A 61,833-nucleotide genomic window follows, 5' to 3' on the forward strand; every position below is an offset into this window, starting at 1 on the left:
CGCCTCCATGGCGTGGTCCTTATTACCCTCTCGAGCAGCCGGTACCACACCTAAGTCAGACTTTTCACCAGGCCGATACAATATGGGGATCTGCAGAGGAAGAAGCTTTGGCTGGACTGAGAAACTTGTTCCTGGAAGACGAGTATATGGATTGCAATGCGATAGTTCAGGAGGAGGAGGAAGAAGGCCTCACCATTAAGACTGTGGAGAAGGGAGCTATTCTCAGGAATTGGACTGCCACACCATCCCGAGCCCGCCGAGTCCCTGGGTAGCTTGGCAATTAGCCTGATTTATTTTTATAGTCATACTAGGCACTTAGGATATTTTCAGTAATTTTGTTTTAAAGACGCATTTTTGTTTTGAAATAATTGCTCGAGCGATCGAGCCGTACCTGTTTTGGATATTTTCAAATTTAAATCAATGCATTGCCATTTAGTATTCATTATTATCTTTCATATTTTTTCTTCTATAGCGTTATTATTACGTTTCCTGATGAACCGATGACTGTGACATGTAATGAGACAACGCAATATAAGGATAGTGACTCAGAAGAAGAAGATGAAATACCTGAGGAATTGTAAGGGAGGTTGAGGATTTCGAGAACAAACCTAAGTCCAACATGGATGAAACCGAAGCAATCAACTTGGGAGACGCCGAGACCGTCAAGGAGACTCGCATAAGCATTCACTTATCACCCTCTGAGAAGGAAGAGTACATTCATTTCCTGAAGGAATATGAGGATATCTTTACATGGTCATATGATGACATGACTGGTCTGAGCACATCCATAGTGGCTCATAAGCTGCCTACCAATCCAATGTGTCCGCCGGTGAAGCAAAAACTCAGGAAGTTCAAACCAGACATGAGTCTGAAAATCAAGGAGGAGGTCACTAAGCAAATCAAAGCCAAAGTTCTCGGGTTAGTTGAGTACCCAACCTGGCTAGCCAATATTGTACCAGTTCTGAAGAAAGATGGGAAAGTCAGGGTGTGTGTTGATTATCGGGATTTAAACAGAGCAAGTCCCAAGGACAATTTCCCACTGCCAAATATACACATCCTGGTCGATAATTGCGCCAAGCATGAACACCAATCCTTTGTAGATTGCTTCGCGGGTTATCACTAGATCTGGATGGATGAGGAAAACGCAGAGAAAACAGCTTTCATTACACCGTGGGGAGTGTATTGCTAGAAGATGATGTCATTCGGTCTAAAGAATGCTGGGGCTACCTACATGAGAGCCATGATGACCATCTTCCATGATATGATACACAAGGAAACAGAGGTGTATGTTGACTACGTCATCATCAAATCCAAGAGGGCCGCAGATCTCATAGCAGACTTAAGAAAGTTTTTTGACAGGCCAAGGAGGTACAATCTAAAACTAAACCCCGCAAAGTGTGCATTCGGGGTTCCCGCAGGAAAGCTATTGGGATTCTCATCAGCCGCCGAGGAATCGAGTTGGACCCGTCCAAAGTTAAGGCTATCCAAGAGTTACCACCACCAAAAAGCAAGAAGGACGTGATGAGCTTCCTAGGACGCCTCAACTACATCAGCCGCTTCATAGCACAATCCACGGTAATATGTGAACCCATCTTCAAAATGTTGAGAAAAGATGCCGAAACCAGTTGGATCGAGGATTGTCAGAAGGCTTTCGACAAAATCAAGGAATACTTATCTACACCGCCAGTCCTAGTCCCGCCAGAACCTGGGAGACCATTGTTGCTCTATTTGTCTGTATTAGACGGAGCTTTCGGATGTGTTTTGGGACAACATGATGAGACAGGAAGAAAGGAGCAAGCCATATACTACCTGAGTAAGAAGTTTACACCTTATGAAGCACGATACTCTCTACTAGAACGCACTTGCTGTGCCTTGACATGGACAGCTTAGAAATTGAGGCATTACTTCTGTGCCTATACCACATACCTCATATCCAGGATGGACCCTTTGAAGTACATCTTTCAGAAGCCCATGCCAACCGGGAAGTTACCAGTGGCAGATATTGTTAAGTGAGTTCAATATTGTCTATATAACTCAAAAGGCAGTCAAAGGACAAGCATTGGAAGACGATCTTGCCCAAAATCCTGTGGGAGGAGAATACGAACCACTAAAAATGTATTTTCCTGACGAAGAAGTGTCATTCGTAAGAGAGGACATCGCTGAAGCGTACGACGGTTGGAGAATGTTCTTCGATGGGGCTGCAAACTTCAAAGGAGTGGGCATTGGAGCAGTGTTGGTATCAGAAATAGGTCAACGTTACCCGGTATTTGCAAAGCTTAGGTTTCCATGCACCAATAATATGGCAGAATACGACGCTTGCATTATGGGGCTCAATTTGGCCATTGATATGAATATACAAGAGTTGCTGGTAATTGGCGATTCGGATCTTCTGGTACATCAAGCTCAAGGAGAATGGGCTACGAAGAACACCAAGATACTACCATACTTTTATCGTGTGCAGGAATTGATGAAGAGAATCACAAATATAGAATTCAAACATGTCCCCAGAATTCAAAATGAGTTCCGAGACACACTGGCCACCTTGTCATCAATGATACAACATCCAGATAAGAATTCATCGATCCCATCCCGGTGAGGATCCATAATCAACCGGCTTACTGTGCTCATGTTGAGGAAGAAATGGATGGAAAACCTTGGTTCCACGATATCAAAGAATATTTGGCGAAAGGAGAATATCCGGAACAGGCAAACCATACTCAGAAACGCACACTGCAGAGGTTGTCCAATCACTTCTTCCAAAGCGGAGGAACCCTGTATAGAAGAACTCCAGATTTGGGGTTGTTAAGGTGTGTTGACGCAAAGGAGGCTTCCAGATTGCTTGAGGAGATACATGCCGGAACTTGCAGCCCACATATGAATGGTTTTGTTCTAGCCAAGAAGATACTCAGAGCTGGATATTTTTGGATGACCATGGAAACAGATTGCATCTGGTACGTACAGAAATGCCACCAATGCCAGGTACATGTAGATATGATAAGGGTACCACCTAATGAGCTCAACGCAACCAGTGCACCTTGGCCTTTTGCTTCCTGGGGAATGGACGTCATTGGTCCAATTGAGCCCACCGCCTCTAACGGGCACCGGTTCATTTTGGTGGCCATCGATTACTTCACAAAATGGGTAGAGGCTGCATCCCACAAAGTTGTAACCAAGAAAGTCGTCGCATATTTTGTCAATGATCGTATTGCTTGCCGATTCGGGGTTCCCGAGTCCATTGTCACGGATAATGCTGCCAATCTCAACAGTGATTTGATGAAAGCCATATGTGAAACCTTCAAAATCAAACACAAAAACTCTACAGCATACAGGCCTCAAATAAATGGAGCTGTGGAAGCTACCAACAAGAACATCAAGAAGATACTAAGAAAGATGGTAGAAAATCACAAACAATGGAACGAGAAGATACCCTTTGCCCTATTGGGGTACCGTACCACAGTCCGCACATCAACAGGGGCAACTCCCTATTTGCTAGTTTATGGTACCAAAGCTGTCATTCCAGCTGAGGTAGAAATTCCTTCTTTAAGGATCATACAAGAAGCTGAACTAAGTGATGCAGAATGAATAAGGAGCCGATATGAGCAACTAGCCCTCATAGACGGAAAAAGAATGAACGCAGTATGTCACGGTCAGCTTTATCATAACAGACTTTCAACAAAAGGGTCAGACCAAGACAATTCGCACCGGGGCAGCTGGTGCTGAAGAGAATCTTCCCACATCAGGACGAAGCTAAAGGAAAATTTTCACCCAACTGGCAAGGTCCTTACATGGTTCACAGGGTACTAACAGGAGGATCACTCATACTTGCAGAAATGGATGGAGAAGTTTGGCCAAAACCTATCAATTCAGATGCAGTCAAGAGATACTATGCTTAAATTGTTTACATTCATTCATCTGATTTAATTGAACTACGCTTGACCTGATTCCCATTTAAGAGGGGATACGTAGGCAGCCCTGTGGGTTCGGTCATATGTTAATAAAATCTTCATTTCCCCCAGAAACTGGAGCAGAATTTTAAGGAGGACCCTCAAAATTCCGGAGCAAGTCCAGCCGACGCCATCATATGCAAGACAGTTAAGTAACTGCGGCAGAATTTTGAGAAGGATTATCAAAATTCCGGAGCAGATCCAACCAACTCCGCTACATGCAGAACGACCGAAGGATCACTTACCAAACTGGAGCAGAATTTTGAGGAGGACCCTTAAAATTCTAGGAAGCCGCAATGTCTCTAATGTGTTACACTCATTAGTTCATCTAATTTACTTGATATTGTATACCACTATATTTTCTAAAATAACTCTATTTCATCAATAAGTGCATATTTTCGGAAACTTTATTTCTATGGCAGCCAGGAGTTACCCAGGGCAACTCAAACAGGGCCTCCAGAACGGAGCAAAGCAAAGCCAGCAGACGAAGGCACGAACCAACCTTCCCCCCTACAAAACTCACAATTGTTCTTTGGATGCAGGCACAGTGAACATAACATGGGTATTCGCAAATGTACACATATCAAAATAACTAAGGCCACCAGACGGAAATGTCTCTCCAGCTAAGAAATATTCTACTCCTATTTGCTATTTATTCACTGCATAAGGCTAAGCATTGCCTTCTCTTTGCATGAGACTGCATGAGGCTAAGCCCTACCTCCACATTTGCATGAGACTAATAGCCCGTTTGGCCAAGCTGCAAAAATCAGCTTATTTTGAGAAGTGCTTTTTTTCAAAAGTGCTTTTCTCAAAAGTACTTTTGGTGAGAAGCAGTTTGTGTTTGGCTAATTAGTTTGAAAAGCACTTCTGAGCAGCAATTAGTGTTTGGCCAAGCTTTAAAAAACTGCTTCTAAGTGTATTTTTCTCAAAAGTGCTTCTCAAAAAAGTGCTTTTGGAGAGAAGCTACTTTTTTCTGCTTCTCCAAAACTGCTTCTTCTTCTCCTCAAAAGCACTTTTTTTTCCTTCCAAAAGCTTGGCCAAACACCTCAATTTTTGGCCAAAAGTGCTTTTGGCCAAAAAAAGCACTTTTGGCCAAAAAGAAGCTTGGCCAAACAGGCGATAAGCCCTGTCTCAAATCTTTGCATGAGACTAAGCCCTGTCTCAAATCTCGCCTGAGGCTAAGCCCTGCCTTCTCTTTGCATGAGGCTAATGTTGTTACCAAATTTTTCCCTATAATATTTTTTAAAATGCATATATACCTCCAAAACTATGCATTAGCATCAATTAATATTTTTCCATAATTTCTGCATTTTTAAGGGTTTTAATTAATTTATCCCAGTATTTTCATTTATATAAACAATTACTAATTGCATCACAAATAGTTTTATAATAATCTTGTGGCTTAATTTTATCATTTGCACTTGTACTAAGTTTTAATTATTTCAAAAAATAGCCATATTTGCATTTTTGGGGTTATAATTGCAATAACTTTGCAATTATAGCCCATGCATGCGTTATTACATTATTTTACCAAAAAATAGCTTTTTGTATTTTTTAAATACTAAGTAATTGTTTTAAAACATTTCTAGGCATGAAAATCATTTTAATAATCGGTTAATTATTTTTTTAAATTATTTTTATCAATTAAATGTGTATTTAACAAATAGCCCTTTTTATTTTTTCAGACATAGCCTATTAAACCAACCCAATTTCAATTCCCCAATCCCAATCCAATTAGGACCAAATCCACCCCAGCCCAAACCAAAGGACTCTACCCGGCCCCAAACACCTTTGATTTGGCCGTTGATCACAAAGATCAACGGCCACCGTTTCCCCTTTCCTTTTTTAGTCCAAAAGACCCCTAAACCCTAGTCGTTTATCACCACCGGCCGCCCTGAAACCCTCTCTTCTCTAGTTTTCTCTGTGACCAAACTCTAACCCTAATCGCCGCCACCTAAACCTAGCCCTAATCCCTTCGATTCCTACCTGTTCTATAAGGTTCCACGATTGTTTCAGACCTCCATTGCTCTCCTACTTCTTCTGGTTATTCGACTTTGCTATTACATGAAAGGAATCCCAAAAGATCTAGCCCAGATCTTGTTCGAGACTCTTTAAGAGTCCGCCTATAGTTACCTCCGTTTGTGAGTGCTACTCTCTCGATGTTTTCTGGTTCAAAGCCAGATTCTCTTTACCCCTCCCCTTTTCCTCAAAACCCTAATCTTTGAACATGAATCCGTCCAAATCTTTGTAGATCTGGAATGATTCGGAGTTCGTCAATGACTTTTCTTTAAAGATCTCTTGTTTCTTTGTTGTTAATCAATATTTAGCACTGTGTTACTTTAGGGTTCTGGTTTCCTTGTTATTTGTTGGTCGAATCTCTGTGTATCTGAAGTATTTTCAAGTTTCCATGACCGTTTTCCTTAAGAATTTTCTGATTCCCTACTGTTAATCAACTCTAAATATTTTTCAAAATTAGGCTTTCTGCTTCGTCTATTTTTGCAAAAGGTTTTCTAATATTTCTCATGTTTTTGTTTAATCTTTCTGTAATGACTATGTTCCAGGCTTGATTGTTTGACTGTTCGTTGTTTGCTTCAACATTTTGTCCGTTGTTGTTTTGAATGATTGACTGACTGACTTAATTATCTAGGGTTTCATTTTTTGCTGAAATGATTTACTGAATTTCTACTTGCTTTCCTTAATCCTGAGATTCCTAATTAACGTCTCTTGCCTATTTAGGGGTTGTTTGACCCCAGAATGGCCTCTAATTGCTCAGGTTACCTTATTTGTGTGATTGATTGCTTGATTTATGGGTTCTAACCTTAATTGGTTGTTAGACTCAGTTCTTGCCTTATTTGAAACTCAATTCGAGTTATTTATGGGTATAATTCCCTGATTCTCTGTCCTGTCAAGCTTAATTGATTATTTGATTGCTTCCCTTACCTTATTTACAATATTAAGTTGCCTTGCCTTATTTACTTTACACTACTCGACTCCTATAAATACATGATTCTGTTTTCAAACACACACACACAGACCTAAGGAAAACACTTAAAAATTCTTGCTCTCTCTCTATTGCAAACTACTGCTACTTGTCTATTGCACTATCTAGTCGGATGGAAGCCAAGACTAGATCTTGGATCCCCTTTACTTCACTCTTTTATTGCAAATTGCCAATTGGTATGCCTCTACCACTGTCATTCAATTAATCTGTGTGCTTATCAGCATGTTTACTTCTATTTACATCCATGTGTTTATCATCTTGTTTACTTCTATTTAAATCCATATGTTTACCAGTATGTTTACTTCTGTTTAATCCATGTGTTTACTAACATGATTGTTTCTGTCTAATCTACGTGGTTACTTCTGTTCAATCTGTATGTTCAATAGCATGCCTAACTATGTGTTTCCTAGCATGTCTATTAATGTTCAATCTTTGTGTTTACTCTAGCATGCCTACTGCTGCCCAATACATGTGTTTACTACAATAGCATGTTTACTTCTGTTTTTGACTAGAACTATGTGTTTCTACTTTCAGCAAATTTGCATGTTTACTCATGTCTAAATTAGATCTGTGTTTTGTCTACTTCCCTACTAGCATGTTTTTCCTATCTAGATGTTCACCTTTCACAACTTTGCTCCCCAATATCTACTACCCCTTTGTATGTGATTGTTTGATCCTCAGCATGCCGTGTCTTTGTGTTTGGTCACTTAGTAATAGCTAATTTAAGTAATCCCATTTCTGAATATTTTTTGTTCGCTGGAACCTTTGCCTAAGTTCAAGGAATTGAATGACTCTATTTGCTTCTTGTTTCCTGAAAGTCTAAAACTGCTTTTCTCAAAACTGCTCTTGTAAATCACTATCCACTTCAAACTCTTAGAACATCTAGGGTCCTTCCCTTCCAGTGTGAGCATTGCTTTGGAGCCCATGAGACCCCTCTGAACTTTGACACACTGGGGCTGGCTATTCCACACTGCACAAGTTGTTGATCTTTAAAGGGAGCCTTGGTGTGAGCACTACCCTGGGTCCTTGAGGCCCTTGGGAACTTTGATACACTAAGATACCCTCCCTGGCACTATGAGATGTGGCATTTGAGACTGTTTGAAGGCCTGGTTCCCCAGGTTTTGCTTTGGGCTTATCCAAGCTCCCTATAGTATACCATTATCATTCATGTAATTTATTTACATCTGGCTTGTAATATTAATTACTTTGTAAACAGAAATTGGGAAAATTAATAAACTGGGAGAGATTATTATATGTATTTTGTTGGGAATGGGTAGATGTCATGCCTATAGGTTTTAAAATCTGTGTTTACATTCTAGAAACCATGCCTATAGGACATTGCAATGTTTATCACTTGTGTGCATCCTAGATATCATGACTATAGGGTTCAATCCACTTCTGCACTCAAAAATCATATCATTGTGTTGTTTGTCTGTTTGCATGCATTCTAGAGACCATGCATATAGGTTAAAAATCAATCTTGTACTTTTAGATATCATGCCTATAGTTTAAAAATCAATCTTGCACTTTTAGATATCACGCCTATAGGTTAAAAATCAATCTTGCACTTTTTGATATCATGCCTATAGGTTAAAAATTAATTTTTGCATTTAGGAGGCATGTTAAATAGGTTCAGCGTATTCATCATTTAGAAACCACGCTTATAAGGTAAAATAAATCTTGCATTCTAGACACTTTGCTTGTAATTTAGAATCAGTCTTTGCATGCCAACGAAGTTTTAAAACTAATTGCTGCATTTAGTTTCCAATGTCTAAGATCAGCCCTCACATCTGGACAGCATGCTTATAGGGTCTAACGAACCAAACTTCATGTTCAAAATTGTTTACTGGTTTATTGTACTTCCGATTAATTAGATACCATGTTCATAGGACATCATTGATACACGCCTAGGCAAGCCTGTAGGGCGATTAAAATCCTGCAAATTGTAAAACTGTGTTTTTGTTAACTGTCCAGATTCAGCAAGCCCCCTCTAAAATTAGTAGGCAATTGATTTGGTATTGGTTCTGCGCTTTAATATAACTTTGCATATGTTCTGATTTGTGCTCACCTAGATATCCTGTTATTAGGATTCTTTTTTTTAAGTGTCTGAAACACCGCTGTTTGAGACGTGCACTTGCTTGCTCTATTTGTGGAGGTAAAATGTGAGCCTTTTAACTGTTCTATCCTTGGTCAAGTCCTACGTGTTTTGTTTGTCACCTAGAGTTTTCTACTTTTAATTACTGTAGGAGAGTCTAGATCCACCTTAACTAGAAGTCCTAAATACCTCTGGGACTATATAAGTAAAGGGACGGGTAGTGCACCCATAGGATACATCTTAAGGTTGCTAGAACCCTTTAGGCTATGACCAAGGGGAGGGTAATTGGGTAGTAAAGGATATAATGACTTGTGCGCCAATGCCACGTGTAACGCCTCTATTCGAGGAAAGTTTACTGGGTATTGCACAGAAGTGATCCTATAGGCTAACAAACCTAGGACCCCCTTTTATTCCTGTTTGAATAAACTTTACGTATTTATGTGCTTTATTTCTCTAAAGACTAATTCACAAAAAATGAGTTTGGCCGGGACCCACATTTGTGGACCTCGAGGGATGCCTAACACCTTCCCATCAAGGTTATTTCGAGCCCTTACCCAATCTCTGGTACCGCAAACTGGTTTCATGAGTTAATTGTTCTAGGTGCCCTGACGCACCTTAATCCGTTAGGTGGCGACTCTTCGAATCTCATACCCAATTCACAAAATAAACGGAGTTGTCCCAAAGTGTTGAAACCCGAAATCCGCGAGGAAAAAAGTGGCGCGACAGCATGGCGACTCTGCTGGGGATATTTTAGGCTCTTACCATAACGAATTTGTTTTTGTGAATTAGTCTTAAGCATGTTTTATTTTGTTAATACATGTGCACCCTTTCCCTTTCTCTTTTATTTGGATTTAATTGTTTACTTCTCAAGCATTTATGATTTCCTTTATTTCCTGAAACTGAGCTATCTCCTTGTTTTCTTTTTTTTTAACTGTCTTTCAATTATTTAAATATTGCATTTATCATTTTTAAACGTGCAAATACTTGACAACATGTTATTTTTTGTTGCATATATCATGTTCAACATCATATTCCACTCGTGCGTAATTAATCCTATAGCAACTCTTGATGGGTGTTTGCGCTCTTCCTATATATCACCCTTTTAAATTCGGAAAGGCGTATTTGCGATAAAACTAGTCGATCAGCGGTGCATTCGACGGTTCTATACCTTTACCCCTCAGGTTGTCCGCTTGAGGGTCCCAGTCTAGACCTCTATAGCAACCTTACTCTAATCAATTATGCATGCATCATGGTCAAACCTAGCCGGGTTAATATGTTGTCCACATAATAACCCTTTAAGACAAGCCTCACCCAAAAGTCCATCGGGTTTCCCATAATCCCAACAGACACAACCACGATTGTGTGCATTAATTTGGAGAAGTAAGTGCCAATATGCTAATCATTGTTGTATAAATAGACGAACCTGGAGGGGGAAAGGGCCTAACCATCTTTTGTTTTATTTAGAAACGTTTTGGGTCGTCTATTTTTTACATTAATGAAATGAGGCAATTATTGGCACTAAATTTCTCCAAATCTATTTGTCGCTAGGCCTACCTCGAGCACAACGGGGCTCCCAAATTAGGACGCAAATTACATTCCCACACTATGTGCTTAAATACTGCAAACTTTTCAGAATTATTACTGACTTGGCTACCTTTTGTTTTTCTTTCTTTTTTTTTATTATTCCCATTCCCCAAAGGTTGGTTCGTGCATACTGGCATCATCATCTTATCACACAAGATCCAGGGGCCCTCCACCTTCTGCTCCTCCTAGTCCACCAAAAGGCAAAGGAAAAGCAAAAATAGAAGATTTGAACGGCACCAGAAAAGAAAACAACACACAGGTTGAACATGCAGAAACTTCTGATGGTCGGGGTACTCAGGCCCCAAAATAAAGCAGTTTCACGGCTCAAACAGAAAATACTGGAATTCCAGGGTGATCTTGAGCATGTCCGGAATGTGGCAAACCTATCCTTCTTACTTAGCGTCCCAGAAATCAGTCATCCAAACACTCAAAACCCCACACCACCTCAAAACACACCCAACAAGCGCCCACAAAATCCTCCTGTACCTCACCATTATACAACTCCACCACAAAATCAAACTATCCTACCATAGTACCCGCCAAACACCTACCATACTCCCCAAAATACTCCACCAGTCATTCTTAAACCCCAGAATTCCACCAATGATCGCCACTATACTCAAACTCCAGGTCACCAAAATAATCTTATATATGTGGAGACCCTACCTCACTCCACTCAACACATCTCCTATGCATCGGAATCTGTTGAGAAGGATATGCTCAATAAGAACCTGGTCGAGGAGCTCAAGAAGTTGACCGGCCGAGTTAAAGGCGTAGAAGGAGGCAAGGGGATAGAAGGTCTGAACTATGAAGACCTATGCATACAGCCAGATGTAGAACTACCAGAGAGTTACAAACCTCCCAAGTTCGAGAAGTTTGACGATGCAGGTGATCCCAGGGTTCATCTAAGGACCTATTGTGACTAGCTTGTTGGGGTCGGAAAAGATGAAACGATCCGGACAAAGCTTTTTATGAGGAGTCTTACGGGAGATGCCTTGTCCTGGTACATCAGCCAGGATCCTAAGAAATGGTCCAACTGGGTGAGTATGGCGTATGATTTCATGGACCGGTTAATGTTCAACACAGAGAATGCACCAGATGTCTTCTACATTCAGAACCTCAAGAAGAAGCCCACCGAGACTTTCCGCGAGTATGCTACTCGTTGGAGGTCAGAACCGGCCAAAGTCAGGCCAGCATTGGACGAGGAACAGATGAACAAGTTCTTTGTCAGAGCATAGGATCCGCAATACTATGAAAGGTTGATGGTTATTGAAAACCATAAGTTCTCTGACATCATCAAACTTGGTAAAAGGATCGAAGAAGGCATCAAGAGTGGGATGGTAACAAACTTCGAGGCATTGCAGGCCACTAATAAAGCATTGCAGTCAGGGGGTATATCTAAGAAGAAGGACGTGGGAGTAGTAATGGTCGCCTAAGGACCCAAAACTCCATTCGTATACCGAACCTCCCCACTTGCATACCAAGCACCTCCACCCACATATCAATCGTCACTCCACCATCATATCAACCCTCATCCCCCAGATATTCCCAACCAGCCACTGCCTATCACACCTATAATTCTCAACCATCTCATTTTCTGTCACCTGCAACTCATCAAAACAACCCAAGACCGCGACCTAATTTTGATCGTAGACCACCCAAACAATACACTGCCATTGCTGAACCCATCGACCAGTTGTATGAAAGGTTGAAGGCCGCTGGTTATGTACTCCTATTCCAGCTGTGGTAGTAGAGAACCCATCTCAATGGGTCAACCCAAATAAAACATGTGTGTATCATTCTGGTATGAAAGGGCACACCATTGACGGATGCCGCACATTGAAGGACAAAATTCAGGCTTTGATTGACAACAAAGTCATCCAGGCAAAGGAGGCTACGCCTAATGTCCGCAATAACCCCCTCCCAGATTATAGGGGTGAAGGTGTCAATATGATAGAAATGGAAGAAGAATGGGATCCGGAGGGATCAATCGGACTTATCAAAGAGGGTGACGACCCCAAGAAGCCCGCAGTCACACTCAATCCCATTATAGTACAGATAGCCACCAGTGGAGGTCGAGGTAACGGCATCAGTCCCATTTGAAGTTGAGGTAGCACCCCCTACAGTTGCACCTAGTCCATTTGAGGTGAAAGTAGCCACACCATTTACAGTGACAGTATCAACCACATCGTCTTTCAGCACCAAGGTTGTACCATGGGATTACGTGTCTAAAGCTAGAAGAAAAGGAAAAACCAAAATGGGAGAATCCGGTACTGCACAATGTATGACTAGGACTGGAAGGGTCTATACACCCGAGCATTTGGGAGACCCCAGAAACAGGCCTCTATTAGACCTCCCGTTATGGAAACAGGTCCAGATGACCTCTAGAGGAAAGTACAAGAAAGGGAGTATTCAGTCATCAATCATTTGAACAAGACTCTTGCTCAAATATCTATCTTGTCGCTGCTGCAGAATTCAGAAGCACACAGAAACGCTCTGATGAAAGTATTGGATGAAGCATATGTGCCCAATAACATCACAAGCAGAGAAATGGCTAACATGGTGGGACAAGTACTGGAAAGTCACAAAATCACTTTCCACGAGAATGATTTGCCGCCTAAGGGTTTGAGTCACAATAAGGCGATGTATATCACAGTGCAATGCGAAGACTACTTCATTAACAGGGTCCTGATCAATGGAGGATCCAGTCTCAATATTTGCCCATTGACAACACTGAAGAGGTTGGGCAAAGTCCTATACGATATACGAGAAGGGACCATGAACATGAAGGCATTTGATGGGTCTGAGAGAGCTACCATCGGGGAAATTAATCTCTGTCTACAGATGGGGCCACGTGGTTTGATGTCGAGTTTCAGGTGTTGGACATATCTGCATCCTACAATCTATTCTTGGAGCGACCATGGATACACGCCGATGGGGTTGTGGCATCAACTTTGCATCAGGCAGTGAAGTTTGAGTGGAACCATCAGGAGGTGATTATCCATGGAGATGGGAGCAACCCCATTTACAACCATCAGACTATCCCAGTGATTGAGAATAGAAGAAGGATCGGTGGAGAAACTTATCATCATATCGAGCAGGTCAATGTAATCGACAAAGATAAGTGATGGGATAACAAGATAGCAAGCATGATGAACTGGAGAGGGTACGAGCCTGGCAAAGGTCTTGGCAAAAATCTTCAGGGCCTTTCCAATCCAATACAGCCGAAGCGTCATGGCACTACTTTTGGCCTGGGATACTGACACACTTGGCAAGAGTACAGAAACTGGTCACCACCATGGCATGGTCCATACTATCCATTGGAGCAGTCTGTACCGCACTTGAGTCAAACCTTCCAACATGCCGATATTATATGGGGATCAGAGGAGGAAGCAGCACTGGCAGCCTTAAGAAACCTGTTCTTGGAGGATGGGGACATGGACTGTTGTGTAATTGTTGAGGAGGAGGAGGAGGAAGGCCCTACCATCCGGGCTGTGGAGAAAGGATCATTCCTTAAGAATTGGACTGTCAGACCATCCAGGCCCGACGAGCCCCGGGGTAGCAAGGCTGAACAGCATTGTTTTGTTTATTTTCTAAGAAAAATTATTTCCCTTTTTGGCATTTTGTTTTAAATAATATTTCCAATGTTCTGAAACGTTGTTTAAATTATTGAAAATCGCTTTTATGCTTCCATGAATCAATATTTATTATTACCATTTTCTCTCTCATATCTTTATCTATACAGCATTACCATTTCCTGTCTTGATGAACCAACAACTGTGACATGTAATGAGACGACGCAACAAAAGGATAGTGATTTGGAAGAAGAAGATGTCATACCCGAGGAAATTGTCAGAGAAGTAGAAAACTTTGAGAACAAGCCTAAGTCCAATCTGGACGAAATAGAAATAATCAACTTGGGAGACTCTGAAACTGTCAAGGAAACCCGCATCAGCATCCACTTGTCGCCATCAGAAAAAGAAGAGTACACAGAGTTCTTGAAAGGATATGAGGACATCTTTGCATGGTCATACGATGATATGACCGGGTTAAGTACATCCATTGTGGCTCACAAGTTGCCCACAAACCCAACGTGTCCACCAGTGAAGCAGAAACTCAGGAAATTCAAGCCTGACATAAGTCTGAAAATCAAGGAGGAGGTTACTAAGCAAATCAAGGCCAAGGTCCTCAGGGTGGTTGAATACCCAACTTGGCTAGCCAACATCGTACCAGTTCCAAAGAAGGATGGGAAGGTCAGGGTCTATATTGATTATCGGGATCTCAACAGGGCCAGCCTAAAGGATGATTTACCACTTCCAAACATACACATCCTAATCGACAATTGTGCCAAGCATGAACTCCAGTCATTTATGGATTGTTTCGCCGGTTACCATCAGATCTGGATGGACGAAGAGGACGCTGAGAAAATGGATTTCATTACACCATGGGGAGTATATTGTTATAAGATGACGCCATTCAGTCTAAAGAATGCTGGGGCCACCTACATGAGGGCTTTGACTACCATTTTTCATGACATGATACATAAGGAGATCAAGGTATATGTGGACGACGTCATCATCAAATCCAAGAAAGTCACAGATCATATAGCCAATTTAAGGAAGTTTTTCGACAGACTGCAGAAATACAACCTGAAACTAAACCCCGCAAAATGTGCATTCAGGGTTCCTGCCGGAAAGTTACTTGGGTTCATTGTCAGCCGCCGAGGGATAGAATTGGATCCGTCAAAAGTCAAAGCCATCCAGGATCTACTGTCGCCGAAGAGTAAGAAAGATGTAATAAGTTTTCTAGGACGGCTAAACTACATCAGCCGGTTGATAGCCCAGTCCACAGTTATATGTGAGCCAATTTTCAAGATGTTGAAGAAAGATGCTGCAATTAGTTGGACCGAAGATTGTCAAAAGGCTTTCGACAAGATCAAGAAGTACTTATCAACACCACCAGTCTTGGTCCCGCCAGAGCCAGGTAGACCCTTGTTACTCTACCTTGTAGTGCTAGATGGAGCCTTCGGCTGCGTTTTGGGGCAGCACAATGAGACAGGGAGAAAGGAACAAGCTATCTATTACCTGAGTAAGAAGTTCACTCCATACGAAGCGCGGTATACTCTATTGGAACGTACCTGCTGATGGCTCAGACCTGGATAGCTCAGAAGCTGAGGCATTACTTCTGTGCCTACACAACATACCTCATATCAAGGATGGATCCTTGAAATATATCTTTCAGTATCACATGCCCACTAGCAAGCTAGCTAAGTGACAAATCTTGTCAAGCGAGTTCGACATTGTTTATGTGACTCAGAAAGCAGTCAAGGGACAGGCACTGGCAGATCATCTTGTTGAGAACCCCGTGGAAAGAGAATACGAACCCCTCAAAATGTATTTTCCCGATGAAGAGGTGCTATTCATAGGAGAAGATATTGATGAGTCATACGACAGTTGGAGAATGTTCTTTGAAGGAGCGGCAAATTTTAAGGGAGTCGGCATTGGAGCCGTCTTGGTATCGGAAACTAGCCAACATTATCTGGTATCTGCTAAACTTAGATTTCCCTGCACCAACAACATGGCAGAGTATGAAGCCTACGTACAAGGGCTCAACATGGCCATCGACATGAATATTCAAGAGCTACTCGTAATCGGTGATTCAGATTTGCTTGTGCACCAGGTACAAGGAGAATGGGCCACTAAGAATTCCAAGATATTGCCATATCTGCACCAAGTGCAAGAATTGAGAAAGAGGTTCACGAAGATAGAGTTTCGGCATGTTCCCAGGATTCAGAACGACTATGTCTATTGGCCACTTTGTCATCCATGATACAGCATCCCGACAAGAACTTCACGATCCCATCCCAGTAAGGATCCATAGCCAGCCGGCGTATTGTGCCCATGTTGAAGAAGAAACAGACGGGAAGCCTTGGTATCACGATATCAAAGAATATTTGGCAAAAAAGAGAATATCCAGAGCATGCAAATCATACTCAGAAACGTACACTTCGGAGGTTGTCCAATAATTTCTTCCACAACGGAGGAACCTTGTACAGAAGAACTCCTGATTTGGGATTGCTAAGGTGTGTCGATGCAAAAGAAGCTTCTAAGCTACTTGAGGAGATACATGATGGGACCTGCGGCCCGCATATGAATGGCTTCGTCTTAGCCAAAAAGATACTTAGGGCCAGTTATTTCTGGATGACCATGGAGACAGATTGCGTCCAGTATGTCCGAAAATGCTACCAATGTCAAGTACATGCCGATATGATAAAAGTGCCACCAAATGAGCTCAATGCAACAAGCTCACCTTGGTCATTCGCCGCCAGGGGAATGGATGTCATTGGTCCAATCGAGCCCACCGCCTCAAATGGGCATCAGTTCAACTTGGTAGCTATTGATTACTTCACCAAATGGGTCGAAGCAGCATCTTACAAGGTAGTAACTAAGAAGGTCGTACAAGATTTTGTCCGCGACCGGATTGTTTGCGGGCTTGGTGTTCCAGAATCAATCATCATTGACAATGCCTCCAATCTCAACAGTGATCTGATAAAGACCATGTGTGAGACTTTCAAAATCAAGCACAAGAATTCCACAGCCTATAGACCTCAGATGAATGGAGCCGTAGAAGCCGCTAACAAGAATATCAAGAAGATATTGAGAAAAATGGTAGAAAATCACAAACAATGGCACGAGAAGCTACCATTCGCTTTATTGGGATACCGTACCACAGTCCGCACATCAACCGGGGCAACTCCCTACTTACTAGTTTATGGTACTGAAGTTGTTATTCCTGCTGAATTGGAGATTCCTTCTTTGAGAATCATACAAGAAGCTGAGCTCAGCGATGCAAAATGGATAAGGAGCCGTTATGAGCAGCTAGCCCTCATAGATGGAAAAAGGAAGAATGCAGTGTGTCATGGAAAACTCTATAAGAACAGAATGTCCAGAGCCTTCAACAAAAGAGTCAAGCTGAGACAGTTCACAACGGGGCAGCTGGTGTTGAAGAAGATCTTTCCGCATCAGGATGAAGCCAAAGGGAAATTCTCTCCCAACTGGCAAGGCCCTTACATGGTTCATAGAGTATTACTAGGAGGAGCCCTCATACTTGCAGAAATGGACGGAGAAGTCTGGCCAAAACCGATCAACTCAGATGTAGTCAAACGATACTATGTGTAACTATTTATGTTTTCACAAAATGATGTAAATTGAACTACGCTCGACCTGATTCCCGTTTAAGAGGGGATAGTAGGCAGCCCTGTGGGTTCGGTCACAATTCAATAAAAATCCTATTTTTTCCCACAATCAGAAACTGGGTAGAATTTTGAGGAGGACCCTCAATTTTTCGAGGCAATTTCAGCCGACCGCGGCATGTGCAGCAGTCAGACGTGTCTATCTAACTGGGGCAGAATTTTGAGGAGGACCATCAAAATTCTATAGCAGTGGAGGTTGCGATGTCTCGGATCGCTTCACAGTCACTGGTTCATCTAACCAATTTCTAAAATAATATATTTTTATTACGTCTTTGAAAACTATGCATGCTTGCTTGTAAAATGACTCTGTTTAGCCAACGCTACCCCCAATGATTTGAACAAGACCTTCGGACCAAGCCAAGCAGGCCGACGAAGGTACGAACCGACCTCCCCCTTTACAGAACTCACGATTTTTCTTTGGACGCAGGAGCGAAGAATATACATGCCTCCAAGTCACAATCTTCATATGCCTCCATATCTGTATAAGGCTAAGCTCTGCCTTCCATTTGCATGGGACTAAACCATGTCCCGAATCTGCATGAGGCTAAGCCCTGCCTCTATTTTACATAAGGCTAAGCATTGCTTTCTATTTGCATGGGACTGAGCCCTGTCCCGAATCTTGCATGAGACCAAGCTTTGTCTCCATCTGCATAAGGCTAAGCCCTGCCTTCATTTTGCATAAGGCTAAGCACTACCTTCCATTTGCATGGGACTAAGCCCTGTCCCGAATCTTGCATGAGACTAAGCTCTGTCTCCATCTGCATGAGGCTAAGTCGCGGCTCCATATCTGCATGAGGCCAAGCCCTGCCTCCATATCTGCATAAGGCTAAGCTCTGCCTTCCATTTGCATGGGACTAAGCCCTGTCCCGAATCTTGCATGAGACTAAGCTCTGTCTCCATCTGCATGAGGCTAAGCCCTGCCTCCATATCTGCATGAGGCTAAGCCCTGCCTCCATTTTGCATAAGGCTAAGCACTGCCTTCCATTGCATGGGACTAAGCCATGTCCCGAATCTTGCATGAGACTAAGCTCTGTCTCCATCTGCATGAGGCTAAGCCCTACCTCCATATCTGCATGAGGCTAAGCCCTGCCTCCATATCTGCATGAGGTGCCCTGCCTTCCATTTGCCATGGACTAAGCCCTGTCCCGAATCTTGCATGAGACTAAGCTCTGTCTCCATCTGCATGAGGCTAAGCCCTGCCTCCATATCTGCATGAGTCTAAGCCCTGCCTCCATATCTGCATAAGGCTAAGCTCTGCCTTCCATTTGCATGGGACTAAGCCCTGTCCCGAATCCTGCATGAGGCTAAACCCTGCCTCCATATCTGCATAAGGCTAAGCTCTGCCTTCCATCTGGATGGGAGTAAGCCCTGTCCCGAATCTTGCATGAGGCTAAGCTCTTTCTCCTATTTGCATAAGGCCAATCATCGCCTTTATTTGCCGAGACTAAGCGCTGTCTCTCCGGCACTACCTATTTGCTCCTCTTTCGGGCTAAGCTCTGCCCTCGACCTCATAAGCCTAAGCCTTGTCTTGTTGATTTTAGCATCATATTATTGCATCTCATGGGTTCAAATATCGCCAACTTGTCCAAAGGCGTCATTGTCTAAAGGCATCATCCTCATAGCCGGAAGACACCATGCCATGGCCTGAGGACCTCTCAAATTTGCATATCATTATTCAAAGGCGTCATGGTTCGGAGGCACCATTTGCATGGCCCGAGAACATAGCCTGCGAATCCCCCACCGAACAATTCATGGCCCAGGACATCATGGTCTAAGGACGTCATCCTCAACCGTTCAAAGACAATTCTCATGGTCTGAAGGGAATCTGCATCATGTTTAAATTTCCGCACAAATATATACTTGTAGTATCTCTTTGCTTGCAGGTGACCCGACAAGCAACCGCTACCCCAACAGGAGCACTCCCACTCCAGTTCTTTCAAATTATCTCAAATTTGATCGCTCACCATAACCATCTTTCCACCTATTCCAAAGTCTCATGTTCGTTCTTGTGATGACTTCATCGGCATATTCCGTCGATGAATCCAGAACTACACATGTCCTGATTCTTATAAAACCAGGGATATGTAGGCAGCTCAAAGACCGGGGTTCGGCCTCTATTTTTCAAAACATCCCATTCGGTCAAAATTGGTCATCATTTCTTTACCCGAAAACTCTTTCATCCTTCCCGGGTAAAGAGGGGCAGCTGTTGATACCCAATTTATTCCTATAATATTTTTTAAAATGCATATATACCTCCAAAACTATGCATTAGCATCACTTAATATTTTTCCATAATTTCTGCGTTTTTAAGGGTTTTAATTAATTTATCCCAGTATTTTCATTTATATAAACAATTACTAATTGCATCACAAATAGTTTTATAATAATCTTGTGGCTTAATTTTATCATTTGCATTTGTACTAAGTTTTAATTATTTCACAAAAAGCCATATTTGCATTTTTGGGGTTATAATTGCAATAACTTTGCAATTATAGCCCATGCATGCATTATTACATTATTTTACCAGAAAATAGCTTTTTGTATTAAACATTTCTAGGCATGAAAATCTTTTTTTTATAATCTATTAATTATTTTTTAAAATTGTTTTTATCAATTAAATAGGTATTTAACAAATAGCCCTTTTTATTTTTTCGGACCTAGCCTATTAAACCAGCCCAATTTCAATTCCCCAATCCCAATCCAATTAGGACCAGGGCCAAATCCACCCCATCCCAAACCTAAGGACTCTACCCGGCCCCAAACCCCATTGATCTTGGCCGTTGATCACAGAGATCAACGGCCACCGTTCCCCTTTCCTTTTTTAGTCCAAAAGACCCCTAAACCCTAGTCATGTGTCACCACCGGCCGCCCTGAAACCCTCTCTTCTCTAGTTCTCTCTGAGACCAAACTCTAACCCTAATCGCCGCCACCTAAACCTAGCCCTAATCCCTTCGATTCCTACCTGTTCTATGAGGTTCCACGATTGTTTCAGACCTCCATTGGTCTCCTACTTCTTCTGTTTATTCGACTTTGCTATTACATGAAAGGAATCCCAAAAGACCTAGCCCAGATCTTGTACGAGACTCTTTAAGAGTCCGCCTATGGTTACCTCCGTTTGTGAGTGCTACTCTCTCGATGTTTTATGGTTCAAATCTCTGGTTCAAAGCCAGATTCTCTTTACCCCTCCTCTTTTCCTCAAAACCCTAATCTTTGAACATGAATCCGTCCAGATCTTTGTAGATCTGGAATGATTTGGAGTTCGTCAATGACTTTTCTTTAAAGATCTCTTATTTCTTTGTTGTTAATCGATTTTTAGCACTGTGTTACTTTAGGGTTCTAGTTTCCTTCTTATTTGTTGGTCGAATCTTTGTGTATCTGAAGTATTTTCAAGTTTCCATGACCGTTTTCCTTAAGAATTTTCGGATTCCCTAGTGTTAATCAACTCTAAGTATTTTTCAAAATTAGGGTTTCTGCTTCGTCAATTTTTGCAAAGGGTTTTCTGAAATTTCTCATGTTTTTGTTTAATCTTTCTGTATTGACTATGTTCCAGGCTTGATTGTTTGACTGTTCGTTGTTAGCTTCAACATTTTTTGTCCGTTATTGTTTTGAATAATTGACTGACTGACTTAATTATCTAGGGTTTCATTTTTTGCTGAAATGATTTACTGAATTTTTGCTTGCTTTCCTTAATCCTGAGATTCCTAATTAACGTCTCTTGCCTATTTAGGGGTTGTTTGACCCCCAGAATAGCCTCTGATTGCTCAGATTACCTTATTTGTGTGATTGATTGCTTGATTTATAATTGGCTGTTAGACTTACTTCTTGCCTTATTTGAAACTCAATCCGAGTTATTTATGGGTATAATTCCCTGATTTTCTGTCTTGTCAAGCTTAATTGATTATTTGATTGCTTCCCTTACCTTATTTACAATATTAAGCTGCCTTGCCTTATTTACTTTACACTACTCGACTCCTATAAATACATGATTCTGTTTTCAAACACACACAGAGACCTAAGGAAAACACTTAAAAATTCTTGCTCTCTCTCTCTCTCTATTGCAAACTACTGCTACTTGTCTATTGCACTATCTAGTCGGCGAGAAGCCAAGACTAGATCTTGGATCCTCTTTACTTCACTCTTTTATTGCAAATTTCCAACTGGTATGCCTCTACCACTGTCATTCAATTAATCTGTGTGCTTATCAGCATGTTTACTTCTATTTAAATCAATGTGTTTATCCGCTTGTTTACTTCTGTTTAAATCCATATGTTTACCAGTATGTTTACTTCTGTTTAATCCATGCGTTTACTAACATGATTGTTTCTGTCTAATCTACGTGGTTACTTCTGTTCAATTTGTATGTTCAATAGCATGTCTAACTAGTGTTTCCTAGCATGTCTATTAATGTTCAATCTATGTGTTTACTGCACTAGCATGCCTACTGCTGCCCAATACATGTGTTTACTACAATAGCATGTTTACTTCTGTTTATAACTAGAACTATGTGTTTCTACTTTCAGCAAATTTGCATGTTTACTCATGTCTAAATTAGATCTGTGTTTTGTCTACTTCCCTACTAGCATGTTTTTCCTATCTAGATGTTCACCTTTCACAACTTTGCTCCCCAATATCTACTGCCCCTTTGTATGTGATTGTTTGATCCTCAGCATGCCGTGTCTTTGTGTTTGGTCACTTAGTAATAGCTAATTTAAGTAATCCCATTTCTGAATGTTTTTTGTTCGCTGGAACCTTTGCCTAAGTTCAAGGAATTGAATGACTCTGTTTGCTTCTTGTTTCCTGAAAGTCTAAAACTGCTTTTCTCAAAACTGCTCTTGTAAATCACTATCCACTTCAAACTCTTAGAACATCTAGGGTCCTTCCCTTCCAGTGTGAGCATTGCTTTGGAGTCCATGAGACCCCTCTGAACTTTGACACACTGGGGCTGGCTATTCCACACCGCACAAGCTGTTGATCTTTAAAGGGAGCCTTGTGTGAGCACTACCCTGGGTTCTTGAGGCCCTTGGGAACTTTGATACACTAAGATACCCTCCTTGGCACTATGAGATGTGGCATTTGAGACTGTTTGAAGGCCTGGTTCCCCAGGTTTTGCTTTGGGCCTATCCAGGCTCCCTATAGTATACTATTATCATTCCTCTAATTTATTTACACTTGGCTTGTAATATTAATTACTTTGGAAACAGATATTGGGAAAATTAGTAAACTGGGAGAGATTATTATGTGTATTTAATTTGTTGGGAATGGGTAGATGTCATGCCTATAGGTTTAAAAATTAGTGTTTACATTCTAGAAACAATGCCTATAGGACATTGCAATGTTCATCACTTGTGTGCATCCTAGATATCATGACAATCGGGTTCAAATCCACTTCTGCACTCAGAAATCATATCATTGTGCTGTTTGTCTGTTTGCATTCATTCTAGATACCATGCCTATAGGTTAAAAATAAATCTTGCACTTTTAGATATCATGCCTATAGGTTAAATATCAATCTTGCACTTTTAGATATCACGCCCATAGGTTAAAAAATCAATCTTGCACTTTTAGATATCATGCCTACAGGTTAAAAATTAATTTCTGCATTTAGGAGCCATGTTAAATAGGTTCAGTCTTTGCATGCCAACGAGGTTTTAAAACTAATTGTTGCATTTAGTTTCCATTGTTTAAAAAGCAGTCCTCACATCTAGACAGCATGCCTATAGGGTCTAACGAACCAAATTGCCAGTTCAAAATTGTTCACTAGTTTATTGTACTTCCGATTAATTAGATACCATGTTCATAGGAGATCATTGATACACGCCTAGGCAAGCCTGTAGGGCGATTAAAATCCTGCAAACTGCAAAACTGTGTTTGTTAACTATCTTGATTCAGCAAGCCCCCTCTAAAATCAGTAGGCAACTGATTAGGTATTGGTTCCCCGCTTTAATAAAACTTTGCATATGTTCTGATTTGTGCTCACCTGGATATCCTGTTATTAGGATTCTTTTTTTTAAAGTGTCTGAAACACCATTGTTTGAGACGTGCACTTGTTTGCTCTATTTGTGGAGGTAAAATGTGAGCTTTTTAACTGTTCTATCCTTGGTCCAGTCCTACGTATTTTGTTTGTCGCCTAGAGTTTTCTCCTTTTAATTACTGTAGGAGAGTCTAGATCCACCTTAACTAGAAGTCCTAAATACCTCCGGGACTATATAAGTAAAGGGATGGGTAGTGCACGCATAGGATACATCTTAAGGTTGCTAGAACGCTTTAGGCTATGACCAAGGGGAGGATAATTGGGTAGTAAAGGATATGATGACCTGTGCGCCAATGCCACATGTAACGCCTCTATTCGAGGAAAGTTTACCGGGTATTGTATAGAAGTGATCCTATAGGCTAACAAACCTAGGACCCCCTTTTATTCCCGTTTGAATAAACTTTACATATTTATGTGCTTTGTTTCTTTAATGACTAATTCACAAAAAATGAGTTTGGCCGGGACCCACATTTGTGGACCTCGAGGGGTGCCTAACACCTTCCCCTAAAGGTTATTTCTAGCCCTTACCCAATCTCTGATACCGCAAACTGGTTTCATGAGTTAATTGTTCTAGGTGCCCTAACGCACCTTAATCTGTTAGGCGGCGACTCTTCGAATCTCATACCCAATTCCCAAAAGGAAAGAAGTTGTCCCAAAGTGTCGAAACCCGCACCCCGCGAGGCAAAAGGGGCGCGACTGCTAAGCACTGCCTTTTCATGGGATTAAGCATTGTCCTCCCTTGCATAAGTGTCACTCTATTCTAAACTTTGCATTATCTTCTTTTCTCGGGGCTAAGCTCTGCCCCCAAACTCTGCACAAGGCTAAGAATTGCCTTGTTATTACCTTTGGTATCATGTCTTTGCATTTCATGGGCGATATATAGCCGACTTGTCCAAAGGCGTCATAGTCCGAAGGCATCATCCTCATAGCCTGAAGACACCATACCATGGCCTGAGGATCTCTCAAACTTGCACTTCATTATTCAAAGGCGTCATGGTTCAGAGGAACTATTTTCATGGACCGAGAACATCATTTCATGGCCTGCGAATCCCTTACCACGCAATTCATGGCCCAGGACATCATGGTCTAAGGACGCAATCTTCAACCGTCCAAAGACAATTCTCATAGTCCAAAGTGAATTTGCATCATGTTTAAACTTACGTAAAATATATGCGTGTAGAGCATCTTTCATTTGCAGGTAACCCGATGAGCAACCGTTATCCCAACAGGAGCAATCCCGCTCCTTCGTACTATTCCAGACCTAACTACTCACCGTAACCATTTCATCTATTCGAAACCTTGTGTCCGTTCTTGTGATAACTTCATCGGTATATTTCGCCGGCGAATCCAGAACTACACATGGTCTGATTCCTGTAAAACCACGGATATGTAGGCAGCTCAGAGACCAGAGTGCGGCCTTTATTTTTTGAAACACCTCATTCGGTCAAAATTGGTCATCATTTCTTTACCCGACAACTCTTTCATCCTTCCCGGGTAAAGAGGAGCAGTTGTTGATACCCAATTTTTTTCTCATATATTTTTAAAATGCATATATATACTTTCAAAATAGTGCATGAGCATCAACCAGCATTTTTCCATAATTTTCCTGTAGTTTTAAAAGGATTTTAATTAATTTATTCTAGCACTTTATTATATAAATAATTCCTACTTGCATTACAAACGGTTTTATGATAATTTTATTGCTTAATTTTATCATTTATATTTATATTAAGCTTTAATTATTTTATGAACATCCATATATACATGTTAGGGTTATAATTGCAATAACTTTGCAATAATGGCCCCATGTGCGCATAAATACCTTATTTTACAAGAAAATAACCTTTTATAATATTATAATACTAAGTAATTATTTCAAAATCATTTTCATGCACAAATGATATTTTTATCATTCATAAATTATTTTATAAAATTATTTTATTAAGTTAATTGGGTATTTAAATAATAGCCCATTTTCCTTAATCAATTTCAGACCGCAGCCTAATTAAACCTTAGCCCAATCTACCCTAGCCCACTTAAATGTAACCCATGACCCAATCTCCAAATAACCCGCCCAGCCCGGAATCAATCCTGGCCGTTGATATCAAAAGATCAACGGTCCAAGACTCTATTTCTTTTTTTAATATACCAAAATCCCAAACCCTACCTCATTTTACACAAATCGCCGCCCCTGAATCCCTATCTTCTCTCTTCTCTCTCAGACGCTCTCAAAGCCTAGAGCGTCGTCACTCAAATTCCCTCCAAATCCCTTTGATTCCCAACCGAATATGGAATCATTGGGTGATTTACCGCCTTATCCACCTCCTACCACTACTAGTTGTTCGATTTCTCCGTGTTTTGAAGGAATCTCAAAGAGATTCAACTCAGAATTGACCTAAACTTCGATGAGCCTGCCTTGTGTTCATCGTTATGGTTGTGAGTATCGGTACCTTTATGTTTATGGTTTGAAACTCCGTCCTTAACTGGATTTCTCTCACCTCGTTCCTTTTTTTAAAAACCCTCATCTCTTTCTACCTGAGTTTGTTCAGATCCTCGTAGATCTGAAATGATTTTAAGTTTATCTGATATTTTTCTTCAAACCTTCTGTTTCCTCCTTATTATTAACCGATTTTACTGTTTTTGTAAAACTAGGGTTTCATCTTAAGTTCTCTACAAAAAGATTTTAAATTTTTTAAGTGTTTAAGTCTTATTTTCTTCACTGGTTCGACTGATTTTTCATGCCTATGTTCTAAACCTTAGGGTTTCTGCTTATTTCATTGATTAATTCAACATTTGCCCGTTATTTGCATCCCTGTCAATTAAAAGAAATTGATTGATTTTATTAGGGTTGAAATTATATTTATTGCCGAGATTGATACTTCTCTGTGATTTTTACCTATTTTCCTTATTTGTGACTCCTAATTGGCACTACTTGCCTTAATTATTCTACTAAGCTTAATTTATGGGAATTGATTGTTTTACCAACCCCTAGACTGTCTCTAATTTACCTGTTTACCTTATTTATGTGACTAACTATTCTCTCTACTGGTCCGATTTTTGTGTTCTGACTGTTAGTTGATTGCTAGACCCATTATTTACCTTATTTAGACATCAATTTCGTATTATTTTAACCAATACCTCCATGTCTCTTTGCCTTATTTGTGAATTCTGAATTATTCTTTGCCTTATTTGTTTCACCCTGCTAAGTGCTATATAATTCCCCATTCTGACTTCTTTAAAAACACACGGACACACATAGAAAGAAAAAAATTTCACACATACTCTTGCTCTTACACGTTCCACTGCAATTCTTTCTGTTACTTGTGTTTGTTGCACTGTCCAGCCGGCTAAAAGTCAAGGCTAGACTCTTGGATCCTGTTTGCTTCACTTTCCTGTTGCTATCTCTTAACTGGTGTGTCTCCACTTCTGCTATCATTTAGTATGCTATGTGATTAGACCTATGTTCCTCCTGTTTACTGCTTCTAAACAGCATGTCTACCTCTGTTATCATGCCTATCTGCTGCAAATATCAACATGCCTCTGTTTGCCTTATGTTTCTGTTAACTAGCATGCTTTAACCCTTGTGAATTTGTTTTGTCCAATATGTCAATATGTTTCATACACTTTAGCATATTCCTGTTTGATCTAGGATACTTGTACACTTGTTTCTCAACTAGCATGTTTTCCTTCCTGCTTTATGCGTCTACCCTAATAGTTTCCTAATTAGTTCATGATTTTTATGCTCTCAACTTTGCTACCTTTTCTGTATGACTGTCTGATCAGCAACTTGATCCTAGTATGTTGTCCTCTGTTTGATATATGCCTATATGCTCACCTAGTAATAGCTAATGAACTAAGTCAATCCCAGGCAATGTGAAACCTTGTTTGAACTGATTGTGATTCTGTTTGAATACTGGAGTTCATGTCTGAACTCCATTTGATGAGGGTGGTTCTGCTTCTATTCACTTCTAAAATCCAAACTGTTCTCCTAAAACTATACCCTACTTTTATACATTGTTTTCAACTCTTAACTGTCTAGGGTCCTGCCACCCCCAGTGTGAGCACTGCTTAGGGTCCATAAGACTCATCTGAACTCTGACACATTGGGGCTGGTTCTCCAATCCTGTGTGAATCTTTGTTGAACATATGATTCTGGTGTGAGCATTGCCCGGAGTACCTGAGGCCCTTGGGAACCTTGACACACCAGGAACTAGTTTTTATGTGTGGGCTGCCACTACACTCAGAGATGCTATGCTTGAAGGCCTGGTTCCCGGGTTGATATTGGGCCTATGAAGGCTCCCTATAGTAAAATGGTTCTTTCATTGTATAATTCATTCATATTGGTCTGTAATAATAATCTTTGTAAAAACAGATATTGGGGTTATTAGTAAAGTTGGGAGGGATTTTTATATATCTTTATTGGGATCGGGTAGAAATCATGCCTATAGGGTTGTTGTGATTATTTATATGCATTAGAAACTATGCCTATAGGCTTTATCTGCATATTTGTCCTTAATTTCCATTTTGCATCATTAGAAATCCTGCTCCTATGTCATTTTCTCAATTTTGCATCAATAATCATGCTTTCAAAACCATCATGTATGCATTAGAAATCATGTTTCTAGGAATTCCCTTGTTGAACTCACTTGGCAATTGATTATTGCTTTTACTCTCCTAGAAATCAGGCCTATAGGAAACACATATTAAAAAACGGTTTTGACAACTTAGATATCATGCATATAGGAAATAAATTTAAAATCAGTTTGACAACTTAAATATCATGCCTCTAGGGAACGGGTACAAAATCAGTTTCTATGCCGTGAAATGACGCTTGTAATCAGCTTCAGCACCTAGGAAGCATGCCTATAGGGTCCAAAGAAAAAAATCTGCCTGTTTGAATTAATCACTGGTTTACGAAACTATGGTCTAATCAGCGGTTAGATATCATGTCCATAGGATTCTGCCAGTTATCATTTAGGCAAGCCTGTAGGACAATTAAATTCTGGGTTTAAAATTGCGATTTTCTTGCTGCTTGAAATGTGCTCAGACTCAATAACTGGTAAAAATCAGTAGGTAAACTGATAGGTACTCATTGCCTAGCCTAAATAAGACTGCTGCATATCATGTTTGTACTCATTTAGATATACTGCCCAAAGGACTCCTAAAACTATAAAAATTGCTTATCTGAATGGCGTGCGCTTGTTTGTTTATTTGTGGAGGTAAATATGAGCCCCCTTAATTTCTCTTTATGTGACAGTCCTACCCGTTTTTGTTTGTTGCTTAGATTTTCTTCTTTTAAGCACCATAGGTGAGTCTAGAACCACCTTAAATAGAGGTCTTAAACACCTCCAGGGCCATAGGTAAGGGACGGGTAGTGCACGCATAGGGCACGTATTAGATGTTATTAGAACGCTTAGGTAATAAACAAAGGGGAAGGGTAATTGGGTAGTAAAAGGAAATGATGACATGTGCACTAATGCTATGTGTAACACCCCAACTTGGGGACGATTACCAGGTATTGCACGGAAGTGATCCTATAGGCTAAAAAACCTAGGACCCCTTTTACTCCTTGTTTTAAAAGTAATATATGTTTGTTTGTTTGCTTATAAGACTAATTCGCTTAAATTGAGTTTGGCTGGGACCCACCGTTGTGGACTTCGAGGGGTTCCTAACACCTTTCCCTCAAGATAATTTCGAGCCCTTACCCAAATCTCTGGTGATGTAAACTAGTTTATGAGTTATTTGCTCTAGGTGCCCTAATGCATCCTAATCCGTTAGGTGGCAACTCTTCAAATCTCATACCCAATTCCCAAAGGAAAAAGGAGTTGTCCCAAAATGTCGAAACCCGGACTCCGCGAGGAAAAAGGGGGCACGACAGTCCTCCATTCTTTTTTCGACTTTTTGAGCTCCCGAGTGCGCTTTTATAAATGAATCTGCAAGCTCAGCAAAAGAATTAATAGAATTTTCAGGTAAAAGATAATACTATGTTAGCGCCCCCTTTGTGAGTGTTTCTCCGAATTCTTTGACCAATACAGATTCAATTTCTTGCTTGGTCAAGTCATTGCCCTTTACGCCAGTTGTAAATGCGGTTACATGATCTCGTGGATCACTTGTTCCGTCGTACTTCGGAATATCGGGCATCTTGAATTTTTTTGGAATCGGCAAAAGAGCGGCACTTGGCTTCCAAGGCTGTTGAGAGTATTTCTCCATATCTATTCCCCTGATTACTGGCGGTACACCAGGCACCTGCTCTATGCGATCGCTCTGCTCCTTGAGTTGTTTCTGCAAAGTTAGTATTAAACTTTGTAAATCAGAATTAACTGGGTTACCTGACCCTCCATCGCGAGATTCAGTGGGAGTTCCTCCGTTGCATGAGTTAACGAGTCCCGAGCGTGGATTCTCTATGGTCGCGGTGTTGTTTGGAGGTGGAGTTGGTGGTACGGTTGGCAACCCACTAACAAAAGCTTGAAGAGCATTGCTGACCTGTTCTGCAATTAATTGTTTTAATGCTGCATCAATATCTTGATCGTCCCCACGATGGTCATTCATATGCGATTCAGGTCTGTCAGGTGTCCCTTCTCGAGATTGCCGAGGAGAGTTTCGTGGTGAGGAGATTGGAGCTCCATCTCCTTGTTGATTTTGCTGATTCAACTGATGTTGCTGATTTTGTTGGTTTTGTAGGTTTTGTTGGTTGTTGTCGTTGACGTTCGACATGATTTTTTGGCAGAAGAATGGATTTGGAAAGTGAAAAGATTATCAGATTAACGGAACCAATTTGTTTAACCAGAAAATAGGAATTTTGGTCAAAGCTTATTTAGAAGTACTCGGGCTACTGATAATCAAATAAAAGAATATCTTAGCAATGAAATAAGAACAAAAAATGGTAAATTAATCGGTTTAAAGCAAAGTAAATAAGTATATTCCAATAATAATCAGAACGTGTCCTTACAAGTGAAATTCCCTTTCCCTTATATAGGAATCTATAAGTACAACATCTTTTCCCTTTTATGACTAAATTATTACGTTCATTAATGACATTAATGAGACGTTATAATTGACAATTGTAACTGTTCAGGAAGATTCTGCAACGCCTATGATCATTCATGCACATTAATTGACGATCCATGAATCTTTCTCCTTTTCAGTCTTGATTCATTATACCGGTGTCTCTTCACATAGCAATTCACATTTGAGCGACCATACCCCTTTTATCTCGGGTGTGATTTACTCGTACCTACTATGACTCGTGCCTCTTTTAATGCATCTCCCCAGTTGTCGCTTTCTTAGTGATCCACGTGTTTTATCACATCAGCCACATATATAAATCCACGTGTAATATTTATTTTTCCCAATACATTTGGAGCTTCTTCGTCCCCTCACTAGTCCTTTCCCCTCTCTAAAAATGCTAGATCTTTGGCTCCCAAGTGACCCCCTTATGTCTTTTATTAAAATAGGATCGGGTTATAAGAACGGAAAATGGACCCTTCGAACTCAACTCTATGGTTGCAGAATGTATTGTAGAATAGGTATGCGGCCCGCATAAAGGACCACGAATTCATCCTCTAAAACTGGGTTTGTCGGGTTAGGTGTGCGGTCTGCAGACCAGTTATGCGGCCGCGAAATCACCCTATGGAATTTCTCATGTTGAATCTGCGATGGAAGGTGCGGCTCGCGAAATAATTATGCGGTCGCATAATAGACCACAAAATGACCTCCAAAAATTGGCTTTGTTTCTGTTACACTCTGCAGCAGATCTGTTGTCCGCGAAGTGGTTCTACGGTCGCATAGCGGACCACAGAAAAACCATGTTCTGCAAAAATTATTCTTCCAGCTCCCCAACGCATTGTACAACCCAAAAAGCGTGTACCGCGACGAGCTTATCTACAACCTTCAAACACGTTACCACGAAACCCCGAGTTCTAGGTAAATTTTTTTTTCTTTTTACGGGGCCTTACATATTGTCTCGTGTATATTTGTTCAATCAAAATCTTGAAATTGTGATATGGGAGGCTATATTGTCGAATATAAAGCATGAGATCAAATGATTATTCATGTTATGAAGCAACAATAATTTAAGCATGATCCGTTAGAAAGATAAAATATAAAGGGTATTTATTAGTATTTAAAATGAAAACCACACTAAATTATAGAGGCAAAAAATAAGTGAAAATACATATATTTTTCTTCCTCTAATATTCCGCAAAAATGAATATTATATGACAGGCAGTGGCAAAGCCACCTTATAAGAAGGGGTGTCAAATAATACCCCTTTGTGAAAAAAATATACTATGTAGGTAGGTAAAAAAATAAATTATATGTATATATACTATGTATTTACTCTCCTTAATATTCTGATATGTTTCTTTTTATATATTTTAATATCCCTTAACGAAAATTCTGGCTCTGGATGAAAAATAAAATTATGTACTCATATTATTGTAATTATCTTTTGATGTAACAACGTGAATAAATTTGAGCATGGCTTTTAACTATGTGGTCATGGGTTCAACGTTACCGAGCTGCTATTACTTTAGCGTTTGCTTTTACCTGTAAATACTATTCGTTCCTCTGACCACAAAAAAAATGGAACATTTCACTTATACGGTAACAATTAAGTTGATCTTTGATCCACCAATGATTATACGACGCCATTAACAACCATTACAAGTATTTAGGGTCCACAATAAATCGGCAATTAGGAAGAAATCAGGTTGAAAAAGAGAAGCTGAATATTAACACGAACACCAGGTTAATTTGCACAGGTACAAAACGGTTAATGTCGAAACTTATGCAGCCCAAGTAGAGATCTAGATCCTATCTACACTACACAACATCACAAACAGAAAGTAGAAACTTCATTTGCAATATTCACAAACCTAACAAACCAAACGCTTATTACTCCTATTATCTACTCTATATTAGCGAGCCGCCATACTTAAGCTGCAACTTTCTTAGCCCTTTTAGCTGCAGGGGACTTAATAGACTTGGGCTGCTTTGCCTTAGCCGGAACAGACTTCTTTGTCTTCTTAGCACCAACCTTTTTCGGCTTCTGTGTTAGTTTTGCTTTCTTCGGCACCTCTGTTTTCTTCGCTGTAGCGGTGGCAGACCTGGTGCTTCTAGGTTTCTTCTTAGAATCGGCCTTTGGAACCTTTTTGGTAGAGGCTGTTGTTCTCTCCTTTTTCCCAGCCTCGGATAACTTGTACGAAGCCTTGATTTTCATAAGCTTACCCTTTGCTGCAGAATTCTTCAATTGAAGACCTAGAATTTTCCTGAAATTCGCTGGTAATTCATCCTTGTGTTTGTCCTCCGTGTATTTTGCAATTGCATAAGGACTTGATCCACCTTTCTCGTTCAGAGCCAACAGAGCCTCTTTAATCATCTGTAATATTTCCATTCCAATATTAAATACACCGAAATTGCTAATTATAAAATCTATATTCATTAAAAATTGGCAAATTAATGAATAAATACCTGAAAGTAGGGAGGATGAGTAACAGTTTTGGCAGATTTAGGCTTTTTCTCTCTCGGCGCTCTAGGTTTCTTCTCCTTAACAGACTTCTTCGTCGCCGGAGGCTGATTCTCGGCCTTGGGAGCCTCTGCCGGCGGCTGCTCCACGGCGGGGTTCTCCACTTCTCCAGTTGCCGACATCTTTCTAAATTCTCACAATCCTCACAAATTCTCAAAATTAAGGTGATTGAATTACAATTTGCTGTGATCATTCTAGAATGCAAGTAACGCAATTTATATTGAGGAAATGATCCTGGTTTCATAGGATTCTGCATTTTGATTGGTTCAATTGGAGTGACGGGGATCGGTATTTTAATTAAGAATTAATCACGTGAGCACACGTGGATGTCATCTAGACGTTGATTCACTTGGGAATTGGATTAAGAGCTGTTATTCTTATCTAGAAAGAAATACTGGTGCTGGTTTTTTCTTTCATTGTGGGTGTTCTAATGGGTGTGTTTTCTGTTTAACTTTGTGATTTTATTTTAAATCACAGAGTTTTGATCTTGATTTGAAACTTTTTTAGTGATTAAAGCTAGGAAATTGCTGATCCAATGTGGCTGGAAATTAGCAAAATGGTGGGCATTTGCATGTATTTTTGAGGTGTTAAAGTAATACGGTATAAAGGTCAAGTTATAAATTAGTATACATTCTAGTTAGAATTTCTTCAGAGCAGTAAACTTACCAAAAAGATTTCAATGCTTTGAGTTTCATAAGTATGGATCATGGTAATTTTTCTAATTCATTGGCCACTTAAGAAATGATACTTCAATTTGTAGTTAAAAGATTTTAATTTTTTTGTAACTAATTATATTTTATTTATCAGAGAAGAAAGTATGTACAAGAATAACCAACCTTACAAAAAAGAGTTAATATCCTCAGACCCGCCTAAACTATACGATTTTTGTCAGTCTCCTATCTAAATTATCGAATGTCCCCGAAAACCCCATAAATTATATCCCCCATCATAATAAAACCCCCGTCTCATTAGCCCTAGTGCTTGTGATACACACTCTAAATAAATTATAAAACCTGCCATGTGGCATGCCACGTGGATAATTAATCTAATTAATCTTAAAATGGACTTAATTAGCCTACAATAATGTCATTACGTTGTAATTTTTTTGAGTGGGTTTTTACTCTTTCTATTCAGTAAAGACGGTCATTTACTCTCAGTCAAAACAATGTCATTTTACTCTCATCGGAGAAGAACTCTCATCGGACCTTCCATTTTTCTTCTCCGATTATCTTTCCTCCGATTTCTCTTCAAAACTAGTCGTTGCTACCATCGATTTCTCTTCAAAACTAGTCACTGCTATTTCGAATTTGGAGTAAAGGTGAAGTTTTGCTGGTGAATCAGAACAAAATTAGGGCTCAGGGTTTTGCTGGTGAAATATCTTCCTTCGATTCTTTGAATATTCTGAAGATTATTAAAGAAAATTGCTTCAATACAGGTTTTATTCTTTATTCCCTATTAATTTAGCCTGTAAATTTTAACCAAACCATTATATATAAAAGCAAAATTTAGCCATATTATATCACGTAAAATATGATGATTTGAAAGATGATTACCCCATAGTACTTGCATCCAAAAAAACGTCTTTCTGGGTTAGCATTTGTCGTTGATGTTCTCAAAGAAGCAGGCTGTCCACAACCACAAAACGCATTAAACCTCATGACTCTTCTACAATGGGTGCTCTTCTTTCAAATTAATTTGGGTAACAATGAAGGATGGATTAAATGAGAAAGATAAAAATAAACTCAATAAACAGAGAGAGAATTCCAAATGGATTAAGACAAAGAAAGAGATAAAAAGGGGCGAAGAAATGGTGAAGAAAGGTGAAGAAATTGAGAAGAAAGGTGAAATAATGGAGAAGATGGTGTAATATAAAGAAAAAGGGGATAAAATATAAGTTTTTTTAAATAAATGGGCTAATTAGTCGTTATTCAAGCTGTCAGGTGGGCCCCTTTTCATGCTGATTTTTACCGTTTACGCTCTCTTGCGCAACTGATTTCACACAATATGCCACATAAGCGATGNATGCCACATAAGCGACGGGGGGTTATTATGAAGGGGGATATAGTTCAGGGGGTTTTCGGGGACACTCGATAGTTTAAGTAGAAAACTGACAAAGATCGTCGAGTTTAGGGGGGTTTAAGGGTATTAACTCTACAAAAAAACTAAGCTTAACTTTGATCCTTTTATTCACTAAAAATTTCTTATCCTTAAAAGAATCTAATAAAAAAAAGTAACAAGATTCTTTTAAAGTGAATGGCAACATATTGCTCTTTTTTTTTTTCTTTCGCAACATATTTCTCTTAACGACACGTCTTTTGTAATGCTTTGCTCTTGTGATGTTCGGTCAAAAACACATATATTTACTCATTGTTGCACATATTCTAGTACTTTCATTCATCTTTTGAGTAGTAATTATATCAATTTGTGCTTAATATTATATTAACTGTTTAGGAATAAAGCGGTGTGAAGATGAAGAGATTTGGAGCAAAATTGAATAAAATGTGGAAGAAAAATAAAGCAATTAAAAGAATAAAAAAAGGGGGGGGGGGACACTCTTTGGGTTTTGTCCCCCCAAATGCAAGACAAAAAAGGAGAGGAGGAATTACAATTCTTGAAGTGAAATTGAAAAAACGTTACTGTTTTCTGAGCCAGGTCCAGCGCTAGGCGCTGGCCTAGACGCTCAAAGCGGGGATTTTTCCTACTTTTGTGCGGGACAAGGTTATTTCGGTCCTACACGGCCCTAACTTTTATAAAAGGGGTTCTAAACCCGTTGAAGGAGGGAGAACGTTTTTTAGAGGAAAACACAAGCACAGAGCCGCCGTGGAGGCCGGGTTTCATATTTTCTTCCACCAAACTTAGTAATTTTTATGTTTCTTTGTATGATTTGCTGTTTGGCTACCATATTTATGTGGAGCTAAACTTCACGTTCTAGTGTTGTGGTTCTTTCATAACTATTGTTATTCGGATATTGATTTTGATTTCTTAGTTTATCGTATTGGTTTATTTATTTAATCCTGCACTTAATTATTTGATTGCTTGATCACCAATTGAATACTATCTACGAATCTTGAATTGAACTCGAAAGTGGAAATTCTGGATTGCATATTGGATTGAGTAGAGCAAGTTCTTGAATTCGGGCATCGGGCATTGGATTCGCGATTAGGATAGACATATACCTAATTGCCTTGCTTGGTTGATGTACAGGAATTATAAATGTGTTCTTGTTGATTCTAACTCCATAGACATATAGGCGTTAGGTTAGCTTGAATAGGTAAGTAAGAACTCGACAGATTCTTATGAGCAATATTAACCCTGTCAACCAATAAGCTAGATAAATTAGTTAGTCAATTCAATTGAAGAATACAATAGGAATGTTAGATAGCCCATGACCCTTGATCGTTTCATTACATTGATATCTTAAAAATCTACTTCTCCCTTGTTCAGAGTTCACCATTTATTTTCCTTTATTTTGATTAGTTTAAAATTGAATATTTCCAGATTTAATTCTTGTTTAGATAATTAGGATAGTCTAATTTAGTTAATAGTTAATCACAAGTCCTCGTGGGTTTGACATCCGACTTTTAGTCACTTTATTACTTGACGATCGCGTATACTTGCGTGTGCGTTTGGCCGCAACAAGTTTTTGGTTCCGTTGCCAGGGACTTAGAAATTGACTATTTTTCTAGATTAGACCTTTACTTTTATCTTTATAAGTTTTTTTTTCTTATTGTAAATATTTTTATTTATATAACTATTTGATTTTACTTTTAGTGTGTTTCTAGTTCTCTCAACATGACATCTAGGGATAATATATATGGAGGTAGGGTTATTGATGAAGACGCTTTGTTGATGAAAGACTTTTATGGTCCGTGTTTTTGGGGCTTGACCTCTTGGAAATCTGAATTTGAATATGGGAGTAAGGGTTGGTATTGTGACGGATATTCTCGATTAGAGGAATATGCGAAACGACGTTGTCTTCTACAACGTTGATGAATGATTGGTCTAAGGAGAGAGTTGAGCTTGCATATGAAATTGACAGTTTTAGCTTAGTTGTGCACAACTTGGATGCAGATTTGAGTGCAAAGGTTGATGCGTGTAATGCCCAACAATTTAATGATGAGTTGTATGAAGCTGAAAAAATCTTCTAGACCAAATTGAGGAGCTAATACGAGAATACCAATCATTAGACCATATTTTTCTTGAGGATCCAATGTTGAGAAGAGTTCACTAGAGACATATGAGGGAGTAGATAACATTACTTTAGGAAACTTGAGTGTGTGTATATATGAAAATATAAATAGTAGTAAAATTCATGAGTTAGGGCGCATTAGACCTCATTCCAATCATTTTTCCACATTGTGTTTAGATGGTAAGATAGTAATTGAGCTATTTGAGCCTATGGAGAGTCAAAAAGTGAGGATGAGAGTGTCTATATTTTTGAATTTGTTGTGCCAAAAAGCAAAAATTACGTTCCTCATATAAAGGCTGAGAAGTGTAGAGTGAAAAATTTATTACTTGGCATGTTTATTTTTCTAGCCCCACCAAAGGAGCATAGCCACATACTGGATGCCCTATTAGGGTACAATTCATAAGTTCAAGGTGGAGGCAAAAAGTGGTACACGTCGTGCCACGACTTTAAATTAGGCGCTTGTTGGGAGGCAACTCATCTTTACTGCTTTTATTTTTGTTTTTTAATATTATTTTTGAAGTGTTTGTTTTTGTTTTATAGGATTATGAGAAGAGGAAGCAAAACCACGGGAAGTATACAAAAGAGAGCTAGATAGTTGGGACTAAGTGTGGGGTGCCCATACAAAGGACCATTCTCGGGAGAAGTCTAAGTACCCCGTGAGCTGCTATTGCTTCGGCCTTTGGCCTTCTAGGGAGTTTCTCTTACCGTCTTGATTTTATTTATGATGTGCATTAAGGACACTGCACTCTTTTAAGTATGGGGTGGGAGAATTCTGTGGATAATTAGCTTTTTAGAGTTTAGCTTCTTATTTTTATTTTTGTAGTAGTGTAGTATTTTAGTAGTAGTTTTAGTACCTTTTTTTTAGAATATAGAAAAGCAAAAATAAATTAGGAAAATTTGGACTTTTCCCGACGATGGATCTCCTAGACAGTTTTCTTGAGGGACTAAAGTCTAACAAAACACACACACACACAAAAAAAAAAAAAAATAGAAAATAGAAAAAGTCCAAAAATAAATCTTTTAATTTTTTTAGGTAGTAATAATCCCCCGTGGTTTTTCTTCGTGCCTCGGTTCTTTTTCATGGGATGTAGTTTGAATCGGGTAGTAGTATTTTTATTTTTAGAGTAGATAGGGAATAAAAGGAGGAAGAATAATAAACCTAGGCGCCTTTGACTTGTTTGATAGTAGCATATTTAAGCTTTGGCATGTGTAGTATCTTTTCTATATTTTTAAATTATCTATGATGCATGCACAGATTGGATAGCATATTTTGTGGCGCCTATGTCTCGTTTACTTGACTTATGTTTACTTTGCGCTTAATGCTTAATATCTCGTGGTTTCGTGAATACTTGCATTGTTTGAGAGTCGGAATGGGACCGTCCTTATTGAATCAGGTGCCATGTGCGGTGAGATTCTTGTGTGGTCCATGTACTGTACTTGTGTCTAGAACTTGCCCGATATGTGAGTTGAAGAGAAATTTTAGGTGATGCTCGGTTTGAAAAATGATTTTAGGTTTTCTTTGATGTTTTTTTAGCTTTATTGCTTACCATGAATAAAAGTATTCCTAGTTAACCCTTTGGAGCCTATAGACTTTTATTTGGCACCACATTACGAGCCTATACCCTTTTGTTCTTAATTGAAAATTTTGATCATTTTACCTCTTAAAGAACTTTAATTGTGAAATGAGCGCTTGAAGAAGTAAGGAGGGAATGTGGGGTGGCTTTTGAGTGGAACCAATGAAATAAAGAAGGGTGCACTTGTTTTGTAAAATAATACACCACTACCGGAAGTTGAAAAAGAAAAAAATCTGGAATAAAAAAGAGAAAAAAATGTAGATGAATAAATATCTTATTTTTTCTAGTGGAGTGTAAATGACGATAGTGCTCAAAGAAAAAGGAAATATTTTTGGGGGTAATATTATTTGTGAAATTGAAGTGAATTGAAGAATTTGCGCTTAAGTTATTTGGTGAGGTGTTAAACTGCTTAGGAGGGTGAACCACTATTCCTATATATATCCTACCCGTCCCTTAGCCGACATTACAACCATGAAAAAGTCCTAACTGATTTTAGATCGAGTGATCTTACATTAGTATAGGTTTACATTATGGGAAAGTTTATGATACCAATTGCATGCATGTGACTTCTTTGTGAGAGTGACCGATTTACTTTTGATATATGCGAGTCCTTAAAATATATTTGATCGTGAGATTCGAATGTGTGGATTCAGCTTACTCTCTTGTTCTTGTTGTGAGGGCACATGAGTTCACAAGGGATAGTTAACGTTATTAGACTTCTCTACGATATTGAGTGTTCAAGTCATGAGTGTATTTTGACATTGAGTCGGTTTTTGAGGCTAGGATTATTATGAGCATGCTGTCTTTGTTGTGAATATTTTTGAAGTATACATGAGTAAACGGAAGTGTATGTGAGTACATAAGCTACAGTTTAATTGTTGCTATCAACCATGGTCATTGGTGTAGTGTGCTTCAAATGTGTAAATATAAAGTGCTCAAGAATATTGTGAATTGTTGGTTGACTCGAGGACGAGCAACGTTTAAGTGTGGGGTGGTGATGTTCGGTCAAAAATACATATATTTATTCATTGTCGCCTCATATTCTAGTACTTTTAATCGTCTTTTGAGTATTGATTATATTACTTTATGCTTAATATTATATTTTAAATGTGTAGGAATAAAGCGATGTAAAGATGAAGAGATTTGAAATAAAATTGAATAAAATACAGAAGAAAAAAAAGGAAAATAAAATAATTAAAAGAATAAAAGGGGGGGGGGGGGCACCATTTGGTTTTGTCCCCCCGAATGCAAGAAAAAAAAAAAAAAGAGAGGAGGAATTACAATTCTTGTAGTGAAATTGAAAAATTGTTACTGTTTTCTACGCCAGGTCCAGCACTAGGCGCTGGCCTGGACGCTCAAAACGGGGATTTTTTTTACTTTGTACGGACAAGGTTACTTCGGTCCTACACGGTCCTAACTTGTATAAAAGGGATTCTAAACCTATTGAAGGAGGGAGGACGTTTTTTAGAGGAAAACACAAGCACAGAGCCGCCGTGGAGGCCGGGTTTCATCTTTTCTTCCACCAAACTTAGTAATTTTTATGTTTTTTGTATGATTTGTTGTTTGGCTATCATGTCTATGTGGAGCTAAACTTCAAGTTCTAGGGTTGTGGTTCTTTCATAATTATTGTTATTCGGATATTAATTTTGATTTTTTAGTTTATCATATTGGTTTATTTATTTAATCATGCACTTAATTATTTGATTGCTTGATCGCCAATTGCATACTATCTACGAATCTTGAATTGAACTCAAAAGTGGGAATCTAGATTGCATATAGAATTGAGTAGAGCAAATTCTTGAATCCGGGAATCGAAGAATGTATTCGCGATTAGGATGAACATATACCTAATTGCCTTGCTTGGTTGATGTACAGGAATTATAAATGCGTTCTTGTTGATTCTAACTCCATAGACATATATGCGTTAGGTTAGCTTGAATGTGCAAGTAAGAACTCGACAGATTCTTATGAGCAATATTAACCCTGTCAATCAATAAACTAGATAAATTAGTTAGTCAATTCAATTGAAGAATACAATAGGAATGTTAGATAGCACATGACCCTACATCGTTTTCATTACATTGATATCATAAAAATCTGCTATTCCCGTGTTCAGAGTTCACCATTTATTTTCCTTTATTTTGATTAGTTTAGAAGCAAATATTTCTAGGTTTAATTCTTGTTTAGATTATTAGGATAGTCTAATTTAGTTAATAGTTAATCACAAGTCCTCGTGGGTTCGGCATCCACTTTTAATCACTTTATTACTTGACGACCGGGTATACTTGCGTGTGGGTTTGGCAGCAACATCTTGTAATGGGTAAATTCATGATGTTACACCCTTATCATTTTGTGAGTTGTGATTGCATGTGCGTATTTAATTTCTTATAATTGTACTTAGAGACATATAATTTTTTTTGAAAAATATTTTACTCTCTCCGTTTCAATTTACGTGAATCTATTTTATTTTTAATTCATGCCGAAAAAGAAATACCTTTTTCCATATTTAAAAATATTTTACCTTTATGCAATGATTCATAACCACACAAAATATATGTACTTTATTTTATACCACAAAATTTAAATTTTTTAAATTTTATGTCTGATTAAATAGGTTCACATAAATTGAGACGGAACAGAAGGAGTAATTAGATATACAACTCAAATCAACAATAGTGAAAGCAACTCTATTGTTGCTCAAGTAAGACATTATCTAAATATATCATAATACGTGAATCCAATGAATCTAAATAATGTTTTCAGTCAAAATCACCATGAAAACAATTATATAATTTAAACGAGTACCTTCATTTTATCAAGGGGCAAAACACAATAAAAGGGACAAATGAGAATAACTTGTGGTCAAGAGCCAGTCAATTTATCTTAAAATGAAAAAAGAAGTAAAAACATCCACATTAGAATTTCAGTAGTCAAGACTCAAGACAAGAGCCAGTCACTTAATCTTAAAAATGAAAAAGAAGTAACAAGGCTATACTGAATATTTTAATATAGTTAAGTGGGTCAACTGTCGCAAACAATTTACTTGAAGGACCATTCCGTAATTCACGTATAAATCTTGGGATTGACGCAGCTCAAATTCGAACATGATTGTTGATGCCTGGTACCTGATCCGGGTCGTTGCAGGCCTGCAACGAGTCAATCCCCAAACGATGCAGTTTAGTCGTGCTGTAATGACGAAACGACGGCGTTTAAATCTCAATTTTGAGATTGGACAGTGCATAAGCATCTTCTTCTGAATCTATCAGCTGGACAAATCGAAAAAGAAAGAAAAAAAATTAAAAAAGAAAAGAACAAAGAGGAACAGATAAAAAGACAACAGAAAGAGGGCTTTTGGCATCCAATCTCAGCTCTGCATCGGTTGTAATTAATTTTCTCGCTCAGCTCCTCTCGCCTCTCCCTGTGGTAAGCTTAGTTCCAATGCTGTTTCCTATTTCATGTTTCTATTGTTTGATCTGTTCAATTTCCTACTTCATTTCGCTAATTCAAACTGCATTTTTGTCGTTTCTTCTTCTTGTTTGCTCCGACTTGTAAAATCTAGCTTCTGATCTAATTTGTGTATCTCACATTTGATATGAGTTGCTCTAGCTTGTTCCACATCAATGCATCGTTAAAAATTCACTTAGAAAGTCAGTTCTTCTTCTAAAATGTGGATTTAAGAGGTGAAGAGGTGTGGTTGACCTCAAGGATTAGGTTGTTTGAACAGTAAAGGGGCGGTCTTTATTGGTTTCGTTAGATTTACACGTTGTACCTATAGAAATACAATGAAGTTTCTTGGTTGACTTAGCGAAATTTATTCTCTTGCTATGTTGCTTCCACTGCTTGTTGAAACTAAGTGTTTGCTTAGCCTTGCTCTCATATCATAGAGCCTAGACTTCGCTTTATTATAGTATTCAGATATTTAGGCTCAGACTTCAGAAGAATCACGTAATAAATGAAAATGGAACACATGCAATTAAAATAGAATTGATAGAATGGAGGAATGATATGAGAGGTACTATGCGATAAAAAGATAATTAACTTAGTAAAACACAAGTTTGATATAACATTGGTGAGACCAGCAATGTTAGATGAAAGTGAATATTAGGCCTCGAAGGCTAAACATATCTAGAACGTCAGTGTCACAATAATGCAAGATGGATATGTAATTATGAAATATTTGACAAGATTAAAATGATCCATTTGTGAGGGTGCAAGTAGTACACATGGAGGGTGTAATAAGAGAAGATCGCCTGATGTGATATGACAATGTTCTAGTAGACCTTCATAGACACTGGTTTATTGGTGTGATATTATGATGATTGGCATTGCTAAACATTGACTAGGTGAAAAAGCTGTGTAGGACGACCAGAACCGATGTTAAATTTAGCTTAGGACAGAGCACTAGTGAAAGAAAGGGGATTCGTGTAGGTAATAAATATAGACTGGTTAGGACTAGCAGTTACTTATGGGTGTCATTTTTACCTTAGTTACGATGTTTACCATGAGTTTCTTTGATATGCTAAAAGACTTATCAATATTGTACTTATTGATATTGAAGTCATAAGTGTGAGATTTAAAGAATCTCAAAATCTAGACAACTCCTAATAAAAGGAAAATTGTTTATAAACAAAGTAGTATTGGAATGATTTAGGGCCTAATAAAGTGGAATGGCTATAGAGGATTCAACTTATGTATCATACTATCAAACTTTTGGAAAGAGCAATGGAACATAGACTTAGGGACATTACAAGGGTGTATGAGAACCAATTTGGATTTATGTTCGATCGATCTTTAACATGTCCTATTTTTTCTAAAAAGATTGATGAATATTTGTAAGGATAAGAAGAAAAAAGATCATTCTTCCTCTGCTTCACTTGATATTTTTATTGACCTAGAACGTCATACAATAAGGCGGGAGCCTTGGAGCAACAAAAAATGTTGTCTTCGTGTGACCTATAGGTCACGGGTTCTAGCTATGGAATCAGCCACTGGCGCTTGCGTCAAGGTAGACTAACTATATCATACAATACCAATACAATAAAGTGTCAGTAAAAGTTTGTTGTTGGGTGCGTTGGTGGGTGTTGGAGAAGTTAGGAATTCTTACCAGATGTACATTCCGTAAAGGATAAGCATAAAGGAGTTGTCACAAGTGTGACAACGATAGGAGTAGATATATGAAGTTCTCATAACTGACTGCAATTGGTTTAGGATTGAGACATAGTTGTTGTTAACTTGTTATTGTTGTTGGTTATAGAGGATTAATGTAGCCGAACTCAACTTTGTTGATTGCGGCATAAGTTCTTCTTATTATTTCTACAATAGGTAACTTTTTTTTTCTGTTTAGTAATATTTCTGTGAGTGATATGGTCATTCTAGTAAAGCATGCTAGTTCAGTTTGTCCTTACTTACCTAGTTAGAAATAAGAAAATAGACTATCTTTGGGTTGGGGAAACCTGTGTTTGCTTCCTTGGTTTCTTTGCATAAAATTCAATCAACTATGTCTCAATCTCAAATTAGTAGGGCTTGAATATATCAATATTCTATATCCGTTTCGTTCTACTCAAGTCTATTTCATTCCAATAATAGATGGTTTTCCTTTTCAAGATAAATTAGAAATTCTCTAAATTACAACACTTAGCCGTACAATAATAACTAACTTAAATCTCAACTATTTTACTGGATCTTTTGTTTTCATTTCGTTATATCCCTAGCTAAATCGCCTATTGAGTTGGGAATTAGTAGCAAGTAACATTAAATAGATAAAGTGGGAAGGAAGCTTAATATTACATGTTCATGTTCTTGTTAAAAATTTGATCTGGGTTTGCTAGTTGGAGGCAGCACGTATCCCGTGGAATTAGTCGAAGTGCGCGCAAGTTGGCCCGGATACCACGGTTATTTAAAAAAAAGGAATTTGATGTGGGTTTGTCTATGCTTCTTTACCAAGTCATAGACGGTAAAAGAAAGAACTGCTTTTTACGTGGAAACCTGTGTTTGCTTTTCTTATTTCTTGGCATAAGGGGGGGGACTTAATCATGAGTAATGTTAGATAGAATAGATGGAGATGAGATAAAGTTCCTCTCTCTAGGAAAGCTTGAAATCAATAATATTGGGTTTGTGACTGATGTGTCGCATTCATTTGTCTACAACTTTGGTTGCTTTGAGATCATTATATAAAGTATTTTCTCTTATATTTCTGCAGAAAGGCCACATTCAAGATGGGTTTCTAGCATTTGCCTTTCTCCTGAATGATATGATGGTATGATGCCATACTTTTATATTTGGATTTTGCATTTTTCTATATCAGATGAATCATGTTTGGTAATGTTGACTTGTTTTCATAAGAAACAGAAAAAGATTGCAAGTACCTTTTTTGAGAAGGTTTAAATATTTTTCTGAGAAGGAATCTGCTAGTACCTTTGTTTAAGGAACTTTAAGTATATATATATATATATCTTACAATTGCAGTAACTATCAGTAATTGATTTAGAAATCTTTTAGACTTCACTTACCACTGCGAATTAATGAGACCTGACCGAACCTATTCTAGATTAACAAACCAAAGAGAAAACTGGTAGAACCTACTTATGTACCATAGTGCTGCCGCTTAACTGGCAACTAAAATAATTTTCATGAACAGGCTACTGTATTAAACTATAATTGATCTGATTATGTATATGCTTAATGATTCTTTCTTTAATAAAGGACCACAATAACTTTACTATAAAGACTTACATGGCCATCATGGCCGAGAGGGATGCTGCCATCCGTGAACGGAATATGGCACTAGAGGAGAGAAAAAGGGCTTTTGCAGAGCGAGACATGGCAATGCTTCAGAGGGATGCAGCTCTTGCAGAGCGCAATGCTGCGATACAAGAAAGAGACGATGCCATTGCTGCTCTTCGATTAGGGGAGAGCTCTATAAATGACAACAATGTGGTTCCAGATTCACCAGGAAATGACACTGAAAGTGGTGCAAAGCATATTTATAACCAACAGCAAATGCATAAAACCATAGTTGAAGCAGCTCATGGTTCAATGGAAGATCCCACAGCTGGCTACTTGAAAGGCACGGATACTTCTGAAGGAAAGAATCCTAAAAAGGTCAGGCGACCTAAAGAGAGCAGACACAATAAGCAAGCCAAGATACCAAGGCAGGCTAAAATTGGCGCAGAAAGTTTGAATATGCAGGTCATTTCTACATCATCAGATGATTGGGTAAATCTGCAAGAGTTGGATAGTGATAAGGAGGGGGGAGATATGCAGCTCACATCATGGAAAGATAACTTGGGTTTGAACCAAATCAATTTTGATGAGTCTGCCATGCCAGTGCCAGTTTGCTCCTGTACTGGGACTCCACAGCCATGCTACAAATGGGGTCATGGTGGGTGGCAATCAGCCTGCTGCACAACTACCATATCTATGTACCCTTTACCTCAAATATCAAACAAACGCTATTCCCGGGTGGGTGGCAGAAAGATGAGTGGTGGTGCCTTCAGTAAATTGCTTAATCGTCTTGCTGGTCAAGGTTATGACCTGTCTGTTCCACTTGACCTGAAGGATCATTGGGCTAAACATGGTACAAACCGCTACAGCACGTTAAAATAGCTTCTGTATGCATGTTGGATTGGGAACTCAAAACTTGTAGAAGGCATTGTTGGGGAAGTGTGTTGTGGATGAAAGAAATTGTACTTTAAAACTGTGCAGGATATATACAGCTAATAGCTATTCATTCACATTTTTTAGCTGTCTCTGTCTCAGAGTTCCAATTCATCTTATCAGAACGGCCACATATCATGTAATTTGCTTTTAACAAAATATATTTAAATGAAAATGGTGATTTGGGTGACAAATAGCTTTGCCTAGACAGCGAATATGGCGAACAAATGGCTAAGACAGTGTGCGAGCCGGTGTATTTTTTGCATTTTGCCCGTATCGAACACGCTCTTCTGCTTGTTTAGTCGTTCTCTATGAATCTTATCTACGTATTGACTCACATGGAAAATGTTCTTCCACGTCAAATAGAATTTGCTTGTGGTATAGTGTTAACAATAATACATGAAATTAAATGGCACCATTTTTATCGATAGAGGAAACAAGTACAAAATAATGACCTGACAGAAGTGTGTGCCAATTCTGTGCTCGCAGAGCGTTTGCAGCTAATATAGGCCTATTATCTATAACCATAACAAGCCTCAGTAACACGTCAGTTAATCTCTAAATTCACAATACTCCTATTTCTTTGGCTACAAACTTTTATTTTTCATTTGTGTAATCTTTAAAAATAAAAAATAAAAACAGTCTCTTAGTATATCTTTCTTGTGTGGATTGAATAATTTATATTTCTTCACATTAAATAAAGAAAGAAAAATTTGCATATACTGCTTGTACGAAAATAATTAAAAATTGATTCTTTAGGGAAAAAAGAAAAGAGAAAGAAAAACAGATGGATAACAGCATGTGGCATCATTTTGTTACCTGCGCCAACAAGAGTGGCAAAATTGAGTATTTTGACCCATCTCAGGCTCATTTATGAACGGCCTCTCGGCATACACCTGCTTCCGAGAAAAAGACAGACGACAGGGGGAAGCTTTGGCCGTTAAAAAATTCAGTTTTTCTGTTCGTCCGACGAAAAGATTTCACTCGAACTCTAGGTGTTGTTAATCGCTGCTCAACATAGTTGCTGTACCCTAGCAATGGGTGGATCGGAATCAATTCTCTCCAGCTCACAGGTACTTTTTCAACTTCAACAAATTCTATGAATCTCAGTTCAAATTGTTCGCAATTTTCCTTGTTTAATTTTAATTTTCTCGTGGGTGCAGAGGCCAATCGATGAGATCACTACTGTTTCCGAGCGTGTAGAAGGCGTTGATCCTATTTTGGAGAGGCTAAAATCTCTCAAAATTGTAAGCTCTCTTCGCTAACTTCAGAATTTTTGTTTTGGTAGCTATTAAGCCATCACATCTGTATGAATTTATCTAAATTCGTTGCGTGTATGAGTAGGCTGCTCCAATACTGAAATCGCTGCCGGCTGAGAGTAGCCTGACTGACATTCTGGTGAGAAAACCATCGTCCTCTTCGAATAAAGGTAATTGCCCTGTGCCTGCTAATATTTGAAACAGTGTGATGCAAGCGGACTATGGTGGTGTTACTCCAACATTAAAAGTACTTTAGAGTTCCTCAAATGAACTACAAATCAAGAGAATATATCAAGCTTTTATAAAAGGAAAAAAAGGAAAGGAAGTAGAGAGAGTCAGTTAAATTTCATCCTACAAATGTTACATTAAGCATAGAGCCACACTGATTGATTCGTTTTCACCCTTGTAACGTTTCCAAGATTATGGCCTATCGCTCTCTTCCAGAGTTTCATTTTAATAACACAACTGTTCCACATCTTTGAATATTTCCCTCAATTGTCATATATCGGAACAAGCTACTCTTTGTTTTAATATAACATTGAGTAACTTGGTTGGCCATATTACACCAACTTCTTCAAGGCATTTACAAAACTATGTTGTGATACCATTTGGACCACATGCCTTTTATCCTCAGATTTTTCATGTCTTCCTTTTCTCTAATATACCTAATTTATGAGTTTAATCAAGGTTCCAATTTGTCGCAAATATAAGGTATCCTCATAATTTGTCTTGGGCAATTGATCGAAATAACATTCTCATCTCTCTTTTATTCTCACTATCTCTTGTCAAAACTTGCTGAAAATTGTCTTTAATACACATAATTTGGTTCAAGTCTTACCCCTCCTCTCTTAATCGTGCTAGCTTATATAGTGCTTTTTTTTCTCTTCCCGTGTCCATTACTTTTGGCAATAGTCCTCATTTCACTACTATGGTTCTTTTGGTTAGGGTGCTAAGCTTTTAGACACACCTGGAAGTTTATGTGCTACTTTCTTAAGTCACTTGTGATTTCCATACATGATATCAACTTTGAAGAGTTGGATTGATATCAATGTTGTTGTATATTGGATGTTGAAATGTTTGTTTCTTATTTAAGTTTGATTATTCTAGTGCCAGATATCATATATGTATGGTATTATTTAGTTTTCCGTAAAGTTTGCCCTTCACTTCTCGCTTTTCGCTTAGAACCCCGGGCACCTTTTCGCCTTTTTGCGGTTTTCGCTCTTTAAACACGTATTTACTTAATTATTTCTTCAAGAGCCTTCATCATGATACTATGTAGTTTAATTCTTGATTATACTGGGTGGGGGGTGGGGGGGGGGTGGGTAAGCATGAGAGCAGCAGGTTTGACCATGCTGATGAAGTGGTTATCACCAGATGTCTTTGGGCACCCATGACGATATCTTAAGTCACAGATTTTCTGTATATAACGTCATCAAATGAAGGGTGTTTGTAAAATTAGCAGACACAGAGCTATCTTTGAGTTAAAATAGAGAACAACATCTCCTAGAACAAGGTTGATAGTAGACGATTTATTGCCACTTTGTCTTGCTTGCTTCTCTTGTGTATATGATTTTCCCAATCTTCCCAATACTAAGTTGGTAATCAGCCTTAGATTCACCTATATTCAATTTGTTATCAAATTCAGATTTTCCTTCATTCCTATACTCCATTTAGTTCTATTGGCTGAAGCCTCATCTCTGGCAGTGTCCACAGATGTGCTGCTCCAGTTTATGATCCCTATTATTTTCATTATTGGAATCTCTGCAGATTTCGGATATCCTGAATGAGATCATATATCATGCCTTTTCATCGAACTAGCTCCTTTTCGATGAGTCTGATTCACCTTTAAGCAAATCTGAATGACTAAACTTGTTTGTAGTATCCAAAGCTACAAAACTAATCAATTTACTTTTGTTATCTTAAGTAATCACACCCACAAGGGTGAGTATGTCTAACTTATCAAAAGAAAAGGGAATGGTCCTCACCTAAAGAGATACCAAAGAAGCTTAAAATAAAATAATATGAAACAATTCAAAAAAATTCGTCACAGCAATGGTAGCATTTGACCAGCACTTTCTTCAATACCTGTTGCACTATAATTTTTTATTTTCAACAATTGTCATCAGGAATAATTAGAAGTTTTCTCTTATCCTGCTGGTGAAATATTGATATTCCTTTCTTTGTGCTTGTAGGCTGTGTAGATCCAAAAGTTCTACTTGAGCTCTTCTCTGTATATCGCCAGTGGCAAGAGGAGAAGGCCCAGAAGATCTGTAAAAGACAGGTTTGTTCAATTATTGTCATGTGTGTCTGGTCACTTAATGCTTCAGTAGCCATTTACCGTTGTGGCAGTGGTTGCCTCCGTAAAAAAAGTGGATCTAGAACAAGTCTACGAATTGCACCTTTGTGTCAGTTTGAGTTAGACTATGTAATTACACAACAAAATCTATTCTTAGTGCAATTTCCAGTCTCAAAACATGGTCGCTTTTTGGGTCATTGGGGAATAGGAGTTATCACTTATCAGTATCCTTTTGAATCAAAGCTGTGGTCTGAACTTCGTATGGTGCTCTTGCAAGTACATTAAGGTCAGGTAACTACTGTTAGCCGAGGCTGGTGATGAGGTGGATTATCACCCAAATAGTCATCATTGATGCTCAGAATTGTTAAACAGTTATTGATCCTATCATCCTAATTATGTTTACTATGTAGAAGTGGCTGATTAGATTGATTTGGGTTCTCTAAAACTTGATTCTAGAATTTACAAGTAATGGAGCAGCTGCCTCAAAATCTTGTCTATCTGATTACTCGATATTCATCAACTTTTCAGGCATCTAAATTCCCAAAGTTGGTCACTAAAACTAAAAGCCCTCTAGGTCTGTGATAGACAATATCCTTTTAAATCAACAAGCGCACATCATCAACTCTGAGATTTTAAAAGGTGGGTAAAGATAATGCAAAGTTTTATGTTTGATCACAGCTACATTATTATTTGTTCCATTGTACCTTGGTTGAGAATTGTCTTGCCACCTCCCGTAGTATTGCTTGTATTACGCAGATGGTATACCATTTGCGAAGTGCTTCCTTGGAAGATAATTAAAAGTTATAGTCAATTCGGTGGTGGCTTTTCGACACTAGGATGTCGAAGCTCTTTTCATTACATTAAGTCCTATGTTCAAGGTGTTAGCCTGCCTATGCTAGCATGTGAAGCTCTTCATCAGTGGTTACAAGCTTTTGTTGTTTCTTGTAGTTCTTCTTCAAGTGAAAAGTAGAGCTGGGATATCTTTTTTAAGTAGATCTTTGGATAATTGCTGCAGGAAGAAATAGAAAACAAAATAGAAGTTGCAGATGCATTGGCTGTTAAGCTGCTTCAACGTTTCAATTACTCTGTTTCTGCAATGAAAACAACCTCACAGCATCTATCAGAAGGTATTTTCTTTGAACTGGATCTATCAGAAGTTATTATAATTTCCAATCTCGAAAAGCAGAAGAAAATAGAAATGCCCAACGGAATCACTAGGGTTACTATAGTGTGGAGCTTTAGGATAAAGTTAAATGGTTGTCCATATGATACCTGATTCCAGGTATTTAATCTAGCAAGGGAATGCTGTTTTTTAACTCAATGTTTGAATTGCATGCAGTACATGGTTTGCAGGTTGAACTTGGGGAGTTAAAAGGGAGGTTGACAGAAGTAATCAGTAATTGTGATGCACTGTGCAAGAGGATTGCTGCAGAGGGACCTGAATCACTTCGATCATCTATCAAACCACTTACAGCAGCTTCCTCTGATACAGGAAGCAATTGCAGTAGCATACATACTACTCTGCAAGCTGAAGCAGATGAAAGGCAATAGTGCGAAGGCTGGGTTGGAGCTTATAAAATGTCTCTATCCCTGGTGTACATAACTTGTTTAAGCATCATGATCCATAGTTGTATCTTTTGTCCAACTGACTGGTAGTTCAAGCACACTCAGGAAATTAATTACACAGGAAACATAGTCAGGGAATTTAATTGTATTGGAAGCACGTGGATCTACTTCTCAACTGGTATTGACTGTTCATTCATTGACACTTGAAATATTAAGATTCATTGCCTTGATGCTTTATTTATTTATTTACTAGTTTCTCAGCACGTGTGTTGCACGTGTATATCGAGTTATATAGTATATAATTTTATAAAAAATATTAATATTATTATATCAAATTAAATATTTGAGTAAATAATTATAAATAAAAGCTAAGAAAGTACAGTAAAGAGGAGTAGTTCTAAAATTAGAGGAAAGAAAATAAAGAAAGAGGAATAACAATACTTTTTCAAATCGAAGAATTGGCAGAATGATTTGTTCTTAAGAATCCTGGAGAATTCCCTTTATGTGAAATGTGGCTTTTGATTTAAAGCCAGCAATGGTTAAAGCATAATACAAAAGATTAGTTAGTAAGGAAGGGATACAACATTTAAGAGAAAACAGTACTCGGTCTTCTTCTTTTATTTTAAAATAGTATTTTAATATATTACAATTTTTTAGTTATGATCTCAACTTTGAAGTATAGATATGCTCCATCCAAATAAGTTACCTTATAGATATCATTTTCATGATCTTAAGATATTTCCAAATATTAATATAAGCTTAATTTATATCTTACCACTGTAAAGATAATCTTTTACATATATTCGTACATGCTACCAAACCACAATTAATCAAGCAGAATAGCATATATTTTTAGATCAGCACATCATGAACATCTACCGATAGTTTTCGAAACTGTATTTCATAAATCACTAAGGATAAGAAATAATAGATAAATTATAAATTGAGAGAGGAAATAAAATATATTTTTGTTGTCATCAAACTTGCCAAATTGTGACAATTTCAAATTAACAACACTTCTTATGTCTTTGTTTGGCATATCCATATGTTTTTCCGAACCAATAATCAACCTGATTTTTATTCTCTCGTGCTTCGTAATTTGGCCATTGCAGAATTGATAAAAGATCAAACAAGAATATAACGCGAAAGGTATATGCATTTTTTCTGTCTTGGAAAATGTGATCCTTGACTTTCAGTTAATTTCCCAAACATTAGCATTTAAATTTGATAATACAACGATTCCATCCTTGATCAATGATCACGCCCGACTATACCTTATAAAAAGGACTCTGCGGACGTTGCAAATATAACCGAGTATTACGCCCAGGGTCGAATCCACAGAGAGTTAACCTATCAACCACTATCTTCAGACCCACTAATTCTTCAGAACCAGCTTCCCAAATATTCAAATCTCAGTTGAGTGTTCTTTAACAACTAGCTTGCAAGTAACTAAATAGCTGTAAACTAAACTAATAAGGTTGTAAACAATTATGAGGAAAAACTAAGGCAATGATTTCCCCTATTGATGGAATCCCTTCTGTTTATGCTCATACAAATTTACCAACACATCTCTATCAATCATGAACACTAATCTTACCGTAAATCTCTCCCGAGTAATCACAGTAATTTACTATTGCACTCTCCTGAGATACACTAGCTTACTTTATTTAGCACGATTCACTTTAGATTACACCCAAGGCTTCGTTATCCCTAATCCCGCCTTTAAACCCGCAATTATAGATTCCTCTAATAATCTAGGAGTGGTGTTGTTCAACAATACCCTAAATATGCACTCTTTTCCAAGTTATACACACTAAATAGGCACAGCTAATTGAGGATCCTGTCAATTAACTACAGCAAACACGAAGTTGAACAAATAAAGATCAAACTAGCAATTTGTATTCACATAAACAAGAAGTTCATCACCCAATAGGTTCCATCAAAACCTTAGACAAGGAATTTAGCTACTCATGGCTATGGGAAAATAAACTAAGATTGAATTCATCATAAAAATCAAAAGAAAAGAAGAAAGATGGTTGGGGTATTCTCTCACAATGGTTTTCCATGCTAAGAAACCTTAAAAATCAATACATGCCTCTCTTGGGCGAAGTCTAATGTTTTAAATAGGGTTTAGGTCTAAAAATCCCGTGTTTTACACTTTGGTCCCTGAAGTTTTCTGCTTTCGCCGCGGTTCTGCCGCGGTCGCGGTCAAACCGCGGCCAAAAGCCTTCTCTGATTCTGAAATCATCCGCAGCTGTCTTCCACCGCGATGGAACCGCGGTAAAACCAGTGCTCTGAATCTTCGGCCTGTTTTGCATGGTTTACTTGGGAAATTTCACAGTTGGCCTCTTTTTCACCAATTTTGACTCCAAAACTGCTCCTTAGCCTTCCTTATACATATATCACCTGCAAATCATTGAAAGCACTAATAAGAGCATTTTGTTATCACTTTTAGCATTAAAACTATACAAGAAGATGATTATTTAAGGTGTGATTATAATCAAATTCACCTATTATTAATCAAGCATTGATGCGGCTCACCTCGTTATCAACCATTGAAGTCTCTTTTTGTTGTTTTCTTTCCCTTTTCGAAACCGCTAATCATCTTTTTCTTTCATTTTTCAAATACCAGGCTTCGTTCATTAAAGTTCCAAAACAGAAATTGTATACGTGAAAGAAATTAATGTATTTTAGTATGGAGTATACCTTAAAAGTTCTTCCAAGGCTTCTGAAGATAGCTTTCAATAAAAAAGGCTTTGTTCTCATTTGAAAAGTTAGGCAACGGTTCATCTGTTCTTACTTGAAAAGTGTTTGCTCAAAAGTTATCGTGTGCTTTATGAGTGCAAAACAATATAAATAAGTTACGGAAAAATCATAACAAATCGTAATAATCCATTGGACCAAGCGAAGAACATGAAAATAAGTATTCAAGGTTAGGAGAAGAAATCTTAACAGCTTTTATTGACAATATTGGTTTGGTCTGCCTCTCCGTGAAGAGGTTCAGAGCCTTACAATGGTGTTTTCTCTTCCCATAAGATGGGTATATTTTTCTCTTCTCTCTCTCTCTTGTGAATAGTGGTGAAGAAGCAGTCCCCTTTCTAGGGCTTCCGCTCTTAGTATTTATAGGTGTGAGCTTCGTGAGCTGGCAATAAATGGCCGTGGCCACGCTGAGGTTCCGTCCCCATGGGGGAATGAATGGGCCGTGCCCTCGTAGATTAAATCGGACAAGAGTCGAATCATGTTATGAATAAGTGGCCATACCACTTATTAATTATGGATTAGCTCAAGACGAGATTAACTCCGTTAATTACCGTGAGATCGGATTCTGACCCATACAGTTAGTCCCTTCGCTTATTGAGGTCGTGTTTCGGCCGAGCTCGATGAGCGGACTTCATCGATTGTGATTTGAAAAAAACTCGAATAAGGGGGTCGACTTATTGACGGCGGTGGCCTTAGCCGTTTACACGTTGGAGATGGCCGTAGCCTTTCATATATTGGGGATGGCCGTAGCCTTTCATATATTAGAGATGGCCGTAGCCTTTCATATATTGGGGGATGGCCGTAGCCTTTCATATATTGGAGAGCCTTTCATACATTAGAGATGGCCGTAGCCTTTCATATAATGGGGATGGCCGTGGGGAATGAGTATGCGTCGGGTGCGTACTTGGTCACGTCCAGAATTTTGAAGGCGTACGGCTCATTTTTTCAGCGTTCGCAGGCCGTTGCAATTATTCTGACGGCGGGACGTTGGCGGATGGCTGAGAAGCCGCTTCACGGAGCTTGTCATAATGACGCCTGCTTCGGCAGAACCGAACCGTTTTACGGTTGGTCGTGCAGTTAATGATAGCTATTGGGTTTCGCGAAAGCCATTTATGTTGCCTATAAAGGTGGATTGAGGCATTCATTTCTCATATCTTCATTGTTCATCTGAGAGAGATTCTGAGGAAACTTTTTCATTCTGCTAATTCATCTTCTCCTTTTTTTCCTTTGATTGTGATAACCTTTGTCTTGCCCACCGAATTCTATCCCTTTCTCTTTAGTAGATCAACAATGGCAGGCAGTTCTTCCCACGATGCTCTTCCGATAGATTTTCCGGTAGTTGAAGGGCCACCTCCGGCAATGGGAGGTGCAGAACAGATAGAGACCGGAGAAGTTCCGTCGGTTGACGAGGTAGTTCCTCGGCCCGGAGGTCTGGCGATTGATTTCACTGTCGACGGTGGAGAGGACCCGATGGATGAAGCCCCGTTAATGGGGGAGATTGGGGTAGCCCGATTACGGGAACAGGGGGTCATTCCCACCCATGCAGACATCGTTCTCGCTAGAAGCGAGGAGAGGGTCCACACCGACCGCAGGGGATACTGCGTTTTTTACGCCTATCCTTTCAGGTTGGGGTTCAAGATCCCGCTCCCAATGCTGGTGGTGGATTTCTGCCGTTATTACGGGGTGTGCCCGGGTCAGCTCACTCCTTCCCTCTACAAATTGTTGGCAATGTTCATCAAGTACGCGGAATTGGCCCGTATGGAGGTCACGCTGCAGCATGTGCTTAGTCTCTACGCTCCCCAGAGAGTCCGTGGCACCATGATTCAGGCGTGCCCTCGTGGGTCGAGAGGCCTGGTCATGAGATTGGATGACGAGGTCGACCCTCGCCCTTTCGAGCACTTCTTTTATATCAGGACCAGGCATCTGGTGGCGGATGCTACTGGGTTCCCAGAGGCTTGGAACCATGCACGTAAGTTCTTTAGTGGTTGAATTCCCTTTTCTTCCCCTCTTTATGATTTGTGATCATGAGCGTTAACTCGTGTCATTTTTTGTAGCCGACAGGTCGCCGCCGGCCCCATTGTCTTGGATACGTGAGTGGGTCGAGGCCGTACTCCCCCATACGGTGGGGATACGCACATGGGCGTCTTTCTGGGAGAGGCATGGCCGTAGGCCTGTGGCAGGTAAGAAATTGATTTCTTCTTCTGTTCCGCTTTGTTTCAACTTTATTCATCAACTTTGTTTTCCTGTGATCAGGGAGGGCACGCCGCGTCAGGGCCCCTCAGTTGGCTTTTCGTCGGCCGGGTGCAGTCGCTCGTCTTACTGCGGCGCCTGTGTCGCGCTCAATANCCGTGCTGGTTTCCGGCTGGAGCCCTTATCAGGGATGTGTGAGATCTCTTACGAAGATTCTCCCCAAAAGAGGGGGGGGGGGGCTTCTTCTTTTTGTTTGCACCATCCGATAGATGAGAGACAGAGGAACTGGATCTCGATTCGAGATCTTCGAGTTCCGTCGGCCTGATATGCCGCTTTGGCTTGTTTAAGCTGGGTTGTTCTTCCTTTTCCGGCGTTTCTTTCCTTTTGGTCCATGGAAGAACTACGCGATTTTGCTATGAAATCCCCACAGACGGCGCCAAATTGTTTGCTCAAAAGTTATCGTGCGCTTTATGAGTGCAAAACAATACAAATAAGTTACGGGAAAATCATAGCAAATCGTAATAATCCACTGGACCAAGCGAAGAACATGAAAATAAGTACTCAAGGTTAGGAGAAGAAATCTTAACAACTTTTATTGACAATATTGGTTTGGTCTGCCTCTCCGTGAAGAGGTTCAGAGCCTTACAATGGTGTTTTCTCTTCCCATAAGATGGGTATATTTTTCTCTTCTCTCTCTCTCTTGTCAATAGTGGTGAAGAAGCAGCCCCCTTTCTAGGGCTTCCGCTCTTAGTATTTATAGGTGTGAGCTTCGTGAGCTGGCAATAAATGGCCGTGACCACGCTGAGGTTCCGTCCCCATGGGGGAATGAATGGGCCGTGCCCTCGTAGATTAAATCGGACAAGAGTCGAATCCTGTTATGAATAAGTGGCCATACCACTTATTAATTATAGATTAGCTCAAGACGAGATTAACTCCGTTAATTACCGTGAGATCGGATTCTGACCCATACACTCTCCAAATTAAATAAAGCAATTAGAGGCCTTGTTTAATGCGATTCTTTAGTCTTTTCTGTGGTACGTGCATATACCGTTAAAGTCATGACCCAAATATAATTGTTCAGAACATGTTTTATAGAGATCAGCGGATGTACTTTGGGAGAATTAATGAAGAATGTACAAGTTATTATGCAGGTAGCTGCCTTATTAGTTACTAGCCCCTTACTGCCTAGGTGAACTTGTCCCAATAAAGCATAATAATTCCAGTTGATCAAATAACGGTTTACTAGATAAGAAACATTAATGTACGTGTCTAAATATTGATGCTTCATTTTCTTGGCATTGATTAGTTTTAATTAAGTACTGGGCATGAAGGTGTCTCGAATTCGAGCCCTAGGAATGAAAGCAAATTCGAATTAGTCGGGACTCCAAAGAAGGTATCGAATACTGCATGAACCAAAAAATATATGTGTATTGGGAAAATTGAGTTCATATATAGAATTGATTGAAAAATGACATGTCACGACACGTAGACTGGTCAAAGAATGACAGTCAGCAAAGAATAGTTAAAGAGGAAGGAGTTACAACAGACACGGGCAGAGATTCAAGAGACTCGATGCTCGGACCTCTTTAAGTTCGAAAGTCAAGATAAGAGAATGAACCTGATAGCAAAAGAGGGTACAGATACGTACTGTCAGTAATTAATAGGCGTTAATTACAGAAAACGTTAGAAAATCTGTATTGAATTACAATGATTACCAATTATAACGTAGCATTAAATGCCATTAATTGTCTATAAATGGCCTTATTATGACAGAAACAAAACGTATCACCTAGAAATAGCTATAAAAGGGGAAGACTGATCATTTGTAAGGACACGAAAGACTATTGGAATATATTGATTTATTCTGCTTTCTACTCAGCCATCTTTTACATCGTTTATTCCTGTTTTTATTTGATTATCAGTAACCCGAGTTCTTCTTAAAATAAGCTTTGATCGAAATCCCGATTTTTGGTTAAACAAATTGGTTCCGTTACCGGGAATCTGATAATCTATTCTTTCTTAATCTAATTTGTTACATCAACCATGTCAAACGTTAATGACAGCAACCAAGGAAACCATCAACCCCAGGGGAATCCGCAAGATGATCGTACCCCGATCCCTTCCCACAAAGCTCCCCTCGACGGTCGCGAGAAGGAACTCCTGATGGATCTCATTCAAATGCAAATGCTAATTTGAAAACGAAGAGGCTATCAATGAAGCTTTGCAAAAGTTAATCGCTCAACAGGTCAGCAAAGCTCTTGAGGCTTTCGTCAGCCAGTTACCGGTTGCACCACCAACACCAACCCCAAATAACAACACTTTGGAGAACCCTCGTTCCGGACTTGCTAACTCGGGCAGTGGTGGAATCCCCAGCGAGTCACGAGATGGAGAACCAGGTAACCTAGTTAATTCTGATTTACAAAATTTAGTATCAACATTGCAGAAACAGCTCAAGGAGCAAAGTGACCGCATAGAGCAAATACCTGGAGTACCGCCTATAATCAAAGGGATAGATAAGGACAAATATTCACAACAACCTTGGAAGCCAAGTGCTGCTCCCCTCCCAATTCCAAAGAAATTCAAAATGCCCGATATTCCAAAATACGATGGAACAACTGATCCACGAGACCACGTGACTGCATTCACAACTTGCGTAAAAGGCAACGACTTGACCAAACAAGAAATTGAATTAGTATTGGTCAAAAAATTCGGTGAAACACTCACCAAGGGAGCATTAACATGGTATTCCCTTTTACCCGAAAATTTTATAAATTCTTTTGCTGAGCTTGCAGATTTATTTATCAAAGCACATTCGGAAGCTCAAAAAGTCGAAAAAAGGATGGAAGATATTTTCAAAATAAAGCAAGGAGATTCAGAATTGCTCAGAGAATTTGTAGACAGATTCCAGCGTGAAAGGATGACGTTGCCACCCGTACCTGATAACTGGGCAGCTATGGCCTTTACCAGCAATCTAAATGAAAAGAGTTCGGAAGCCACGAGACGACTCAAGGAAAGCCTACGAGAATTTCCAGCAACAACTTGGAATGACGTTTACAACAGATACAGCACGAAGTTGCCGATAGAAGAAGATACTATTACCCAGCTTCAAAAGGAAGAGAGGGTTTCAAGGCGTACTAAAACTAAAAAAAGGTCCGGAAAAAATAGATACGAGCCTTACATGGGACCAGCGGTAAAAGACTCGCGGTCGAAACAGGATAACCCAAGGTACGATCGTAGGTCAATAGATAGAGAATCAGGTTCATCATCAAGGTTTAGAAAAGACAGGGACACGCGAGAAAACCGCGGTGATGACAGAGGCTCTAAGGCAATGATTTTCGGTTACAGTTTCAAAGTAAGCACTTCAGAGTTAGTAGCTGTATTAAGAAACATGGGTGATAAAGTGCGGTGGCCAAAGGAAATGAGATCAAATCCAAATAGGCGCAACCCTGACCACTGGTGCGAGTTTCACAATGATCATGGTCATAAAATAGCAGATTGTAGATTGCTACAAGGTGAGGTGGACCATTTATTAAAGCAAGGGTATCTTACCGAACTATTTAGCAAAAAAGGTAAGCAAGTATACATGAAGAACAGGCAGGAGCCTCCCAAACCTCCTTCTCTGAAAAGGACCGTTAATGTTATAAGCGGAGGTGAAGAAATTAACAGCGTGACATATACAGCAGCCAAGAAAATTTCTAAAGTTACATTTACACACGGGAAGCGGGTTCGACATGTTCTGGAGGAAGAAAGTATTACATTTGATGATGCAGATGCGGACGGCGTGATAACTCCACACAATGATGCACTGGTAATATCTCTACTTGTACATGATACTAACGTAAAACGAGTTTTGATTGACCCAGGTAGCTCCGTGAACATCATTTTGCTAAGAGTATTAAGCGAGATGCAAGCGAAAGATAAGCTAATACCTAAGGCACATACATTATCTGGCTTTGATAATTCGAGCGTCGTGACAAAAGGAGAGGTAATACTCACAACATTCGCAGAAGGAATTAACAAAGATGTGAAATTCCAAGTGGTAGAGATGGACATGGCTTACAATATGATTCTCGGGAGACCATGGATTCACGAAATGGATGCTGTCCCATCTACCTTACATCAAGTCATCAAATTCCCATCGCAATGGGGAATCCGTCAAATCCGTGGTGACCAGCAAATACCTAGGAGCATCAACTCTGTAGAAGATTCAAGCACAAAAAACGAAGAAAAATAGCAATTACAGAACTCAGTTGAGAATGCTACACCACAAATTTCAACTGGTGATGGGCATATAGATGTGGATTCACGACCTAATTTCATGCAATAACCAGAAGAAAACGAAAATATCAAAACCACGATTGAAGAATTGGAAGCTGTAGAACTATTCGTACAAATGCCTGAGAGGAAAGTCTACATTGGGGCCAACTTAAGCCACGAAATGAAAGGTAAGTTGATTGAATTTTTGAAAACTAACATGGATTGTTTTGCCTGGTCCCATTCCAATATGACAGGATACCCCCGGAGGTAATGACTCACAAGTTAAATGAAGATCCATCATATCCACCCATCAAACAAAAGAAGAGAAAACAGGGGTTTTTCAAAAATCAGGTGATTCAAGATGAGGTCCAAAAACTTTTAAAAATAGGCTCTATCCGCGAGGTAAAGTATCCTAACTGGTTAGCTAATACTGTAGTAGTACCAAAAAAGAACGGCAAATGGCGAGTTTGTGTAGACTACACCGACCTTAACAAAGCTTGTCCTAAAGATTCTTTTTCGTTACCACATATAAATCAACTAATTGATGCTACTGCAGGACATGAATTGTTAAGCTTTTTAGATGCATATTCAGGGTATAATCAGATCAAAATGGATCCCCTAGATGAGGAAAAAACTTCATTTATAACAGACAG

The 61,833-nt window shown here is 39.1% G+C and overlaps 3 protein-coding genes across 3 annotated transcripts; 2 read left to right on the forward strand and 1 right to left on the reverse strand.

Moving 5' to 3' along the window:
* Positions 1 to 32,613: 32,613 nt before the first annotated feature.
* Positions 32,614 to 33,636, reverse strand: LOC109242357 (histone H1). Its single transcript, XM_019409218.1, has 2 exons — positions 33,379 to 33,636; positions 32,614 to 33,286 (listed from the first exon to the last, which is right to left on the reverse strand). Exons 1-2 carry the CDS (start codon positions 33,553 to 33,555, stop codon positions 32,843 to 32,845), a joined length of 621 nt encoding a protein of 206 aa, XP_019264763.1. The 5' UTR covers positions 33,556 to 33,636; the 3' UTR covers positions 32,614 to 32,842.
* Positions 33,637 to 42,296: 8,660 nt separating this feature from the next.
* Positions 42,297 to 47,042, forward strand: LOC109242358 (barley B recombinant-like protein D). Its single transcript, XM_019409219.1, has 3 exons — positions 42,297 to 42,619; positions 45,396 to 45,452; positions 45,899 to 47,042. Exons 2-3 carry the CDS (start codon positions 45,447 to 45,449, stop codon positions 46,799 to 46,801), a joined length of 909 nt encoding a protein of 302 aa, XP_019264764.1. The 5' UTR covers positions 42,297 to 42,619; positions 45,396 to 45,446; the 3' UTR covers positions 46,802 to 47,042.
* Positions 47,043 to 47,665: 623 nt separating this feature from the next.
* Positions 47,666 to 52,210, forward strand: LOC109242359. Its single transcript, XM_019409220.1, has 6 exons — positions 47,666 to 47,925; positions 48,016 to 48,099; positions 48,197 to 48,281; positions 50,304 to 50,392; positions 51,423 to 51,534; positions 51,747 to 52,210. The coding sequence occupies exons 1-6, from the start codon at positions 47,890 to 47,892 to the stop codon at positions 51,956 to 51,958; spliced, it is 618 nt and encodes a 205-aa protein (XP_019264765.1). The 5' UTR covers positions 47,666 to 47,889; the 3' UTR covers positions 51,959 to 52,210.
* The last annotated feature ends 9,623 nt before the right edge of the window (positions 52,211 to 61,833 follow it).

This window comes from Nicotiana attenuata, unplaced genomic scaffold, assembly GCF_001879085.1.
Source record: "Nicotiana attenuata strain UT unplaced genomic scaffold, NIATTr2, whole genome shotgun sequence".
NCBI lineage: Eukaryota > Viridiplantae > Streptophyta > Magnoliopsida > Solanales > Solanaceae > Nicotiana > Nicotiana attenuata.

Coding starts and splice junctions, on each gene's coding strand:
- LOC109242357 (XM_019409218.1), bottom strand. CDS start 33,555: ATGTCGGCAACTGGAGAAGTGGAGAACCCCGCCGTGGAGCAGCCGCCG. Junction 33,287..33,378: donor CTCATCCTCCCTACTTTCAG/GTATTTATTCAT, acceptor GAAATATTACAG/ATGATTAAAGAGGCTCTGTT.
- LOC109242359 (XM_019409220.1), top strand. CDS start 47,890: ATGGGTGGATCGGAATCAATTCTCTCCAGCTCACAG. Junction 47,926..48,015: donor CAATTCTCTCCAGCTCACAG/GTACTTTTTCAA, acceptor TCGTGGGTGCAG/AGGCCAATCGATGAGATCAC. Junction 48,100..48,196: donor GGCTAAAATCTCTCAAAATT/GTAAGCTCTCTT, acceptor GTGTATGAGTAG/GCTGCTCCAATACTGAAATC.